Source organism: Ursus arctos, unplaced genomic scaffold (assembly GCF_023065955.2).
Source record: "Ursus arctos isolate Adak ecotype North America unplaced genomic scaffold, UrsArc2.0 scaffold_8, whole genome shotgun sequence".
Taxonomy (NCBI): domain Eukaryota; kingdom Metazoa; phylum Chordata; class Mammalia; order Carnivora; family Ursidae; genus Ursus; species Ursus arctos.
Window position 1 is genome coordinate 70,101,432 of NW_026623100.1, and position 69,167 is coordinate 70,170,598.

Genomic DNA, 69,167 nt, shown 5'->3' on the forward strand with positions numbered 1-69,167 from the left:
CCTCAGCTCCAGAAGGTTCAGACGACGTTCTAGATCCTTGCAGCCAAGTGTCTGAGCAGGGTGTAGGCTCGGCACAGGCGTCTGGGCCCCGTCCCCCGCTGCAGGCGCTGGGTGTGGAGGCTGCCACTGCGGGTCAGATGGGGCAGGGCACGGGCCACCTCCAGCCCAGCCCCACCTCCAGCGGCCACCGCGCCACGCTCCTGCGCGCCGACAGCGCAAAAGGTCGAGCAATAGAAACGCAGACACCAAGCCGCTGGCCACGTCCCGGGAGGTCTGCACTACCCAGCGGCAACGTGCCTGGCGCTCGACCACCAGAAGCTTTTCGTTGTTTTTCGAAACTGCTTGTTTCAGCTTCCTGTCACTGCCTTAGAAAAGGGTAAAAAGCTTCTGCACTACAGCTCTTATCTGGTCGGCCCGTCTGCAGTGAAGCACTTCTACCCTCGTGGAAGGAAGTGCTTCCTAGACCAGCATGCAAAGCGGTCCTGCCCGCGACTCACCCGACTGCAGAAACAGCTCTTTGCAGAAGGCCGCTCGCCACTGTAGGGGGTGCGAGGGAGAGCAACGAGCGCCTGCCCTTGCGTGCGCTTGCACGCGCAGATGCTGGGGGCCTGCAGGACTGCGCCCCGGAGGTCTGCACAGGCAGAGGCAAGCGGACCATCGCCCACCACTCGAGCCGCTCGGAGGGCGTGCTTGCACGTTTCCACGGCCCTGAGCCCAACTGGAAATGCGGACCCGTTTTTGAATGACGTCACACTCTGACTCCACCCTTCCCGGGGTTCCTCGGCCGAAAGTGTGGCTGCCAACGCGAAGCGCCAACCCAAACCCTGCCCAGTCAGAAGGCCTGTGGCCAAGCCCCAGGCTGGCTTCAAGCACGGCCCCTGCGCCAGCAGTTTTGGGGTGGGGGGGGGGAGCGGCCAGCTCTGGGGCCGCTGGGTGCGCGCTCGTCATGAGCAGAGGCTCCCTGAACCAACGATGAGAGCCCACACCGCAGATGTCAAGCCCTCGGTCACCCCCAGTGATTTACGAAGCCCATGTCCAACCCTCTTCCTGCAGCTACATCCGGGTAGGTGACTCCACATAAGGGACGTGTGGCCTTCCTGACAAGAACAGGATTCTCTCACCTTGAGCCCCGTTGGGATTTCACTATTTAACAGATGAAAGTCCAGAAATGGCATAAAAAGAGGAAGAAGCTTGCTCCAGCCAGAAGGCTCTAGGGACAAAAGGCAGAGCTGTCTGAAAAATTACAAATAACCTCTTTTGACTCCTCTGTGTTTCTTAATGTTAAACTCTGCCACCATTTTTCAGGCCACAAAAAGGAAGAGAAGAAACAGCTCTTAAGGTATGCCCGGCCGTGGGTCAGTCCTCCGGCAAGCTGGACCAGACGTGGGCATGGCCGTGAGGCGGGGGTGGGGGCCCCTGGGGACCTGCTGGGGCACCTCACCCTTACACAGGCCTGCCTGCCAGGTCTGGGGACTCTGGGACAGTCCTGGGTTCCTGCTGGGCTGCCCACAGGGCCCGGGCTTGCTTGCTTCGGCTGCTCCCACAGAGGCACCAGCAGCAGGCGGCAGCCTTCCCAGGACTGGTCACAGAACAATGTCAGCAAGCGTGGCTCTACCCACCCCTGTGTGGGCACCGGGGATCTCCAGGTGGGTTGGTAGTGCCCCCCACCCCGGGGCGCAGGAAACGTCGTGACTTTGGTGAACTGAGCCCTACCCCTGAGATCTTGGCCTCCCCTGCACCTGCCGTTATCCAGGTAGAAATCAAAGCCACATCCATGAGGCACCAACAGAGGCCCCAGGAATGTAACGGGGACACACACACACACACACACACGTACACACAGGCAGGAGTTGTGATACTTGTGAGAGTGGCTCTGGGATGGGGAGGGGACCCTTTCCAGAAACAGTCACATCTGCTCTGCCTTTAAACTATGTTACTGGACTTTTGGATCAACTAGAACCCTAGAACCATGGGACTGGAGAGCTTCTCACTTTATAGGGATAGAAATGGAAGGTCCGGGTAGGAAGGTGGCTGCCCACGACTGTCCCAGACCTCCCAGGAGGCACCATGCGGAGCTCTAGCCCCCAAGTGACCGTGCAGCACACAGACAGCAGGCGACAGTGTGGGGTGGTTCCCTCCTGGGAACGCAAAAGTCCCCAGAACACCAGTGCTGCTCAGACCCACCTCAGAGAGATATGGTTCCCTCCCACCTCACTCCCAACATCTTCCAACTGCTGGGCTCACTTGTCAGCTGCCTCTCTTCCCTTCCCAATCCAGACACCTGAGGGGACAATGCAGGTCCTTCCCCACCAATGACAGACGGCTGCCTTCCAGACTCTCGGTCCTCCCAGCCCACCTGGCACCTGCTGAGGCCTCCTGACCCAGGCCCACTGAGAGGGCCCTGCTTTCTGGGCCTGGGGAGTCTTCCGCATCCCCACCAACATGCTCTCAGGAGATCAGCTAGGCCCGATGACGTTTGTGTCCCAGAGGCAGCGGTAGCACTCGCTCTTCTCCTCACCCCATTTTCTGGAGACCAGATTCGAGCAAGGCAAGGGTCTGCCTTTTTCCGTGCGCAAGCTCCTCTGGGAGAGAATTCAGTTTTTCTCCTGCTTTAAGAAGAAAATCAGTCTACAATCCCAGGTTATACGCTATGAGTTTCAATAAAATTACAAACAGGATAAATGACTTGTAGGATTTGAGTTACACTCTGATTACATCCACAGGGTGGTCCGTACGCCCTTCAGCACTGACAGCAAGGTCCCCGGTCCTGCTGACACTTCCAGGAGACTGTGCGGGGAGCAGTCACGGCACTGGGTTTGCCGGATTTGACTCGACATCACACCATCCACAGCTCTTCTTTTCCCCATGCCACTTTGGTAGTAAAATGGCAGCACACCAGGATGAAGGGGAGTATGTGCATAGGGAAGGGGCAGAGCTCAGGCTGAGGCAAAGGAGCCTGCCACCCTCTCGGGAGGACCCAATCTTGCTGCGTGGAAAGCCAGAATTCAACCAGGCACACGTCTGGGCATAGCTGGACACAGCTGTCCGCCAGTGGAAATGTCTCCCTTAACACAGAAGCCTGACTTCCAGCAGCACTGACCAGACTGTCTCGTGTTTAGCAGACCCAGCACCAACGCGCTTGAGCCCCAGTTGGCGGGCCCTGTGCTCCCCAAGCAGGGACGCCCACCCTATTCTCCAGCAGGAAGGAGTGGTTCACACGGTCTCAACTAGAAATGCGCAAGTCTCTCCCAACAAAATGGAAAATTCGCTGGACTTGAGGAAGAACATTGTGGTGGCCCCAGACCCAGGGAGGCCTGAGTTGGGAGGGCGGGCCGCCTTCACTCACAGTGCTGACCCCCTTTCTCCTGCTTGCCAGCAGCCAGCTCTCCCGCGGGTGGGGAACCGGGGCCTCTAGCTGAGTGACTTGGCCCCACACCCCCTGCCTAAAAGACAGCCGGTACAGGGCACTGCCAATTGTGCCGGCAGAATCCTTCTCCAAATCCTGGCAAAGCGCGTCAAACCACATCATGGCAGCAAAAACACGTCTGCCTCTACGTGGGGTGGCCCTTTTGCTGTCCTTTTTATGAAGTGTGATACATCTCCTCCGTTCACCTACTTTTAACTCTGAGATGCCAGAGGCCTGAGCAGAGCTGTCGCAGGCACTGGTGGTCCCCGGGGGCGACAGCAGCTTCAGAGCAGTTCCCAGAGGCATTGCTTCTAGTGGGTAAACAAGAACACACTGAGTGCATCTGAGACCGACAGAGAACTGTCACTGCCCAGGGACGCCGCCCTCCCTAGATGCAGCCCGGACCTCCAGACGCAGGAAGATGCCTACATCCTACACCACTTAGAACACATCTTGGTAGAAGGAGGTCATCAGGAAAAACAAAAACAAAAACAAAACAGAGAAAATGGACATTTTTTTCCTACCACAAAAAGCTCAGGCTAAATCAAAACATGTCTTTCAAAACCTTGTTTTTCCTAGTCACTAAAAAGAGAATCAAAATGTTTCCTTTTGTCGGAGATATTAAATGACCTAAAATTTCTTCAAAGTACAGCTAGTTTTTCATTAACTCCCTTTCTAAAATACAAATACTACAACCCTTAATATTTTAGTGTCATTCTTTTATTCTTCACTCTCACAGAGCAATCACCGTGCAATTATTAAAAACAGTTTAGGAAAGCGAAACTTCTCTGGCAAAATCCATAAATGTAAGGGGACCACCGGTCACTGAAATTGGGAGGAAGTGTACCATAGCTGCCACTTCGGGAATTCTGTTTGTGTTTTAACCTAAAGAGACTTGCATGTTCTCATTATTTATGGCTACTCACATAGCCACAGCATATAAATTCGCATTGTAAATGTATTTTCTTTGGGGAATTTTACGGGATGGAATGGACTCAGGTGGGGCCCTTAAGTAAATTAGCTGTATCTAAATCCTTACTTAGTATTCCTCTCTCTTGAATGTTTACTCGCTGAGAATTAAAATCCGTATAACTCATCTGGATCTTAGCGTCCAAGACAAGAAGGATGGAATGGATGCCTTTCTCAGGGATCCCAAAGGAGAAAAGCCCAGCACAGCCTTAAAGAGGAGTACCCAGGAGAGCTGCAGGGGTTTTCAAAGAAGCCCTCGGGAGCCCCAGACAGGTGGAATCCAAGTGGTTTCTCTTCCCTTTCTCAACCATTTGCCCAAGGCCACAAAGGACTCCCAGGCAGAAATGAACCAAATAAAACAATGTAAGCTGGCGTGTTCTAGCTTCCCGATGCAAGGACAGGCGGTCCTACCAACTACAAGACAAAGACAGGACTGGGGGAAAGGCTTCCACCTCTGCCCTCCCCTCCTGCACGAAGACCCCGCCCTTCCAAAGGGGGCACAGCAGCCAAGCTGCAAATGCGCCTCTACATTGCAGAAGTGGGGGGGTGTGGCTTTCTCCTGTTCTGAACCACTGGGCTGTGGGGAGCTGAAATCTCACAAAAGCACTTTTGTGTAGCTTCACTTCCCGTTACTATCACACTGCCAAAACCTACAGCAACAACACAGTGAAAGCGTGTAAAAGCCAACACAGACTTGATAGCTAAGCGCAAGCACATGTTGGCCCATTCTGAGCGCACCATTTGGAGAGGGTTGCGCCTACCTGGCAGACAAGCCCAAGCCTTCTGCAGAAGCCCGCCCCAGGACGCCTCCCCGCCTCTTTCAAAGCCCTAAGAGCTTCTTTCCCAGCTCCTTAGCAAAACCTCCTGGCAGGTCTCTAGGAAAAGGCACAGCTGCCCGCCTTTCCCCATTCCCAGCCACTGCACGAAGCCTCCTCCCCGGCACCCCCCAAGGCACCGCGGCCACACTGAGCTGCCCAGCCTGGGAGCTGCAGAACCTGGCACATGCCATCCCACCCCCAAGTTCATATCAGTTCAGACTGGCAGTTTCTAACCTCTCCTCCATTTCACTTGCCCCCGAAAGAAAAACATTTTTTTCCACATTCTAGATCATTCCCAATTGAGCCGATTTTCTTTTACAGGGTAGTGCTGACCTTTGCAGAGATCTGGGTAGTTCCATCATGAATTCTTTCCGACAAATGTTCCCTTTCAAAACTGAAGGGGCACCTTAGATTTTTAAATTAAACAACAAACATGCCTTTTGCAGCTGTTCCTTCACAGAGTAAATGGCCTCCATGCAACGCAAACCTTCGGAAAGGGCAGAACAGCGGTTGTATCTGTCCCGGGGGCAACACCAGCACTCAGCCACCCGGCCAGGCCTTCCCCCACACTCAGCCACAACCAAAAAGGGGTGAGTCAAACCTACTCCAGTACCCCCATTAATTCACCCATTCTGGAACCCCCAATTCCCTAACCCATTTCTACGCGATTTAGTGCCTGTTCCTGTAACATGAACAGAAACATCATCCTCTCTCCAAAAGGGGGCGGTGGGTTCAACGGTGCATGTGCGGAGTACACGGTAGCGTCAGGTCGTCTCTCCCCAGGGCTTTCCGACGCTGCCCAACGTAAATGTGTGCGTGAGCGAGCGAGTGTGTGGGTGTGAGTGTGGACGTGCGCTCCCCCTCCACCGTGCGGGCGCGGGGCCACAGTCCGAGGCGCACGCACGCTCGGCGACAGATCCCGGCCGCAGATGCTCTTCAGCAGGGCTTCCTCGGTGGCGCGGCTGCCCCCTCCCTGTCCGGGCCGGGCCCGCAGGCTACCTGCAGCCGCACGCCTCCACCACCATGTCCTCGTACTGCTTGTAGACCACGTTGTTGGCCGCGTCGATGTAGAGGATGCTGATGGGGCTGAGGCGCGCGGGCACGCAGCAGGAGGCCGGCGCCGCGTCGGGCGCCATGGAGTTGAGCAGCGTCTGAATGATGGCGTGGTTGGTGGGCTCGAGGTGCGAGCGCAGCGGGAAGTCACAGACGCCCTCGCAGTGGTACGCCTCGTAGTCCAGCGGCGCGATGATCCAGTCGTCCCAGCCCAGCTCCTTGAAGTCCACGTGCAGCGGCCTGCGGCTGCAGCGGCTCCGGCCCCTCCGCCCGTGGCCCCGGCCCGCGCCCCCGCCGCTGCCCTGCGCCGCTCGCGCACCGGCCAGCGCTGTCCGCCGCCGCCTGCGACCACCGATGACCGCCGTCGGCGACCCAGGGCCGGGTCCCGGGTCGGGCGGCGGCTCGGCCGCCAGCGCGGCCCCGAGCGCGCGGGCCTGGGCGCGGATCTCGCGGAATAGGCTCCCCTTCCTCTGCGTGCGGGAGGAAACGACGAGCAGAGCGCGCTCTTCCGCGGCCGCGCGGCCCCTGCCCCGGGAGCCGAAGCCCAGCAGCCGCAGTGCCAGCGGGCCCTGCGCGGGACCCACCACTGAGCGCAGCAGGAGGCAGAACGTACGGGTGGCGCGCGGCTCCTGGCGGTGGCGCCGCACAGCGTCTGCCACGTCGAACACCTCCCAGCGCGCCCCGGCCAGGGGCTCGGCGGCCCGCGAGTGCAGCAAGCGCGGCGCTCGGGCGGCGCCGGGGCACGTAGACAGCAGGAGCAGCGGCGGGGGAGTCGCGCCGCCAGGGCCCAGCTCCGGGGACTCGTGGCGCAGCACGCGCAGCTCGGCTCCCACCACCTCGTCGGTGTCGGGAAGGCTGGATACGTCGAACAGGAAGCTTTGGCCGGTCTCGGCTGGCGATTCGTCTGCAGGAGTCGGGCAGAGACAGAGAAAGAGCGCGGTGAGAGCGGAGAGCGAAGCCCGCACTCCCGGCCGCGGGGCCTCCTAACTGCAAATGGCCCCACTGCCCGGGATGCGGGAGTGAGCCCACGGGAGGCGGCGCCCGCCCCCGAGTCTCGGCCCAGCCAGAAAGCTGCCAGCCTGGCCCAGGGTAAGGGGAGCCTTCGCCCTGACTATCGATTATCGGGACCGGGGCTTCTGCCACCGCGACAACCCACGGGCATTCACTTATGGCCGAGCCACGGGACCAGGACCACACCCCTACACCCGATGCCACTACAGTCCCGCTCCCCGACCCAGAGCCACGGGGTTGCGGGGCCTAGATCCGAAGCCAGACTTTTGGGCGGGTGGCGGACAGAAGGCTGGGTGGGCGCCTCAGAAGTCCTGCGCCTCTTCCAAAGTACGGAGGCCAGGCCGAGGTCCTGCGCTGTGCGGGGACCGCTCAGATTGCCCTACTGAGGCCCCAGGACAGCCGCGAAGTCCCGGCTGTGCGAAAACGGAAAATTCATGTCCCCTGAAAACTCTGCCCCTCGCGCTACCTCTCTTCCCCAGCTCAGCCTGGACACTCCCGCCGGCCACGATCTCCCGTGCAGGCTGGGCCTTGCGTGCGAGTCGTCCAGAGGGGAACGCGTCAGCCGGGCTGCAGACCCTCTAGTGCATCCGGCCTCCGGGCTATGCTGAAGGGGAACTAAGGCCCGGGGGGGGGGGGGGGGGCTCGGCCCAAGGTCTCCTAGCGGCGAGCGCTGCTGGTCGCGATGGGAAACTCCTGGCTTAGCTTCTCCCAGCTTTCCGCGACCTCCGATGGAGGCGGCAGGAGGCAAAGCAGTGCAAGGAACCTTCTCCGAAGGGTTGGGGGCAGCCCGGGACTGCCTTCCTTGCTGCGGTGAGGTCTCGCCTCCAGGACCTACCGATCCCTTCCAGACATACTCTTTCCCTCCGTTATGACTTATCTCTCAGAGTTTGGGGGTTTTATTTCTGGTCGTGGGCACTTTTTTTCTTTTTGGGCTCAGGAAAAAAAAAAAGTGAAATTCCACCGAGCAGCAGATAAGGAGCTCCCTTTGAAGAGGGTCATATGGTTTCATTTTGCCCCAAACTTGGAGTGACTGGGCAGGCTGCCCCCACCACTGGAGATCTGCTCACAGACCACTGCGGCCAGGCCCTCACCTCCTGACGTCCAAAGTCTGGGCTCTGTCGGTGGCTTCTGGGGACCTCAAGGAGCCCTGCTCCAAGTTGAACCTCAGAGTGGAGAGGGAGGCAGGCTCAAAGTGCCGGGCAAGTGCGTCCTCCTCCCTGCACTGCTTTCCCCCAGGGCTCCCTGGGGCACTTTTCCTGAGCTTCCCCTGCCTTATCTCCCAGCTACAAGTTGCTGCCCCTGCATCCCATCCTTTCAGAGGGAGGAAGGAGAGGTGCCCTCAGAGCTTTGCCAGCCAAGCAGAGCTCCCCAGGAAAAGATTTAGCTCAGGCTGAGGCTAACAGTAGGCCTCAGTCTACCTAAGAAAGAGCAGCGGGCGCCTCTGCCAGCTCGGAGTCCTACATACCCACCTGTCCTGCATGGGGGGGTGGCACACAGTAGCCTCAGGGCTGGGGCCTTCCCTGGCCCTGTCCACCCAGGACTCGGGCTTTGCAGGAGTACTCCAGCATCCAGTCCCGGGGGCACACCAGGCCTTCTGAGAAGGCTTGATAGTTCCCAGTGAACTATAGAGCCATGTGGGCCCAGGAGGTCCCAGCACCCAAGATAAAGCGGTCTGTGTGTAGCATTGTGTGTGTGCTGGAGGAGGTGGGTATTTGCTTACGACACCACCTCTACCTGCCTTCCCAGGCCAGGGGCTGGGCTGTGCGGCCCGCAGACCCTCCCAGGCTTAGCCCGTCTGCTGCTTCCTTTCCAGCCCTATTTCCCTTTCTTTCCCTCCTGCCTTCCATGCTGGGTCTCTGGCTGGATAGAATTAAGGCCAACATTACTTGCATTTCCGCCTGAAATTAGTTAAATTTTCCCTATCTGTCTGCTTTAATGACTTCAATAGAGATTAATAAAATCCAGATGACACACAGCAACCACCACAGTCCTACCCACGTCCTACTGTTGAAGGACCCAGGACAGAGTAAGGTGGGGTGCTTGCTCCCAGCTTGCATTCCGGCAGGGGCTCACTGACCATCCTCTCCACCTCACACGACTGGAGTCCTCCACCTCTGGCTGTCCCAGGGGCCCAGCACGGGCACACGCACCCGTAGCCACACACCTCCACCCTGACACAGCCTGCCGAGAGGGGAGCTCCGTGTACCTGGTGATGCCATCAGCCTCTCCCGGAGGGCCAAACTTCAGCCTGCCTCTTTCCCTCATTCCCCCGAGGTCCCCCCAATTTGTGCGGCCCCCAGGAGACTAGAAGCTGCAGTTTGCGGCAATGAAACGGCCGCTGCCACCGCCACCATCACTGCGCCGTCCCTCTCGGCCCCGGGCCCCTTCTTGCTTCGGATCCTGCCTCCTCGAGGGGACCCGCCGGGCCGGCAGGGCCAGGACAGTCCGGCGGAGGGACCGGCCCAGCCCTCTCGCCACAGTCCAGCGGGTTCGGGTGCGTGGGCCTCGGCGGAGTTTGCACCACCTGAGGCTGGGACGTGAGGGGGCCGCGCCCCGAAGGGTCTGGAGCTGGGGCTCGGCTCCGGCGGTGGCCTCAGCCTAGGAGCGGACAGGATGGACGGGCGCAGTAGAGGCGTGAGTACCTTGGTTCGCCTGGTCTGCGAAGCCGGTGATTGTGTCCGCGCGGCCGTGGCGGCCAGAGCCCGCGGTGGAGGCGGCGGCTGCCCCGGCCGGAGCCCTCCCGGCCAGGTTCCGGTAAAGCGACATCATGAACTGGTGCGGCACCACCGAGCCGTTCCTGAAGCCGGAGCCGGCGGCCCGGCGCGAAGCGCGGGCTCCGGGAGCCGCGGCGGCCGGGGCAGCGGAGACGCCCGCAGCCGGGGCGAGGGTCCGCACGCCGCTGCCGCCGCCGCCCCCCGGACTCCCGACCGGCCCTGCCCCCGCCGCTCGCAGCACGGCGGCCGCTTCGAGCCCGTCGCGGGGGCGGCAGGCGCTCAGCAGCCAGAGGCACAGCGCGGCGGCCGCGCTCAGGTCCATGGGCTCCGTGGGCCAGGCGGGCGGGCGGCGCGGGCTCCGTGGCTCCGGGAAGTCCCCCGGCGCCTTTTGAACATAGTGTTTAATAATGGGGGAAGTGTGCGCAGCAAGTCGCGGCCCCCCCCTCCCACCCCACCCCCGCCCAACGCCCGGAGCAGCGCCCCCTGCTGAACACTGGCGTGGCAGCACCGCGCCCCCCACTCCGGCCTAACGCGGAGTCCGGGACAGGAGCCTCCTCCCCGCGCCGTAGCGCCTCGCCCCCACTCTCGCTCAGCGAGTATTACCCGCCGGAGGCTCCCGCCACAAACCGGGGCCCCGCCTCCTCCCTTCCCCACGGCAGTGCGACCCCCCCCCGCCGCCCACACCGCGCCCCAGCCAAACGCGCCCTCCCGAGTTCGAGGCTACGAGGCATCGCGCGCACTCGCTCAGCTTCGTCCCCACTCCCCTGCGGAGTAGCAGCACCCAACCCCCTGCCCGCTCCAGTTCCGTGAGTGCCCGAGACGCCAGAGGTGGGGCCGCGAAAGGACTCGGCCCCGCCGGTCACTGCCGGGACCTCGGGGCCAGGACGCACAGAGAGGCCACAAGGGCGTAGGGAGGCCACAGGGGCGCGCAGGGCTGCCACAAAGGCGCGTTTTTCATCACCGGTTCTAAGGTGGCCCAGCCTGCCACAGCCTCCAAAGACCAGAGCGCGCGGCCGGAGCATCGGAGGGGACCAGTAGGGAAGAGAGGGCCAGTGCCTGGAAGGGCAGGCCGGAAAGACAGATGGACCTGGACCGACAGTCGGAAAGCAAAAGGTTTGGGCGGAGAACGTGCGCTTAAGCTGGAGCGGAGATCCCAGAGGAGCGCAGGAATTACGGGAGCAGCCCCGGGGTGATGAGGGGACTCTGCGCGGGAGCAGCGCCCCGGGTTCATTTGTGCGTCAAAAGGGATGACCTTCCCCCGCCTTCTAGAGGGGCCGGCCAACGGAAACAGGCTACCTGGTATGTTGGGGCGCGGCCAGAAGTCGGGAGGGCGGGCAGCCGAGAGCCCCAGAGTGGTGCCTCCGTACCTCTCTGGCTGCGGTTATGGGTGATGGGTGAAGGGGACCCCCAGTGGCCACGGCGGCGGCACCCCGGAGCGCACTCCGGTAGGGCAGGGAGGTGGTTGACCGGTATTGATCGGTTCAGCTCCACGGCAGCCCGACATACCCAAGTGCGGGAACATCTAGCGCATGGGTGAGGTCCTGTTAGGCAGACGGAGGGCCTGAGCCGGATGGACCCTCCAAGCGCGCAGATGCGTTCTTTAGCCTTTAAATTTGCATTTGCTACCGAACTGGAAGTCTAGACGGGGTCGGTTCCTCGTCATCGCCTTGCAGGCCACCGCAGAGACTCAGTGGCCGCTCATCTTGGCACTTTGTCCACTCATCACCACCAGGGAGGGGTGGGCGCAGGAGGAGAGGTCTGGCCCAGGGGCCACTCCTCCCAGACCCCAGGCCTATCCCGTGGACAGAGGAGAAAGAGCTAAGATTATTAGTGTGGGAAAATGTGTTTTGGAAGGGCAGTGGGGGACTGGGACAACAAGGGCTGCATTAACCCACCCTGCTTTTGGGACTGAGGATGGAGTGCCAGAGACAAGGCCTTGGCCCCAGGTCTTCCTTTCTGGGTGGTGCTGGTACAAAGGGCCCTGCAGAAATCCTAGAGACACTGGCTCTTGGCAGCCCAGCCAGGGGTCTCTCCGCCATTGCCAGTGCTGGGGCCCTGCTGCCTTTCTCAGTTCCTTCCCCCTACAGCCACAGGTGAACAGTCTCAACTGATTATGATTTGTACAAACACCCCAGAACCTTGGGCTAAGGTCAGTAGTGCAAGTTCTAGTCCTGGCTTTGACCTCTTAATAGCAAGGAGAAAATGGAAAGGGGTTGGCACAGACGTGGCATAGTCTGTGCCAAATACACGTGTGTGGATTGTATGTGATTCCCCTGCCCTGCGGCTGTCTTTGGGCTTAGGGGTCAGTATTAGGTTGGAGTTACTGCATTCTTGCTGCCCCAGTGGGAGCAGGCCACTTAGCTTCTTTGAGACCAAATTTCCTCATCTGTAAAATGGGAGGATTCTCCCCTGAGGGAGTTGGGGTGTGGCCAGGATAACAGGCTGGCATGGATGAGGCTCGGTAGCCTTGCCCCCCACCCTCCCTGCACCCAGGCTGTTCTGGGGCCCAAGGGCGATGATGGCCCAGAGGGAAGAAGCTCATAGGCACCGGAAAGGCTCTGGAAAAGACGCCCGCCAGCTGCTTGCGCTCGAGCCAGGACTTAACCGCTCTCACCTGTGTTTCTTGTCTGTAAAGTGAGGTCATCATTCGTTCCTTCGTCATTTATCCATCCCCCAATTCATTCCTTCTTTCCAGTAAATACTAACTGCCAATCGCCTTCTCTGTGTTGCTGATCCAGCAATGCACAGGACGGATGCATGGGAAACCAGGTCTGGGGGGCTTTTCGAGCATCAGCAGGGGACACCCTAGAGCTGAGCCCAGAGAGGAGGGAGGCACTGGGACGCCTGGGCTGCGTCTGGCTCCGTCTCCTTCCCCTGAAATCGTGACAGTAACTGTTTGTTACGAAGATAGAGCTACAGAGAAATTCAACACCTTGTGCAGGGTCAAGTGCAGAGCCCGGAGTCGCCAGCTGTTTTTGCCCAACCCTTGGCTGCCCACAGGGGAGGCAGGCATATGAATGGCTTGGTCTGAACAGGTGAACTGGTGAACAGGCAGAGTGTCCCGCCTTTCCTCTCTAGCTCTCTGGACAATTCTTGGCAGAGAATAAACTCTCCCGTCCGGTCCAGGTGAACACCATGAAAGTATCATGCTGGGGACTCCTTCCCGCTGCTGCTGCCAGCAAGGAGCTCACGACTTCTGCCATGGAGCACATTGTCATCCCCGGCAGCAGGGCCTGCCTCCAGCTGCGGAAGCCGCAGAGCTCAGAGCAGGACCTGCGAGCGGGAGCCTGCGCTCCGACTGCTAAGTTTACGTGATGTGACCTGATGGCCTAGCGGGTCCGGCCACACCCGGGGCTTGACTTGACCCCTGTCTCCGAATGTCCTGGGGCCCAGGAATGAGTATGTCTGCAGTGAAGCTGGTGCCCTCCCACAGGAGAGAGAAATGCGAGACCAGGAGTTCCTAGTCCTCTGTCCCTGACTCTGAAGCTGAGGTCTGGGGAGCAGGTGGCCCTCGATGGGCGGGCGCACAAGCCAGGCTGCCCCCCCCCCCGCTTGCTTGGGGTCTCCTCTTGGGGGCTGCGGGGAGCCTTTGGTAGGTGGGGCAGGCAGGAGGGAGCTACCACTCCCGGCCTGAGGACCTGGAAGTCGTGTTCTTCATGATGCTTTTCGAGGGAGTTTCATCTGTCCTCTGCGTTGCCCCAGAAGTCCCCGGGAAGCTGTGGATGAGGCCCTGAGGCCCGTGCAGGAAGTTCAGAGAGGGCTGCAGAAAACCGGGGACTTCTCACTTCCGTTCTTCATCAGTCTGTTGACCGCTCCCCAAGCCCCAGAACTCCAGACTCCAGCTGTTTCCATCTCCAAGAGAAGAGGTGAGACTGGCTGCAAGGGGGCAAGAGGGGTAAAAGCAGCCTGGGGGTGGGGTGGGTGTTCACTGACCGGGCTGGGCAGGAAGGGTCCCCACATTCTCACCTCCACACCCTTCCCGTGGAGAGCACCTTGCTGCTCCTCTGTTCCTTGCAGAAGCTGTCTGCTTTCTCAGAGCCCCAGGACTCTGGTTCAGGTCATAGAAACCCAGAACCTAAAGGAAGATCTTGAGTTATTTGGGCCAACGTTCCGAGCCATACCTGAATCGTGACAAGTTGGCCCCCAGGCTGTGCTTGTGGCCATCACAGGTGCAGTGTGAAGAACTTACAGAACTTGCTCCCGCTCAGAGCTCTCGGAAGGCTTTGTGACATAGGGGACAGGGGGCGTCCCAGCGCTATGGGTGTACCTGGACAACCTCTCTCGGAAGCACCTTTACCGACGGAGGTCATGTGTCACCTGGAGCACCAGCCTGCCATGCTGGGTTGATGCCTCGTAGGAAGTTACATTTAACCCTTGAACAAGGCAGGGGTTAGGCACCACCACCGCCACCCCCCCTGCCCCCGCGCAGTCAAAAATAAAAAAATTCTGACTCCCTCACAACTTAACTACTAATAGCATGCTACGGACCAGGAGCCTTGCTGATAGCATAAACAGTCGGGTTTTGTTATCACACACATTTTGTATTTTACGTGTTTTATGTACTGTATTCTAACAATAAACTAGAAAAAGCAAATGTTATTGAGCAAATCATAAGGAAGAGAAAACCCATTTACAGTATTGTCCTGTGTTTATTGAAGTAAATCCATGTATAAGTGGACCCGTGCAGTTCAAACCCTTGTGACTCAAGGGTCAGCTGTTGTCCGGGATTCCGGCAGCTAGAGCCACCTCGTAGTGACCTTCAAGCCCCAGGAGTTGCACCGGCCCCAGCTGCAGCCCGCTCAGCCTCCAACGAGGTCTCCTGCCACACCAGACAGCCTGGGCCTCCCTGTCTGATGACAGGAGCGCGGGAGGTCCCTTAGAGATGGCCTGCTCCACGGCTTCTGCTGTCCACAAGGAAGCCAAGTCTCTGGGAAGGGAAGCGGTCCGCGCTCTGTTCCTTGGCCTTGAACCATCTGGGATGGTGGGTCCCTTCTGTGATCCTGTGCTGTTGCTGTCCATGCAGCTCGGCTGGTCTCATCCCAGCTGTGCCTCAGACGCCGTGGAGATGAGGCAGCTGAAGGCTCAGCCTCTGCCCTAGCCACCAGGCAAGCCAAGCAGTATTCTGGAAGGGTTCTGGGTCCCTGCAGCCAAGCAGTATTTTGGAAGATAAAATAGATGCCCCCTGGCTATGACTGGTTGATGCTTTTGAGAGTCTAGAGACAAGAATCCAAATCCAGCCCCCAACCTTGGGCTGCATGTCCCTCAGGCCTTCCTGGCAAATGCACAGTGAGGTTGACAATCAAATGGCCACCATGGGTCCAGCTGTGAGAGGCAGAGGGCATGTGAGGGTGGGGCCCACTGCCAGGGACCCAGCCAGGGGCCTTCCTCAGTCTGGACCCACCGTGGCCTCTAGCCTTTGCAGCTCAGAGCTGGAGAGAGGGTTAGGGGTGAGGAGGCAGGACCCGGGGTGAGCCTGGGGTTCTTCCCCTGAAGACAGTCTCCCTGGGATGGTGTGAAAGGAAGATGGTGACCAAGGCCCGAAGAGGGAGCCACCTACCATTGCATCCTGGGCTGCTGGCTCTGCAGCCGTCCTCTCCCCCAGAAAGACCTGGGCTGGGGCTGCCTGGGCTGCAGGTGGGGAAGATTCCAGCAAGGCTCTGGCCCAGCCCCATGTCTGATGCCCCAGCCTTCGTCAGGCTCCCAGGAATTTCCCATACTCAACCCAGGGCTGCTTCTCCGAAGGTTACCGGGCAACAGCTCTGGCATCCACACCAGATCGGCTGCAGCCTGTCCTAGGGACCACCTGCTCGACCTGCCCCCTGGCCCCCAGGCTGCTGAGTGGGGGAGGGGAGGGGACAGAGAAGAAAGGAGTGGGTGGCTTCTTTCCTGGAAGTTCCACAGGGGACCTCTCAGAGCCCTTCTTTCCCTTTGGGACAAGTGATGAAGGGCTGGTGGACACTGCCATCTGCTGGTCACTGGGTATAACAGCATCACAGTGTGGCAGAACTCCCGCCCACTCAGATTTGCAAAGACCAGGATGGCCCTGCCAGTCTGGGGAACTTGTAGTTGAACCAGGTTACCTGGAGCTGTAAGGCATCCTGGGAGATGAGGGGCAAGCACCACAGGCCTCCACGGAGGTCAGGAAAGAAACTACAGTATGGAGTCATGATAAAGACCTGGCTTGCAAACCACCTTTGCAGGGCACTGGCTTTATGACCTTGGTTAAGTTAGTTAACCTGTAGTCCTCCATCTGCTCATCTTTCAGTGGAGATCGGGATTCCCACCTGTCAGGGTGTGCCAAAGCGTAAAGGGCAGAAAGTAGGGACAGTCCTTACCACAGTGCCTGGCTCAATACAATAAATGGTGGCTTTTATTGTTTTCTGGGCAAGTCTCAGTTTAACCAGTTGGAAAGCTAGTCACTCTTACCTGTACATCCAGCATCCTCCGTATGGCCACTGTCTTTGAGACATTTCCCTTCTGTCAGCTTGCTATCTTATGAATATCAGTAGTCTGAGTGTTCTGGAGATTTTCTTGGAGACCTTTGTAGACACATAAGATTACAAAAAATAAAACTCCTTTTGGAATAAAAAACAGGTACTCTTAGAATAGTCAATGATTTTGAATGCCCAGTCCTTTAATCTTGGTCAAAGAGGAGCCCTGGCCTGGGTCAGGAGCAGAGTTGGAAGATCCATTTGTGTCCCCCAGTCTGGGATGGGAGAACTTGCACCTGCCCCCGAGGGTGAGAACATTGGGACCAAAAAGTGTCATGGTTCCCACAGCAGAGTGTCCCGTGGGAGCATCCTGGGGCTGACCTGGGAACCCAGGATCGTCAAGTTGGGTGGCCTCTCTCAGGTCTTCTGGCCCCATGTGGCAAAGGCATCTGTGAGATCTGTGTCTGCAAGGGGCAGTCTTGGAGGCTGCCCTCTTCAGGAAGGAGCTGGCTACAAAACTTGGAACGTGACCCCAGGCCATGGCCACCCCCCACCCCGTGCTCCCCACTTCCCCAGATAGCTTAAATAATACCTTAATAATACCTTAAATAATACCTTAATTTAGGGCAACACCCCAGCTGGGGTGCTGGGGAAGTCCTCCCAGACTTCCTTCCCGGTTGGATAAAGAGTTGGAGGGCTCTAATGAAAATGCTTATCTTGTTTGCTGGGGACACAAATCGGAGAGAGTTAGGAAAACACTGGGTGACAGAATCAAAATCCCAGAAGCCACCAGCCAATCATGGCAAATTAGAAGAACAGTGAGATGCCATTTTTTCTTTATCTCCCAGGTGAGTAAAGCCACAGAAGATAAAACCCATTATTGGTGAGCAGTGGACAAGCAGACATTCTGCAGATCCTTGGCAGGAATGAAAGTTCATAGATTTTCCAAGACAGCAGCAACATTTGAAAGAAAGAAGTGCTTTGACTTAGCACTCTTGTAGGAATTTGACTTATTATGGGGACACTCACGGAAGTAAAGATAAATATACAAGCATTTTTAAAACCGAGGAAATCATGAAAACTATAAGTTACCAAAATGGCTTTTGATAGGGTCATAATAAAGTAAGTTATGATACACCCTCACGTGGCTGGCTCTTGCCCTGTTATAAGACTGAGTTAGATTTCGGTGTGTGGCATGGGAAGATGCCTGCGATATATGGTACTGAAATGCCAGGTGGACAGAATAGAGGAAGAGGAAGGAGTTTCCAACCACACCAAAGGTTCAGGCTGGATGGATGTGTGTCTGCCCAACTGTCACATGTGGGTCACTGTCCCACCCACGCTCTGTACCCCAGCCCTCGTCTCTCCTCGGGGATCTCTCTCACTTCTTTCTCCTCCATCTAAAAACAGATGCACATTGTTTAGACCATAAAACAATCAATCTGCCTCGGAGAGCTTCATTATTAGGTATCAGTGTAAAGGAATTCCCGCGTAGCACTCGCAGCTGAATTGACCCATCAAGACATCAGAATAGCGAGTCCAGATCACAATGTCTGCAAATAATAGTGTCTGTGAGTATTTAGAACACAACGTGGTGACGATTCCAGTGGAAGAAAGGACAAATTGTTCAAAAAAACTTACCAATGAATGGTACTGGATACCTACCTAAGTATTTAGGGGGGAAAATGACCCTTATCTCATGCCATAAACCAAATTAATTCCCAGTGAATCAAAGAATTGGTTGTAGAAAATATATCTGAAGAAAATTTGTGACTGTTTATACAGTCTGGGGTAAGGAATACTTCTCTAAGTATCATTTCATTGCAAAAACCACCCAGAGGAATATCCGGGGTTGGGACTACATAAAAATCTTAAAACCTGCATGTAAAAAGTTCAAAAAACAGAACTGACCTTAGGAAAATGATCCAGCTCAACATCACCAATCATGGGAGACAATGGCATCACGTGGCCCCTGATTGATCACCTGCGTCGAACCCCGAGAATTCAGTAGACAAATACCAGCCGAGGAGCGACGTGCAGAACTGGTGTGGACCCCTCGAAGATGTCAGCGTCACGGAGGACAGAAAAGCCTGGGCACCGTAGAATGAAGGGGACTAAATGCACAGGACAGTTAAATACAATGCATGACCCTCAATTCGATTCTTGACTGGGAGGAGAGGGGAGCAGTTGTACATAAAAACCATTATTGGTCAAGTGAACATGCTGGACTATGATCGTATGTTAGGTGAGAGTGAGGTGTCCGTGTCCCATTTCCTGAGTATGACCACTGCATTGTGGTGAAGAAGGACAAGGCTTCTAAGAAAGCGCACCCCAAAGTATTTGGAGTGAAGTGTCATGGCGTCTGCCAGGAACGCGTCAGTGTGTCAGGAAAAACGCAGAGAAAGAAAGGAGAAGGCAAATGGCAGTGTTAACAACTGTCCAGCTTCTTTGCCCCGTACGCTCTCCCTCTCTGGGGCTGAACGGCTCACCCCCTCGCTGCTGGGAGGATGGAGTCGCTGCTCAGTCCTCCCTGGGACTTGTGGTGACTGGAGAGAGCAGCCTCACCCAGGTCAGACCCCTCCTGCGGTGGCCCACAACCGGAGGCTGGTCTGGTCAACGGGAGGGTATCAAGTCCTGCCTCCTCCTCTCAATTCAGGGGGCCTCCAGAGGGTTATGTGAGCTCCCCCTGCCCAGATTGGGCCTCTGCTCTGACCCAGGCCCTCAGCCCCCGCTGTCCAGCCCTGCCTCCTCCCCTGGTCGTCTGTGGGTTCCATCTCGAAAACCCAGTGTGAGTCCAGGTGAAGGACGCACACCGGTGGTATGAACCGACCACTTCTCTGTGAGTTTGAAACTTTCTCAAAATAAAAACTTAGGGGAAAAAAGAAGTTAAAGACGAACGGGATAATACGTATCAGAAAAGGTTAGGATCTTTCGTTTATAAAGCATTCTTACCAATCAGTAAGAAAAACACGAACAGCCCAATTTTTAACACACGCAAAGGAAATAAACAGGAGCGTTAGAAAGAAACATTCTGAGACCAACACACTGGTGAAAATATGTTTAACCTCACTAGGAATCAAATACATGTCCTTCTAAAACAAGAAATACCACTTTTCCCTTAACAAATTCGAGAGGATTTAAGGAAATGAATCCAGGGCTGGAGCGGGTTTGGGGAGGAGCTCTGTGCCCAGCCTCCTGGGGAATGTCTGGTGGTGGTTATCAAAGCCACTGAAAATTTCGTGTCCCTGTGCATGCACCCAAGTTCTCCAGACTTCGGCAGTCCCTTTCCTTTAGCATCCAAACAGCAAGGCTGGTTTCGCTGTGCCCCAGGCAGTGGGGAGTGTCCTGGAAGAGCATCACAGAGCGGAACGGATTCGCGGCTGCCCCGGAATGCCACCATCCCAGCAGCGTCCTTCTCCACCTGGCTGGGGTGCCCCCCGTCTCTCCCAGAGCTCAGAAGTTGCCGACAAGCAACTCCCCAAAATGTCCATTACTTTTTAATGCAAAAAGGTTAAGCTCTTGGTCTTACTGCTCTTCTCCCCATCTCCTGAGACCTTCCTTGACTCAACAAAGGACACAAAGACTCACCAAAGTGGTTTTTGACACATTAGCACTTTTCTCCCACACGGCCTCCTGGTGTATCTAGCACAAACAGCTAGGTAGCCTTGAAAAGATCACCCCTCACTCTCCAGCCACACACCCCACCTTTCCATCATGCATCCGTAGCTTAAGGCCTGGACAGGTAAGATATCCTAGATCGGCACCTGGCGTCCTAAGTAAAGATTGAAAATGATGGTTCGGGAAGTAATTTAACATGGAAAAATGCTTACAGGGTGATACAGGAAAAAGCAAGTTACAAAACAGTACATCCAGTAAGATTTTGTATCGTTTAAAATAAATATATGGGTATAGAACAAATGTCAAGAGGGAGGAACAACAAAATGTTCACAGTTGTTGCGTCTGGTGTAGAACGAGTGGTGGATTCCATGTCATTTTTGTACTATCCACATTGTCTGTATTTGTTCTGCAGTGAGGGTTCTAGGGGATCCCCCACTTGCCTCCTCTGCTTCAGAATCTCGCTTCTGGTGAAGCACGCCTCACTCACAGCCCCACCTTGTCCGTTCCAGACTGAGGCCCACGCTGACTCCGGCCTCGGCTTCCTAGGACAGTATTGGTCATCACACCGCCGTCCCCATCCTGAAATACTCTTCCCTTTGTTCATTCTGGGAGCGCACTCACTTCTTCTTCAGGGTAAGTATAAACTCCTGGGTGTGGCACACAAGGCCCCACGTGGTGCCTGCAGCCTCCTGACCTAGCTACCCTTGGCACCCGTCCTCCAGAGCCCCGAGGACACTGTGCTGTCTGGAGGCACGCAGGCGTTGCACTGCTGGCTAGGATGCACTTTATGTCTTCTCTCCCCCCTCTTCCTCCGCCTCAAGCTCCCCTACCCCCTACTAATGGTTTTTAGTTCCAGCCTTATAAGTGCTTTACAGCGGTACCAACACGGAAGCCGTTGCAGAAAACCCCACTTAGAGTGGTCTAAGCACTTGTGCAAGAAGTCTTGACACATCTCAAGAAAGAGTCTAGGGCTTGTATGATAGTTCATGAGCCATCAGGCCCCCAGCCTCTTCCATCTTTAATGAGTGGGCCCCAAATTCATGCTGTGCTTCATAGCCACAATATGGCTGCTGCCTCTCCAGCATCCCATCTCCTTTCCAGGCAGAAGACAGGCAAGAAACGAAGAGTTTTCTTTTAATGAGGTAAATCATCCTCAGGAACTTCTGGATGTGTGGCCGGAATTGTCACACGTGCCCTCCTAACTGCAAGGGAGGCTGGGGGGTGGGGGAGTGCTTTATCTTTCCAGCCTCCGTGGCAGTGAACGTTAAAGAGGCAGAGCTGTGAATGGCTCTGGGGTAGCTAACCTATGGTGCTTACCACACATTTCCTCTCATCCCAGTCATCTTTAATCTTAAGCAATGCTGTGAATTATGTGCATTTCATCAGTAAGAAAACCCGAAGCTCAGAGATAACATTCATGTCTTTCATGACCCAGGTCTGGCACCACCTCCTCCGGGAAGAGTTCCTTGTATGCCCCAGCCCCAGGAGGAGTTAGTTGTATGCCCTTCCCTGTGCATCTCGGGCCTGCATCTGTGTTGACAGATCTCCAGCCGTTCCTGATGATGTGTGAGCCCCACCGAGGAAGCCTGTGTCTGCTGCATCCTCACAGCCTGGCAGCGTCACAGGCTCAGAGCTGTGGCTGGGAGCGTTTGCTGAGTAACCGGGGAGGTGGCGGCCCTGCTCCACTTGGGATGCCTAGACCCTGAGAGTGCTGAAGCATCACTTCAGAGGACAGGGACAAATCAGCAGATCCCCGGGAGACCCACCCCACCAGGAACAAGGGCTGTTAGTGCACGATGCCGCCAGAGCTCAGATCGGATTCCCGGGCTGCGGGCTGCGCAGCCCTGGGGCCCAGTGACTTCCCCGGAGTAGGGGGAAACTGACGCCTGGAGCATTCCTCCAGGGTGCTGCGAAGGGAAATTATGAGCTCCTCCGCAATGTGGTTTCCATTACTGTCGCTTCAGCCATGGCAGGGGCTCCCTGAGTCAGGCAGGAAGCAGAAAATATCAGATTTAGATCCCACATTCCGTGCATTGTATACAATTATCCACTGGAGCCACGGAGGGGCAAGCAGGACCCACAGAGGCAGAAAATGGGATTGCTCTCAGGGATGGGGTGGCTCTGTCATGGGGAGCCAGTCGTGTTCTTGGCAGGCACCAGGAGCCCCAAGTGCCCTAGCGCTTGCACTCAGGAGCCCTGGGGCCAGGGGTGAGTTTCACCTGCCTGCAAGGCATGGGTGACAGGCAAGCTACCAGTTGCGGCAACAAGGGGGAGTCCCGTTCTTCACAACCCCCCACCTGTGCTCTGGGGATATAAGTGCTTCCCTAGATCCTCCTGGGCTGTGTCCATGGGCTCAATGGAGGCTCGGCCCCAGGCGGCTTCAGCAGCTTCCAACCCAGGATCCTGACATCAGGGGCTCCAGGCCCACAGGGCTGAGTGTCCTGTTCACCGGGTAGCGTGAGCCGCCACAGGGCCCGGAACAAAGCCCCAGCTCAGTAGATATTATTGAATGAATGAATGAGTACATGCATGAATGCGTGAAAAGGCCATGAGAGAAAGCAGGGAGCAGCTTTGTGATGGAGTCTGACTAGCGGCAGAAGCCAAGCAGAATCTGTCTTTTTAGTTGCTAAACATTAGAGCAGACATATTAACTAAATGTCACTCTCTGCCTGCCCTGACCCAGCCTACAGGTGGTCACAGCTGGAGAGTTTGTTGAGAAGGACTGGGCAGTGGGGGTGGGGGAGGGAGGCTGGTTCTTTGGAAAATGCAGGGGAGCAGAAGCCTTGCCTCCTCTTCCCAGAGGGCGGGGAGCAGCGTGGGAGAGGGGTGTCATTAGGAAGGAACGGTACCTGGAGAGAGGGGTCTGCACACCGAGAAAGAGGGACAGTGTTAGCAGCTCTGTGAGAGGGAAACTTTGGGGCAACAAAGACTCTCTCCTTGACCAAACTTTAGGCTCCTCTGATCCTTCTTCTCCAATCAGCCTTGACCTTGACCCGACTCTCCCTCTGCAGCCTGCAGGGATGCCCCAGTCTTAGCAAGAATCCCATTAAGTCAGCTGAGAGACAATTGCCCCCCACTATCCCCCCCCCACCCCCAGGGGGAATCTGATCACCTTCCACATCTGATCAAGTTCTCCACCTGCACCTTTGATATCTAAGCCCTGGCCTCCTTCAGCAAGAATCCCGCTAGGTCGTTTGAGCAAGAACCCTCCCTCTGCTGTCTCCTCCAGACCCTTGGGCATCGATCCCCATGTGCCCTTGCTCTACTGAGCTGGGCCTGAGGCCCCTGCTGTGAGAGTCCGGGGTGGATTGCAGGAGTCTCAGGAAGTCTTCGTGGGGTTTTAAAAAGAGAACAATATCTCTTTAGCAGGGGAGAGGAAAGAACCTTTCAGAAGCTTTTGTTGAGAAGGCCCAGTTGGCCTCTTTCAGGAGAGCCATTAGAAGGCCCTGGAGTCGTCAGCTGCTGCTTCTTTGGACAACGCCCCACAAACGGGTCTAATTGATCTTGTTTGCTGGGTTATAGGTTACCTCATTTGACCCTCCTCTGAGCATCCCCAGGGCCATGACCACTGGCTGCCTTGTTTCCCAACACTCTCCCCAAGGCAGGGGAGCCAAGTAATTTACCGTCTGAACCGGGACACTGGGCACTCTCCTAAGAGGGAACCGGGCGCTGTCGCTGCCAGGACAACTGGCGCACACCAGGCCTTGCGGTTACCAGCAAGCCTCTTCCGTTTATCCTTGCGTGCCTCTGGCCGCTGGGTTGGCTCAGGACACTGGTCTGGGCCTGCGGCGGGGGGGCGGGGGGCGGCGGGCAGGCAGGGGGCAGGGGGCGTGGCCTAGCTGGACCCGGGCCTCCGACAGTGGAGCCGGCGCAGGGCAGTCGGTGCGTGGTCAGTGCGCAAAGTCCCAGAAAGGCCGGAAATTCACAGCGGCCGCTGGCTGAGGTCGGTGGCCACCAGGGGGCGGGCGGGGGCCGGGGCCGGAGCCGGAGCCGGAGCCGGGGCGGGCCGAGCGCGCGGGGCGGGGACGCGACGACGCCAGCGCCAGCGGGTCCCGTGACCGTGCGCCCCGCCCGGAGCCGCCGCAGTCATGCAGTCCCCGGCGGTGCTCGTCACCTCCAGGTGAGCCAGACCCCCGTGCCCGGCGCCGCGTTTCGGGCAGCGTAGACTCCGGGTGCGCGCGAACAAGCGGGATGCGCCCCAGTCGGAGGAGCAGGCGGAGGCGTCCGGCCTGGTGGGCCCGCGGCCCGGCCTCGCCACCGCCCTGGCGGGTTGTCTGGGGTCGGCCCGTCTACCGTCCTGCAGGAGAGGTGGGCGCACTGAGTGTCCCCGTTTTACAGATGGGGAAAACTGAGGCCCTTGAAAGGGTAACGAACTCGTCGCGTACCCAGTGGAAGCCGGGATTGGCTGGTCCCGCAGGCGGGCGGAGGGAGGGGGGTCTCCTCTCCCCTTTGCCGACGTGCGTTCATTTCTTCTTAGCCCGAAAATACAGTTTATGCCTCCTTTCAGTGCTCACTGTGTACCAGGCCCGGTGCATGGCACTGGGGACGGGGGTGAATCAGAAAAGGCTCAGCCCTGCAGGGCACACGGAATGAACACAGACCTGCGGGGGCCAGATCTTGGGGCAGGGGGCGGGTAGTAGGTTCAGGTTGCCATGGGAGCACAGTGCAACGGCGGAACCCGGCTTCTAGGAGTGGGCGAATGAGGCCGCGTCCCTCAGGAAGAGTAGGCGGGAGCCAGGTGAAGGGAGAGAAGAGGTGGCAGCCGCTCACGGAGGTCGCGCATGGGCAGGACAAGTTACAGCAGAGGCCTGGGCGGCCGAAGGTGCAGTGTGAGCGCACCCTGACCCACTCCTGGAGGACCCAGGGCACATGGATCCTGGGAAGGATGGGAGGCACATGCTTTGACTCTTTCTAGAGTGACTCACTTAAGGTATTTTCACAGACACCACCCTCATTCCCCCTGCACAGAATCTTGGTCTAAGACGCCGGTTTATTGCATAAATGAACGCATATTTCCCAGCCCAGCTGTTCTTTTGCCAGCTATAACCTGAACTCCCCTGTGACCTCACGTCTAGAAAAATGTGATATTGTAAGGAAACCCTGATGCCACAACCTACGTGCTATCCTCTGCATGACACAGTGAGGTCACAGGCTGTGTCTTCATGGGCACAAGAGGTGTACCTGGTGCTCCCCAAGTCACCCCTCCCTGAGCCTGTTTCCTGCTGTGCAGAAAGGTTTGAGGTTGGCAGGTATGAATAGCGCCAGCGGCAGACACCCCTCTCAGCCACAAGCAGATGGGCTGTGACTTTGGTGCCGGGTGTTTGGGAAGGGGTCGGTGGCTTCCCTCCCTGCCCCAGCCCGGCAGGGCCTGCTCGCAGTCCTGGGTGCTGGTGATGAAGGCCCGGTGGGTGGTGCTCGCCCCTTCCTGCTGGCAGGCACCGGCGAACCCAAGCAGCTGCCCACAGGGGGGGTCCCAGTGCTTGAGACCAGCCACGAGGGCAGGCTGTTCACAGTCGGGCCCCGTTCGGCTTTCCAGCTCAGCCGCCACCGCCTGTCACCGCATGCGTTCCTGCAGCAGCTACTGACCGGGAGCCTGCTCTGTGCCGAGGACCGGTTCAGAGTCTAGGGCACAGCAGTGAACAAAATGAAGGCCATGTCCTGGAGCTTTAGTGGGGACAGCTGGACAGTAGGGAAAGGGATGGTGTGTCAGGGATGGTAAACGGTGTGAAGGAAAATAAAACGGTAGGAGAAAAACAGATAGGAAGAGTGAGTGCTGTTTTGTCCAGGAGTGTCGTTCTGATAGAGTGGCAGTTGAGCAGATTCTGACAAGCTCCCTGAGGGAGAGAGCCGTGAGGATATCTTGAACAAGACCATACGAAGCAGAGAGGACAGCAGAGCCAATGTCCTGGGGCAGGGGCGGGGGTGGATGGTGCTTGGGTGCCAGCAAGGAGGCCAGCATGGCTGGAGTGGAGTGGGCCTGGGGGAGTGTTGGGGGAGGCAGTAAAGAGCTGTGGGTTTGGGAGCAGGGGGACAGTGGGAGGGTGAGGGCGGGGGAAGACTTGCAAAAGCATGCCTGAGGAGATGGCCACAAGTAGGAGCCAACCAGCATGTCCCCAGTGGTGGGGGAGGCTCAGGGGTTTCTCTGATTGCTGCCCTTCTCAGTGAAAAAAGAAACAGGGCTGTCGGGGAAGAACAGGCATTGGGGGTTTCTCGGGGGTTGTTGAGAGAGGCGGTGTTGACTCCGTGTCCTGCTGCTCAGCGGATGGTCCCAGGAGCCCCAGGGTGGCATCAGCATCACCTGGGAGCTGGCTGGAAATGCAGACTCTCAGGCCCCGCCCCGACCTGTGGAACCCACATCTGCATATTGACAGCTTGCTCAGGTGACTCGGGTGCACCTGAGGTTCGAGAAGCTTGGTGGAAGGCATAGCTGGCCAGACCAAGCTCGTGAGCCAAATCGTGCCCACTTCTTGCTTTTGTAAATAAGAGTTTACGTATCATCTATGGCCGCTGTCCTGCCGCATGGCTGAGTTGAGTCGTTGTGGCAGAGAGCGTATGTCCTGCAAAGCCTAAAATGTTTATTATCTGGCCTTTCGTGGCAGAAGTTTACGTGGGGTCCAGGGGCGTGGGAGAGTGAGTGAGTCAGGCTCAGGTGCTCAAGTGCATTGGTCAGCTGGAGGAGTTGTCAACATGAAGATAGTGGGGTACCCCCCACCCAGGGCTTCTGATTCAGTGGCCTGAATTTCCCAGGTGACACCAATGCGGCAGGGACCATACTTGGAGAGCCCGGGTCTAGACCAGGGGAGGGGTGCCAGGCCCCGGCTGCAGCTGGCAGGTTGTGGCCGTGAATTTCAGGCTGGCCCGGGGGCATGTCCGAGCGTTTGTCCCCATCCCAGGCAGCTGCTGGGCGCCGGTACAAAGGAGGCAGAGAACTGGAGGATTTGGGAGGGGGCGGGAGATCTGGGCCTGAAGCAGTGATTGCAGCAGTGGCACCCCAGGGCCTCCCAGCTGACGAGGCGTGACAGGAGGGACAGCGGAAGGCATTGGGATGGTGGACTGCAGGTCTCAGGTGGTCAGTGCGGGGTACTAAGGGAGAGGTGAGCCCAGCCATAGGAGGTGCCTGCCAGCGGGGAGGCCAGGGGCTCCTTCACACCTGCTTTTCGCGGCCAAGAGACCCCCTCCTCTGCACTTCTGCCCTCCTGTGCTGCATTGCCAGAATGATCCCAATCCCTACCTCCCTGCACCCTGGAAGAGGCAGCGCGGGCTCTGGGGCAACGGCCTGGGTGTGAACCCTCCGGCTCCAGCTCTGACCTGCGGAGACCCAGGCAGGTGACTCCCTTGTGCCTCTGTCCCTCTCTTTAAATGGGTCTCAGCCGTTGTGTCCCTCGTAGGACCGCGAGAGCCCGAGTGACTCAGGTGAGGTGCCGAGAGCCTGCAGCAGTGCCGGCCGCTGCCAGGCTGACCTTTAGTGGGCTCCGCGCTCCCGCGCTCGGCACAGAACACGCGCGCACTGTGCGCCAAGCCGGGAGCGGCACCAGCTCGCTCAGCATGAGGCCAAGCATGCTCATTCGGTTACTGGCCCAAGGAAGGGAGGGCTGATAGGTTAGTTGCGTCTTTCCATCTCACAGAAGTACATTCGGTGTCGCCTGGGCTTCCCTCAGTCATCGGTCCTTCTGACGGTGTGCCCTGCGTCCCATGAGGATGTCTGCGCGTGCGGAGGTCCGTAGGGCCAGTGCATGTGTGCACACTTGTCATGCAGGTGTATGGCTCTTGTCCCTGGTGGGTGACAGACGGCATCACCATGCGGACCATGTCGCATGCCTGGTATGGAGGTGGGAGAAATCCACGTGGAAGGAGTCCTGGTGGACGGCATGTCTTTGAGGGATTGGGACATGCGTCCAGAGAGGTTTCCAGGCCCTGCCCTGGTTCAGTTTTAGCCCAGAAGTGCCCTTCTCCTCAGAGCACCCCTTTGCCTGTGTTCTGGAAGTCCTGCCCAGCCTGTACCAGGTCTCGACCTTGGTGATGCGGGGTCCTGTGCTAGGTCTGTGTGACGTGTACTTGTACGCACGGGTCTGCATGGCCTCCTTACAGAGGATGAGGATGCAGTTACAATTTTTTTATCACTTCAGAAAATACGTTTCATGACTTGTTTGCCCCCCATGCAATTCAGTATATTTGTGTAGCGTTGACAGATTTCCAAGAGCTGTGCTGTTTTGCTGAGCACCCTCTCAAAGCGTCATGCAGCAGCCTTGTCAGTGCCTTGTGGGGCCCTGAGGCTAATGAGGACCCTGCATCCAGGGCCCTTCCCATCCTACCCGCCCTGGGCAGGTTCCGTTGTAGCTCTGCTGCCCTCCGGTTCACTGAAGAGCTGAGTCTCTATCCAGGTTCCTGGCAACGTGTCACAGACTGCTTGTGCGCAAAGAGCCAGGCACTTTCCTTGGTGGGAATAGAGCTCCCAGATGCCATCCCTCTGAATCCTGCGGGGGCTCGAGTGTGGAACACACCTCTTTGTTAGGGATCTTCCACGAGCCCCGTCTCTTCTGTGCCCACTTGTTTTCCTGCTGGGGACGGCCCTTTGGGAGCAGCCCAGGGGCTGCTGTGTGGTGGGGCAGGTGGCCTGAAGCAGTGACCTCTGAGGACAGCCCGCAGAGTAGCCCCCCACCCAGACCTGCAGGGCCCCCCTGCCCCCCACTGAGGTCCTGTCTGCGTGTCGCTCGAAAAGCCTGCTGACTGGAACCTGAGCTTCCTTTGCCTTCTCTCCCTTTGGCAGGCGAGTTCAGAATGTCCACACGGGCCTCGACCTGACCGTGCCCCAGCACCAGGAGGTGCGGGGCAAGATGATGTCAGGCCACGTGGAGTACCAGATCCTGGTGGTTACCCGGCTGGCTGCATTCAAGTCGGCTAAGCACAGGCCCGAGGATGTCGTCCAGTTCTTGGTGAGCTGGGGGCTCTGTCAGGATGCTCCTGAGGGGGCCCAGGGACCAGAGGGCCAGGCGCACAGACACACCCGCCACTGGGGTATGAGCAGCACCAGGGAGCGGGCGCTTCTCTAGCCAGCACTCACTCAGGGCCTGAGAGTGCCAGAAGGTGTCGGAAGGGCACAAGGGTATCCCAGGCAGAGGGCACAGCCGAAGTGGAGGCTAGCCACGGGGTTGTGTGTGGGGAGCTGCGTGCAGTGGAGTATTACCCTGGAGGAGGCGGGAGACGAGGGGCAGAGTCCAGGTCGTGGGGGGCTTGTAGGGAGCCTGACTGTCTTGTAGCCAAGGAGGCATTTGAAGTAGGGGAGTGACTCACTGGCCTCTATGGTGGGGAGCGGAGTTGGACTGGAAAGAACCGGGCAAGGGCAGGGGGCCCCGTGACGAGGCCAGTGATGCCCCAGGGGAGGGCTGGAGGCAGGCCAGCAGTGCTTGGTGTGAGGGGGAGGCAGAGAGTTGTAAAATATCTCCAGGGTAACGTGCATATCGTCTGCTGACCGACTGTCTGCACCAGAAGTAAGGAGCGGAGGGGCAGGTCTCAGGGGACGTGTGGAGCGTGAAGTGTCTGCCTGATGGACACAGGAGGATGAATCCATGAGGCCGGAGCGAGGGACCGGTCAGGCCTAGGAGGCAGGTGTGGCAGGCGTCAGCTTGGAGGTGACGTTAAAAGTCTGGGAGTGAATGAGGTTGCCCAGAGAATGGACATGGAGGGCGGAGGGAAGGGCTTAGGAGGGAACCCCAGAGACCCAGCAGCCCAGGGACAGTCACGGAGAGGGAGGAGCCTCTGAGACCAAGGGAAGAGAAGGGGGCATCGTGGAGTCACCGGAGCTAAGGGAAGAGAGAGCTTCAAAATAAAGGTGAAAGGAGCAAGAGTCCTGTGGTATAGACGGAATCAGTAGCTACAGGTTTGCACATGGTTCATTCTGAATCTCCTGGCAGCCCAGGCAGAAAGGGAAACAGTGCGTGACCTCGCTCCGGTACCCCAGTAGCAGAGACGTCTCCTTCTCAGAGATAAAAATGCAGGCACGGGTCTTTCCTCGAGGGCGAGTTGACACGTGTGAAGCGTCCAAAAGCATGCTGTCTTTCCCGTGCTACGTCAGCTTTTGGTGAGAATCAAGGTCTGATGTTAGGTGATGGTTCTGGTCCTGCTCGGCTGTGAGTGGTGGTGGGGTTCGCAGCTCCTGATAATCTGGCCCGACCCCCAGTGGAGCCCAACACACCCAACACGTTGGGGACGGGCGCAGAAGAGCATATCTGAGGTCACGGCTCCAGGCATAACGGGGAGCCCTGAGGAGCGTCCAGGCGAGCCCGCTCGTCCCGTGCCAGGGCCCAGCCTCACGTGCGAGGCTGTGTGTGAAGACAACTTGACCCCTCCTCGCATCGCACCAGTGCCGCTTTCTCCTGACCAGTGGCGCCCACACCCTCTGAGGGGTGCGCCTGTGTGCCTAGGTGGCCATTCCTGCAGGTGCCTCTCAGACATCGTGAGCCACCTGTAAGGGCAGAGGCGAACGCATTTACCCCCCCCTTGAAATCTGGGGATGCAACCAAAAGCCTGGAAATACCTGAAGTACCACAATTTAACTTTAAAAAAAGAAAAAAAAAAAGCATTTTGCATTCTGTTCCTGGAAAGGATACACATTTTAATATAAAAATGAATTTAATTGCTCATCAGAAAGTAAAACCAGCCCCCAGAGAGGGGCACCGTGTCCGCCGGCCTTGTGGCAGGCTCCCGTGTGTGCTGCCGGCACAGGCACACACCCTTTCATCAGAGACGGGAGCGGTGCTGTCTGCCCTGCGTGGACGCGCCAGACTCACGAGCTCCCGTGCTCTGCACTCCCTGCCTCTCTGTGAGCCTCCTCGTACTGCCGTTGAGGTAGCTACTTGAAAAACCCTGGCTTTGGAACACTGATGAATGTGGGTCCTGGATGGGGTGACACCCCTGACTTAAAACTTCCTGGCCCCTGGCACAGTCAGTGCTCTTGGAGACACAAAGCTTCCAGGACCCCCCAGTCCCAGCAAGTCCGCCGGCTGGGCCGGAGTGGAGCTGTCTGGCCCCGCGTGGCCAGCAGAGGGCGCTCAACCCTCAGGGTCAATGCTTCCTGGATGGGGCCCAGTCCCTGCCTGGCTGGGTCACAAGGACCACAGAGGGTGGGGTTGGAGCCTGCACCACTTGTGTGAAGGGATCGCCTTACCTTTCCTTGGGGGCTGTTCTCAGGAAGGCTTCAGAGCCCGGCTCTTGTGTGGACAACTGCTGGCTGCAGTCCCCTGTCCCAGGTGACTCCCCAGTGTGTGTGGGGACAGGGGTGCTGGGGATCTAAATTCCACCCCCGCCACCTGCCGGCATCTGAAACCCTCACAGGCTGGGGGTTCTTGGGAGAGTTGCAGTTGGCCAGGGCTGTGTGCCCTGACACCGCTGTGCCCCGGGGTTCCCAGGTCTTGTCCGTCGGCCACAGCAGCATTTCCAGCATTGGCCTGGGAGTAGGAGAGGGACTGTGCGTGTCTGCGTGCTCCGTGCTCCCTCAGCAGAGTCGGGGAGACAGGTCTTGCATGCAGGGAGAGCACAGAGTCCAAGACAAGAGAGGACACTGGGCGGCTGGTGGGCTGTGTGGCTCAGCGCAGGGGACTCTCTGAGAGCCCGCCTTGTGTCACATGGTCTGCAACGACGCCTCCAGCCGCCATGCTTCAGCTGCTCACGCCACGTGAGGCCTGGGCCGTGTGGGGCTGCCCGTGCTGGGGCCTCAGACAGAGCGAACTCAGCTGGAGACAGCGTGCTGTCTCGGGGTGACTCAGATGGCCTGGGACCCCCTTCCGGCCTGCTTCCCCGAGGTCCCAGGGTGCGGGGAGTCGAGAAACAACCTTGCCATAGCTGGTTCTTCTCCACGTGAGCACAGTAAGGACCGTCCCCACTAGAGGGCTGCTGCTGCACACGGAGGAGTGACCCAGAGATCGTGCTGACAGGAGGTGACTCATGTTGTTGTAGGAAGATGACCTAACAGCCGGCCAGACCATGAGGTCACCCCACTAATATGCTACAGGCCCGGAATGGAGGCCGGCAGCCTCCAGGATCACCTGTGGGCCGCATGTCTCTACCTGGAGCTGTGGCAGTGCATGGAATCCTGTGACTGTATCTCCCCTTGGGCTGCTAAGACTTTCGTAATTCAGCCTAGCACGGGTTAGGGGGTGTTGGGAAGGGAGCCTAAGGCAGGGGGATGGGTGGAGGGTCAGAGGGAGCGAGGCACACCCACGACCCCTGTCTGTCCTGTGGCAGCTGTCCTGGGGAGGGGCTCTCCAAATAGCCTGGCCTCCGGGCTCTCTGGGCGGGGTGAGGGGGCCAGTACTCAGGAAGCCACATGTTCCTCTCCCTCCAGGTCTCCAAAAAGTACAGCGAGATTGAGGAGCTCTACCAGAAGCTGAGCAGCCGTTACCCCACGGCCACCCTTCCCCCGCTCCCCAAGAAGGTCCTGTTCGTTGGGGAGTCCGACATCCGGGAAAGAAGAGCCGTGTTCAATGAGATTCTGCGCTGTGTCTCCAAGGACGCCGAGTTGGCCGGAAGCCCAGAGCTGCTAGAATTCTTAGGTACCTGAGGCTCTGTCCCAAACCTCTGAGGTCTCCCTTGGCCCAGAGCTAGGCCTCACTCCCCTGGCTGGGCCGGAGCGGGCCCACAGCTGCTAGCAGGAGGAGGCTGACTGCCTGGGTGATGGACAGGGCTCACGCGGGGCCTTCTCTGTAGTCTGACCCCACCCATGCCCCTCCTGGCCATCCCCAGAGCCCCTCAACCCATACACACACACACCCCACTTTGCCTCCTGCCAGCCAGGCCTGCGGACCTGAGCCCTGGGGACACCTCCCTTGGCTTGCACCCACCGGCGATGGTGGTGGGTACGGCGGCAGGTGCAGGCTCAGCCCACACTGGTCCGGTACCGGGACCTCAAACCCTTGCAGGCTGTGTCCGCAGCCACCTCCCCCCCTTTCCGGTTTCCTCAGCTGTCAGACAGGAGGATGCCTGGCTGCCAGGTGGCGTGAGAACTCTCTCTCTCTGTGTACGACAGAGCCTGCTCTCTAGAAGGATGGCTGACATGTACCCCCTCACTCAGCACACCCCGGTGTGCAGGCCTGCACGGATTCCCAAGGCCCACGAAGCGCTTGTGCCCCGGGCGGGGAGGGGTCCCCTCGGGAGGGGCTGGGCTCTCCCCCCTGACTTTCTCCCCTCTTTGGACTATTCTGTTTCACTTTTCTTCCCAATGACTGTGGTCTCTAAGCTTCGCAAGACAGACGGGAGTTTTTCAGACAGTAGCAACCAAGCCAAAACAATTTTTTTAAGGGGTGAAGAATAAAAAAGCCAAAGCTAGTGAACGCACTGAGGCTGGGGCTGGTGTGGCTGCAGAGCCCCGGCCTCCTCTCTCCTTTTCCAGCCCCCCACATGCACCTGTGGGCCCCGAGTTTGCTACAAGATCACAACCTGCTTGCCCCCAGTGGGCTGTGTTGCCTGTGGTATGGGCGCCCCAGCTGATCCATAACTGGAAGAAACCAGATCTCCTGGCCCCTTTGTTACAGAGAAGCGGGATACGGTGGTCTGACTCTCCCAGCCTTTCTGCGCCTCCGTGTCCTTACCTATTAAGTGGAGGCATGAACAGGATCTCTCGTGTGGATTTTTACAGTAGTTCAGTGAGTCCATACCTGTAAAATGCTTTTTACATGATGCCTGTTAGATGAAACTGAAAGTTCATGAAATTTTGAGTGGTATTTTCACATTCGTTCTAATAAAATAGCATAAGGTAAGGCAGCATATCATTACTGCTTGGGTTCACGTGATGCAGTAACACTTATTACCTCGGTGTGCGTGTTAACATCCTGTATGCCAGGCATCCTGTAGCTTCTCTATCTAAGGGTGGTATTTTTTTTTTTTTAAAGGAACTGCTTTCAAAGGTCTGCTACTCTAACTAACTGGGTAGAGATGAAGAAGTCTGAACCCATGCTTCTCAGTCCGTCCGTGGGAAAGGACTGGATTTGTATTCCCAATCTGTCACAGATAGTTCACAAATACAGAATCACATGTCTGGGTGTCGTGACAATGCCAAGCTGCTATGGAAGATTCCAGATGCTTGCTCTCCCTTTCTGTGCTTACCACATCATGGATATCCACCTGTGGACCATGCTTTGAGAAGCGCTCATATAAGCCAGTTTGTAATGGAGCCATTACATTTTGTTCTGGAATCTTCCATGAGCTCACTGTGCACCCATTGGGTTCAGAGTCTAAGTGCCCAGACCCTTGGAGCAGGTCTTCATTCGTGGTTGGATTGTCAGAGCTCCCTGATATGCCCCACAAAGGTACACTGGCTGGCTTTTTCTGCCCTTAGCCCGCAGACGTAGACGTACTGTTGCTGTGCTGTCAGCATGTTCCAAGGCTCCCACCTATAACCACTCCACCAATCTAGGCTTTGCCGCAGGCTTCAGGCTTGGAGCCCTGGCTGCCCCCGTCTGAGGACACTGCAGGAAGCCCCCAGCTCAGGTCCTGGCACAGGAGCTTGGGTGTGGGGCGACACCACCTCGTCCCCTGGCAGTGGGTGTCAGGTGCCCTCCTCCTTCTCCTTCCACAGGCACCAGGTCCCCAGGGGCTGCGGACCTCACCAGCAGAGATGTCTCTGTCCTGGATACACCCAACCAGGCCCGGGATGACGGGGAGGCTTTCGACTTCTTCAAGCAGCAGGACCGAGCAGAGCTTGAGGCTCTGCCCATCCCAGGCCGGGAGGGCGAGGATGCAGGAAAATCCTCCGAGGAGGAAGAGGAGGAGGCACTGGACCCTCTGGGCATCATGCGGTAGGTCTCCACGTCCTGGATGGGGCCTCCTTCTGGCTTGCTCCGGGCTCTCTGGTGAGGGCTCCTCTCTGCCTCTGTCCTGAGAGCCTGAGAAAACCTGTCTTCCTGGATCATCACTCCACGTGGCCTGGTGTGCTTGGGCTGGACTCAGATGTTACCTTCTCCCTGGCCACGGGGCAGGCCCTGGGTCCCCAGCTCTGTACTGAGTCCCAGCAGGGCTGCCCCCAGCTCATCACTGACAGCCTGGGGCTTGTGGCACGTGATTGGAGCCCCCTGGGCCCTGTGTCAGTGTTCTTACAGCACGGGTGTTTACCTGGGCCCTGCCTCCCCGCAGGCCAGTTGTAAGGCCCGTGAATACAGGGGTAGAGGGGACCAATAACCTGTAAGGTGCCAGCTATGTGTGGTGAAGAAGGTAGAGTGAGCCCCGGGGCCCCCGGCCAGTCAGCTGAGTTCCCTTTACTTGTGCGTACACACACACAGGTGCGCGCACAGCTACACTGGGGAAGAGGTAAGCCGGGTGCGGTCTCAGTGGTCCCTCTGTGTCCTGATGCTGTCATCTGCTGCCTTCTTTCCTGAGCCCCTGTCTTTGCCTACTCAGTGCACTCCTCCCGAGCCCCCACTGCATGACCACCCTGTGCTGGGGGCAGGGGGTATGGGCAGGATGAGACCAGAGAGACATCTGCGGACCTCCCAGACAGACAGACTCACCACCTCTTGGCCCAAACGTGCACGAAACAAGGTGGGAGCTAATGCTTCTGAGCACCTCGTACACGCTGAGCGGGTGCTCCGCCTTTCGTACACTGTGTCTCATTGACACCTGCCTGCAAGGAGATGCTGTCTGTCGTCCCATTTTACAGGTTAGAGAAACTGAAGCCTGCAGAGGCCGAGTGCCCTGCCCAAGGTCAGACAGCTGGTAAATAATGGTACTAGGATTCCAGTCTAGTTCAGGGTCCTGGACACTGCTTGGCCTTGATCCTGGCTCTGCCATTTACCAGCAGCATGTCCCTGGCAATGTACCCCTTGTCTTCAGTTTTCTGCGGTCAGTAGGGTAATGGTAGCACCTCTCTGTAGGGCTCTTGTGGAGACCGAGTTAACATGAATGCTAACACTCACTCTTCTCATGGCTGCAGCACCCCCTCCACCAACTCAGACCGTAGACCCAGGGTGACAGCCCCTCTGCCCTGATGAGAGATCGAAGTTCAGTCAACAGACGAGGGAAGCCTGTCTCGCAGGTCCTATTCCAGAAATGAGGGAGGGGCAAGTTCAGCATAAAGGACATGAACATCACAGTCCAGAAGGCTCTGCCCGCTGTCCACCAGCCTGCCTTTCCCGGGGGGGTCGGGGGGATGTGAGGCTGGGGACACACAGGAGGAGATGTGGCTGCAGGACTGCCCTGTGACCAGCCTGGAAGGGACAAGAATTCACACTCAGGGAAGATCCAGCACTGCAGGACACACAGGACCAGAGCCGGAAGTCGTGCAGCACCTTGATGCCCGGGAGTCGGGTCCCCCGGCCCTCCACAGTCCCCCTGACCTGGACGGGGTCAGCACCCCTGGGGGAGAGGCAGCGAGGTTCTGTGGGGAGAAGTCTATAATAGCCGCTTATTGGCTTTATACGACCTGCAGGCCCTTCTTGGGCTTTATTTTGGTCAAAATGAGGCTTTGTTTGAACTCAGGCTCTCTGTTGTTCTGAGTAACCATCCGTAAAGCCAGACGGAGAAGGACTTCAGTGGTTTGCGCCAGCCTTTGGCTGAGGGTCACGCTTAGCAAAGCGGCTCCTTTTTTGGGTAGGAAAATGCTCTTTGGGGTTGGCAAGGGTTGCCTTGAATTTCCTACTTATTCCAGTAGCAGATTGTCGAGGGATGTGTCAGCCGTCTGGGACCACCTGCCCCCCAGCACCGTCGCCAGCTCCGGGGGCCTCATTCCCGAATCCTGGGAAAGCGTAGCACCTGAAAGGGATCCCAGAGGCTTAAGACCTTCTAGTTTCTCCTGTAGTGACTGGTGTGACAGCAGTCACTGCTGTGGCTCTCATCAGGGAGGATAGCACCTAAGGCTTTTTGAGAACTTACTGAACACCAGGAACTGATTCCCATTCCTGGGAAGAGACATTTCTCTTCTACTTCTGCTGTTTTGTTTTGTTTTTTTTAAGAGGTCATGACACACCACATTGCTCTCAGGACCTGTGTGGGTTTGATGTGGGAAATGGTGCTCTGGGAAGCCAGCACTGGCATCAGGCTCATTTGTGTGTGTGTGTGTGTGTGTGTGTGTGTGTGTGTGTGTGTGTGTGGAAGCTGAAGTCTGGAGACAGGTATAGCTCCTCCAAATTCATGCAGCCACAGATGGCAGGTCACGACTCGGTGGTGTCCCCTTGCACTGTCCCTTGATTCCAGTCATTCTGCAACGTGGGAGGTGGGCAGGGCCCTAGGATTATCCCCCTTTCACAGATGGGAAAGTCGAGGACAGTTGAGCAGGGACTTGGCTGAGCCTTGCATGTGACAGTGCCGCCGCCCCCCCCCCCCCCCCGTGGCCTCTCCTGGGCTCCCAGGTGAGCCTGTTGACTATTGAACAGGTTGCCCACCCTGCCTGTTAGTGGGGAGTGGGGAGCATTCTGGTTTTTGCAGGAGACTTGGGCATTGCACGCATATTCCCCCCCAACTCCCGGGCCTTCGGTTGCACCCCGCTCTCCCAGATGTGCGCCACCCCCCACCCGCAAGCCCCATCCGGGCCTGGCTTTCTGGAGCAGCGGCGTTTCCAGGTCCTTCCTGCTGTGGACCCTGCGGGGCGCTGTTGCTCCGCGGCAGGGCTGCTGGAAGGGGGGTCGTCAGCACAAAGCCGGCTGCAGGGACTGGCCTGGCTTTTCTTTGTCTCTTAAACCTGGTTTTGATTAGGGGAAAAGGCAGTCGCTGCACCAGTGCGGAGTGCTTCAGACAGACAGCCTTCGGCCGGCTCGGGCTGGCTCTGCTGCGCCCCTGTTCGCAGGGTTTTGAGCTTCCCTGTCCCGGCGTGGCCGTGGAGCAGCACGCATAGCACGCATGCCTCTTACCCTGTGCTGCTCTCGCTGCGTCCACACACAGCCCTTCCCCTGTCCCGCAGAGTCGTCAGGTTTTACTCTCTGTTTTACTGACTTCACACGCCTGCGAAAGAGGAAATTCTACTATCATAGTCCCACCTTCTGCTGGAAATACCCTGTTAGGGACATCTTGAATTGTAACTTGGATAACCCACGACTGGTACAGAAAAATGGAAAACACAGTGAAAAGGCCTTTTGCCATGAAGGCTTATGGTTCTGGATGTACATTTCTCATACCCCAAAATGGGATTGGGTTGTGCGCACCCTTCCATGATTTGCTTATTTTCAGCTTATATACGGGGTTTTTCCAGATCAGTAAGTGGAGTTCTACGTTCTTAACTCTCTGGTAGTCCATCGGGTCCATGTGCTGTAAGTGGCATTGCCAGGTGCCTGCCTGGGGGCATTGTGATGTTTTCTGTAGGTTTTTGCTCTTACAGGCAGTGAGGAACTTTATTCTGTCTGGAGCTTTTCCTCCCAGATCACTGCCCTAGAGCCAGGTCCTGGAAGCTTCTGCCCTGGGGCCTCGGTTGTGCCACTCCGGTGAAGCATTCTTTAGGGAATTAATCCCTCTCTTTTGAGAAGGCCTCTTTGCCCTTGCAAACCCTGCTCCCCCCGGGAGGCCACTGCCTTCCACCTCTTCCCGCGGTGCCCAGGGAGCACCTCCTCCAGCCCCAGCTCCCGGGGACCCCTGGCACCCCGAGGGACAGGCTGGTTCCTGCATGGACATGCCTTCCCTCAAGGTCGGGTTTCCCGGCTCTCTGCTCACAGGAGGGGGGTCAGCGCCCAGTGTCCTGTGCATGGCCTCCAGCAGGGAAGCTGGACTTTTTTGGAGTGTGAATCATGTATTTTGTCACAATTGTTTATACAAATATTGCTTTATCTTCACAAGAGACTCATACGTGTTTTAGTATCACACTGTCTTAACTCCCTACATTTGGATGAAACCACTGCTCTGGGATGACCCTGTGGTTTTGGAACCCTCCCAGCACAGCACGCTGGCAGGTACCCCCAGACTTGCTCCCATTGGAGATTTACTTATTTCTGCCCCAGCTTTATTGGGAATTAATCGGCACGTAACATCATGTGAGTTTAAGGTGTACAATGTGATATTTAATACGTGTATATATTGCAAAGTAGTGACCACAGTAAGGTTATTGCCACCTCCATCACCTCCCAAAACCACCGTTTCTGAGATTTGGAAGCAAGATGTCCCCCAGGTGGGCCATGGCGGGGTGTGCAGGGAGAGGCGCAGCGGCGACTTCTCAGCCGCCTCACTCGCGGGCTTGGGGTGCATTCGTGTTCTGGCCCCCGCCTAGGGTAGCAGGTCCCGCTGAGAATCCTGCGGCACCCTGGAGCTCGTGAGAAGAGCCCCGGAAACCAAAGTTGACGAAAGCCTTGGATGTGGCAGGAGGGAAATGAGGCAGGAGCAGCAGGTCCGCTGGCCACAGGGCTTCTGGGAGGGTGGGCTCGGGGGTCCTGGGGGGGCCCTCTGGCTCTTGGGCTTCCCTCCCCTCCCACCTGCCACCTGCCAGGGGGCGATTCTCCCGGTCACAGTGGGGCTGTGTCATGTACCGCTATGGACAGCACTGAGCCCTGGACTGGGACCAAAATCAATGAGGAATGCAGGGGGCACAGCGACAGCTGTCGTACTGGTCACAACCACATCCCCCACTGGGGCAGCAGCACGTGATCTACTGACCAGATCTCCCCGTCCATGCCAGCGCACGAAGTCTGGCCCGAATGAACGGCGTGATGGTGCTTTCTACTTTTTTTTTCTTTTTTAAGGTGATATTTTGAAGATTTATTTATTTGTTTGTTTGTCAGGCGGCCAGGAGAGAGCACGAGCAGAGGGAGCGGGAAAAGCAGGCTCCTGGCTGAGCAGGAGCCTGATGTGGGGGTCGACCCTGGGACTCTGGGATCATGGTCTGAGCCAAAGGCAGATGCTTAACCAGCTAAGCCACCCAGGCATCCACTTTCCCTTTTTTAATTCAGTAGCAAAAATTTCAGTTCTGGAGAAATCTTGTACAGAGCCCCAGTGTGTATCAAACAGCCTGAGGGAGAATTGGCCCGGTTGGAACAGGAGTAGAGACTGGATGTCTGCCCCCTTGGCCTCAGCTCACCTCTCCCTTGGCCGAGTGGCTCTGTGGAAGGCCCAGACCCCTTAGAGCATGGTTTGAAAGCCACTGGGAAAGCTGGGTGTGAGGTCAGTCCGGAGCAAAATTAGAGACAGGCAGTCCCAGGTTCAAATCCCAGTTCTGCCCCTTACCAGCCGGGGGACACTGGGCAGGTCATTGAACTTCTTAGTGCCTCTGTTTCTTTCTCTATAAATGAAAGACAAAGTCCAGCCCCGGTGGTAGAAGGATAAAGTGAGATGTATGTAGTGCAGGAAATTTCCTTTGTGTAATGTTATCACTACTTCAGATTAGCTTTGCTCTGAAGAAGCCCTGGGCTGTTTAACCTGAGCTAAAGGCAGCCCTCCCATTTCCTGTTGTATGATGCAACTCCCAGGACCCAGTACACCCTGTCAGACTGCTACAGCCAGGGGGCAGGGATTCCCTGCTTCCCCCCAGCCTTAGTCCCCAGCAGCTGGCTTGATTGGCTGTCCTTGATGGGACTGAATGGTCGCTTGACTCGCTGGGGGTGGAATCTTGGGAGGTCATGCCTGCCATTCCCCTGCCTCAGGCTGCCCCCAAGTAAGAGCATTAGAATGATGGAGCCTTGCACCTGGGGACTGGAGGGCAAATCCAGCATCTTTGCGGTTATTACTCAGGAACGTGTCCAAGATCACACAGTCACGCTCTGTGGAGCTCCCCACCGTGGAGCTCCGGGGAGGACTTTACCCCTTACCCCCAGGCTGAGACCCCACCTGTGCCAGGGTGCCAGCTTCCCGGCCCTCGTCCATGTGTTCTCCGTGTTAGGTGATGGGGGTGATGGGTTTTCTCAATCACAGGGACTGCCAGGCCCCCCCAGGTCACGTGAGCATTGGGAGTGTCATCCGGGATGTGGGAATAAACCAAGACAGCGCAGGCGAAGGCCTTGATTCAGAGCTGGCCATAGCAAGGGAGGGGTCAGCCACCAGACTGCATTTAGCAGAGACTCAGAAGCAGACTGGGAGTAGGAACGATTCCTAGTGGGAAAAGAGAAGGCTCGGGTGTGCCCCGACTGGAGGCTGTTGGTGAGGGAGGCTGGTGCCTGGAGGGGGGGCATCCTGCATGCTGTGCGGACCGTTGAGTGAGCATATTTGGCTTTCTTTGGCTGGGAAAAGGGAAGGGGGTAAAGATTAGGGTAGCTGGAGGTTATCGATCAAGCCCTGGCCGTCGGGGCCCTAGCTGCGGAGTTGTGGTTTGATTTCCTGGGCTGGTTGCTGCAGGGTGTGGGACAACATCTGCTCTGCCCATTGCCTATTTGTATATTCAGTCTCTTGGGGCACTTTGGGTGCGGCCAGAGCTGGGTCCTTGCTTTCCAGCAGTGGGGGGCAGAGCCCTTGCAGCCAGACCGGCCTGGCTCGGTGGTGGTGCAGGTGTGTGCTGGGCGAGGGGCAGGGTTTGGCCCCAGTGGAGAGAAGAAACGTCAGCATGCACAAGCTGAGAGGGCAGGGACATCGTGAGGGGCTGGTCAGTGAGCCCTCAGGTGGGGCTCAGTGGGCTGGGGAGTCAGGCCCCGGCTGTTGAGAAAGATCTTTGAGTGTGACCCTGGGGCTACAGCAGATGACAGGTGTTTACCAGGCAGGCCTTGTTTATTTGTTAGGGCCCAGAATGAAGTCGTGGGGCAGAAACATGATGTGAACCTAGTCGGCCTCAGGCTCCCGCTGTGCCCTGTGCCAGCCTGCCTGTGGGCTCCCTGTCACAGCTTCCAGAACATTCCTTACTGCCATGTAACAGCTAAGGGAACAGACCCAGAGAAGTGAAATGACTAGCCTGAGCTCATACATGGATTCCCTGGCATCCCCCTCCAGGGCTGCTCCCCGGGAACAGAAAGGCCACATTCTTCCCCAGGCCCTCACTTCCCCGACTCTCCTCCCCTGTGTGCCTGCTGCCGGGCTCTTGGCCACTTTGCATACACCAAGTGCTTCCCACTTTGGCATTTGCACAGGGCTGGTCTCTTCCTAGAACATCGCTTTCCCGACTCTGCTCAGCCCCCGTCCAGCGTTTCCCCGAAACTCCCGTCCAGGGAGGCTAGCGTGGCTCATGGGGTGACTGCCTCTTCTCAGTGACCTGCACCACGCTGATGACCGGGTCATCGTGGAAGCCCCGAGGCCTGGTGCTGCTACAAACAGCATTGTCCCAGAATGAGTTTCACAGAAGTTCATTTATGGGCACTCACTCTGAGAATTTTCTCTCAGTGAAAAAGAGACTAAATTTAAAATTTAAAAATGAAAAATACTTTATTGGAAAGCAGGAACACTGTATGATTGGAAAGGAGGTCGATTTCTGTATCTGGTTAAGCATCACCCTGGCTTGGAAGGTAAGTCATGCTGTCCGTGAGTCTTGGCTTCAGAAGGTTCCACTGCCTTCTGTTCCGTCCAGGAGATACTCCCGCCACTCAGGTGACACAGGTCCTGGGCAGCTGGTGCCCATGGGGAGGGGGGGGGCAGGTGCATCCAGGAGCACGGACACAGGCCCCCTGGGTGGCTGGAGGGGAAGCTGCTGTCATGTGTCAGTCACTGTCCCCACAGCTGCCTGAGCCCCATGAGCGGGGCTGCTTCTTGGGCTGCCGGAGCCGTCAGCCTCGGCCTCTGCCGCCTCCCTCACGTTGGCTCCACAGCCGCCTGCACAGTGGGCCTGCTCTGGACATCTGTCTGCTGGCAGGCACACAGAGCAGGAGAGCTGGTGTCTGTCCGTGTGCACACCTGCGTGCTGCAGGAACTTGCTTCCACACGCCTGCACCCACCCGGGGAGCCCCCCACCCGCCTCCTGCCACCTGTGCCGTGCCGGAGCCTGCCCCGGTTCAGGCGACCTCCTTCATGCTCACCAGGAAGGCAGGAGCCATTTGGTCCCTCACCAGGAGGTCTGTCCATCGCTCACTTCTCTGTTCTGTGCCCCGTTGCCCCAGCCCTGGTGACAAGAGTCTAATCCTGTTGGCCCCCCTTTGGTGAAGGGAGAAGAGAGGCGTCCTTTATCGTGTTGGTGCACAGGGCGGGCTGGCGGACGGGCACCAAAGAGTCGGGCGGTGCGTCCTGCAGGCAGCCAGGGGGATGCTGGTGGGGCAGGAGCACAGCAGGGGTGGTGGGGTGGGGGCAGGGCCTTAGTCCGTGTATGCAGCCTGAGTCCGTGCTCTTGCAGTCTGTGAACGAGGGGAAGAAAGTGGGCTGGGGGACTCACCTCACATAGGATATACCTGACGTCTCCCTGAGGCCACATGCCCCTTCTGCTCACTGATCACTTCACAGTCCACATTTTCTAGGAGCTCTGTTGCCTTGTGGTGTTCCCCCTGACCCCGTCTCCCCGTCCCCCCGTTGTGCTGCCGTGCTCCCCCAGGCCAGGCCTTGATTGTTTCTCCGTGGACCGTGAGCCAAGCTGCCCTGGGGACCCGGTTCCTGATCGTGCCCGAGCCATGCCCCTGGCAGACCCCCACAGACGAGGGGCTCACTTCCTCTGCCCGAGTCCGTGTCTGTTTCGCTTTGCCTCCTCCAGGAAGCCCTAGGGCTGGGTTGTATCCTTTCTCTGTGCTCCGTGTATTCCGGAACTATTGCTCTGTGGTCATGACAGGTTTATGTGCCTCTTGAGTCTCACCTGTGAGCTTCTGGGGACAGTGGCAGGTCTCCCTGCTCAGCCCGGGAGGTGCATGTGGGAGGGGCTTCGTGAGTGCTGGGTCACAGAGGGCATCGGCCGTGAACGCACGAGCTGCCTACAGAGTTGTTGAGGGCAGGTGAGGAGACCAGCTGACGTGACCGCCAGCTTCGGAGGAGCGAAGCCTTCCGGGTTCCGTCTCTGTCTCAGACTGGTGCTGGGAACCCTCTGTCTTCACACCCTTTCTGCTCTTCCTGGGGGAGCAGGTGGAAATAAGTCTGGATAAGAGATGCACTATCACCTGTGTCCTCTGTGTGTTCATTTGTCTGTCCTTCCTTTTCCCCTCCTTCCTTCCTTCCTTCCTCTCTTCTTTCCTTCCTTCCTTCCATCCATCAGTCCCTCTTTCATCTAGTACCCATCGAGCGTCTGCCTGGACCAGGCACACTGCTGCGGCCCAGAGACTCAAGTTTGGGGGCCAACCAGAGCAGGACCCTGGGGCTTTGAGCTGTCAGTGCGCCATATTTCCTGCCTGTTCTTTGTCTCCCCTGGAGACGGTCAGGGAGAGTTGGGGACGGAGGATGGCCTGGGTGGGTGGGGTAGAGTACGGACAGTGCCTGACGGAACAGCGTCACGTGCCATAGATGCGTTTTATGTCAGTTCAAGACGATGAAAGACCAGAAATGTCTCCAGGGAGAAAAACAAGATCATTCGTCCAGTTCGAGAGGTAAATTCACACAGCAGGAAAGTCAGGCCTAATTTGTGTTCTCAGCACCAGAAGTAGGTGTAAGAAGGGAAATCATTGAGATCTCTGCGAAACTTCTCCAGACAGAATTCAGCATGTGTGTTCTCTCACTTTCTTTGTTCTGCAGACCGTTCCCTTCTTTCTGTGCTTCCTCTGATTTCTGGTCCATGGGAAGCCTCTGGCCCCCCTGCTCCGGGGTCCTGGATCCAGGAGCAGGGCCACATGAGGGCTGCCTGTGGCTGATTGAGGGCAGCAGTGGGGCTGAGCCCATAGGCCCCAGGCTGGGCCAGTGGCTCCACACCTGGCTGGTCATCAGATTCCTCGGAGATTCCAACCCAGCTTCCTGGGCCGGCCCTGGGGCTCTGACTCAGTGGCTCTTGGCTAGAGCCGTCTCTGGCTGGCCTGCCTCAAGCGGCATGGCCTGTCTTTGGTATCCACTTTCCAGGGGTCATGAAGGCGAACTGGCTCTGCCAGATCTGTGAAACAAACAGCAGATGTCCCTGTTGGAGGAAGCAGGGACGGGGGTGCATGGGGCTTCCTGGCACAGCCCTGCCACTGCATCTCTGCTCTCCATTTCGTCCTCGAAACATGCAGACCCGAGCCTGTTGTCCTCACCCCATCCTGGATCTCTTCCCTGCTACGGGGACACTTTGTAGGGACAAGAGCACAGGACCGTGAGCGGGGCCTCGGCCCTGAATGCGTAGGTGTGCTCCGTCCTGGGGCTGTGACCCTGTAGCAGGTGCACTTCCAGCTCCTGTGGCTTCTCCCATCTCAGCCAAGCCTGAGATTCTCCAGGAAGTCTGCAGCCAGACCGTGGGAATGGTCGCCCCTGAGCACCCTGCCCTCCAGCACCCAGGGCAGCCTGCTGCTCTGTCCCTCTGCCGCTGGTTGGTCTGTGCTATCGAGTAGGGCAGGGCTTCTGTGTGCGGTTTCCTGCACAGTGTTGCCAGCAGGAGCTCAGACGGTGACCTCCGTCCAGTGGAACTGCCCGCCAGGCAGACAGGCACACCAGAAATCCTGTTTCCAGTAAAAAGCATATTTTTCCTATTTGCGGGAACCTTATAATGGCTAATTTTGGCATCCACAGCAGGGATTGGATTCATGTTAAAGTAAAACCAAGTCTGTTTATTTATCTGCAGTGTGACTTATGTATGCAGATCTGCAGGGTTCGATTTCAAAAATGCCTGCATGAGCCCTGCGTCACCACCACCCAGGGCAGGAAACGAAGCAGTCCCGTGGCCCAGAAGCTTCCCTCGTGCCCTCTCCCACTTTCCCAGAGCAGCGTCTGGTCCAAGGTAGAACCTTGGCCAGTGGGAGAATGAGACGTAAAGGGACCTTGGTGGGGGTGACAGAGCCAGTGGGGCTCTGAGTGGCCAGAGAGGTTTCTTGAAGGAGGTGGGGTTTGCCCAGTGGGACTGAAGTGTTTGCTGGGATGACCAAGGTGTCACTTCTCAAGGCTGCTTTCTGCTGTTCCCTGGGTACCACCTGTCCGTAGCCTCAGACTGCATCCACCCCCCTTTCCAAGTGGCACTGATATGCCTCTGAGCCCGGCCCCTGGCAGGTGGCCCCCACAGCCCCCAGAAGGAGAGCAGCTTCTCTGCCCTGTGAGCAGGCAGGCAGGCAGGCCTGAGTCCTGGCCCGGCAATCGTCCGGCTCCTTGACTTTCCCTTGCTCCTCCCGCACATCCTAACGTCAGTGCTTGCTGGGGCACAGGGCTCAGCCGCTTTTGCTAGCAGGGTCTCACACCCCAGGGCACTGGAAAGTTCCTTCTTGACACAAGCTCAAGCTCACCTCGCCTGCGTGGCTCAGACCAGGCCACCTGCACCAGCCAGTCGGACTCTCGTGAAAAGTCCTGACCTTGAGCCGTTTCTGTGATTCCGTAGCTCCAAGAAGCCCAAGAAGCACCCCGAAGTGGCGGTGAAGCCCAAACCCTCACCCCGACTCACCATTTTTGATGAAGAGGTGGACCCTGATGAGGGGCTCTTCGGCCCGGGCACGAAGCCCGCCCCCCAGCGCCCCGCAGAGGATGCGCCCCTCCAGGACCGTAAGTAGAGCCTCCTGGCATTCCCTTCACTCGGGGTGTCCGCGCCGTGACCCAGCCAGCCTCTGTAAGGGGTTTTGGACCGGCTCCACATGAGCAGACGGAAACGTCTCCTTGTCCCGTTTCAACATGTTACACACTCAGCATACAGAGATTTTCTGCTGGAGAAATCTAGTCTTGCACTTTGTGTCCCCAGAGCCTGGAACATTCCAGACTGTATGTTTGTTCTGATCGTCCCCTGGAAGAGGAGGGGGCATCTCTGTCATTCCAGTGGCCAGGTGTGGGCACTGTCTGGGGAGGAGATGCAGCCCCCCAGGTGTGCTGTGACGGTGTATGATTCGGGTTGGAATGAGAGATTTTGTGTGACCTGAAGAGGCCCCACTGGAGCGTCCTCTGCAGAGTTGGAAAGGGGAAAGCCAAGCGGCCTTGGGACTCCTATGCTTGTTCCTAGGTCTGACCTTTCGTCACCCCACCCGGGTCCTCATTCAGGAGGAACAAATGCTGTCACCCATTTATCCAGCCAGCTCTTGGTGACCACCCACTGAAGGCCAGGCTCTGTGCTGAGCCTGAGAGCACATCGATGAGAAAGACACAGTCCCGGCCTCGGGGCTCAGAGGACATGTCCCGACAATTACCGGGTCACTGTTGAGTGCTGTCCCTTGCCCTCGTCCTGTCCCCACCTGGGCCTGTTCCTCTGGTTCTCTGTGCTCTGCCTTGTTTCTTACTCACGGTCTCCTGGCTGGGCCGGCAGGCTGGCGAGGTTGTCTCCCCCCTGTACCCCTTCGCAGCTGAGGACGGGCCAGGCCGTCCTCTGACCACTCTGCTCCTGCCTTCTCCACAGCCCTGAAGTTGTTTGAGGATCCTGACCTCGGTGGTGCCGTCCCTCTGGGAGACCCCTTACTGCTGCCTGCCGCCCAGGAGAGTGGAGGGCGCGTGTCCCACGCAGAGCTGTTCAGGTACCGTCCGTCCCTCACGTGCTCCCCTGTCAGCCCTGAGAGTAGCCTGGACAGAGCCAGGGACCCGTCCCCGTGTGAGAGCGTCTCACCAGCTTCGGCCTCCAGTGGACGCCATCTCGGCCCATCAGAGGCAGGAGCCTGTGGGTGGGCGCTGACCAGGAGGCAGTGGTGGGGATTGGGGCAGGGGTGGGGGTGGGCCGCAGCCCAGGGCAGCTCAGCACGCTCCAGAAGGAGCTTCATGAATACAAGTTTTTGTCTTTGTTTTCATACTCACACTTTTCATAGTTTATGTGAAGAATAATTAAATTATATAATTGCAGGAGCAAGTATAACTGGCATAAATAGGTTTGGGAACAACTGAAATGGGTCCTTGGTAGCACGCAGCCCTCCCGGGGTGAGGGGGGCAAAGCGCAGGAGTGCCGGACAGCGCGGGTCCCGGCAGCAAGTTGTAGAGGGGAGCGTGAGGCAGAGTCCGTTACACGGAGATGGGGGGACAGACGCGTGCACAAGTGCCGGCTCCTGCCTCGGAGTGCTTGCCGTGGTCCGTGTGCTGGACTCCGCACATGGCCTCAGTTCATCCTCACAACGCCCCCACCCCCGAGCCATCTTCTCCGATTTAGAGAACAGAGTATGGGAAGATAACTGGTCCAAGGCCGCAGCTGCCACAGGACAGAGCCAGGATTGGGACCCGGTCCACCGGATCTGTGTCCTGTCCTCCCGGCTCCTCCCAGGGCTCTCGAGGCACTTGCAGGAGGAGAGGCTGGGAGATCTGCCTCCCGCCCTGGGCCGGCCACGCTCCCCGGGTTTCTGCGTGTGCCAGCTGCGCTCTCCACGTACTTGGTACTATGCGTCTCCGTTGCATCATCCGTGCCCCCCAGAACGTGGCTGTGCTCGGCGGTTTACAGGAGGCCAAGCTGTCTCTTTCCAGGAACTAGTTACGTGGTGCCGAGAGGCTGTCATGTGCACCCTCGTTAGCAGTCTTGGGCTGTTAGACAGCCCTGTCAGTGCCCAAGTCACAGCAAATGCATCTTGTCTTTACATCTCCCTGTGGCCCCTGGCATCTGTTCCCTATCATCTCGTGTTCTTGCCCCTGACCGCCCCGGCAGGCTGGGAGAAGCTGGGGTGGTGCTGTCTTGAGAGGAGAAACTGAGGTACGGGAAAGCAGACTAGTAGAGTCAGCCCTGGGGAGGGCGGCAGGGCCCCACTGAGTGTGCCCTGCCCGGGGAGGCTCTGCCCTCTCCCAGGACTCAGTGTGCCCTGGGGAGGCCATTCCACGGGGACTTTCCTGGCACAGTTTATTCTGAATCGTGACGCCAGCCCTTCCCGACCCACGTTCTTCAGAACTCTGGTGTCCCCTTCAAAGGGTTCTGTGGCCGAGTGGCTGGGGCAATACCCGTGTTCAGCAGGACTCTGTGGGCACAAGTGGGAAACAGTGTGGCGCATTGTACATTCCCGTTGGTCTCTGGGACCCTTTCCTTTGTCATGCCTCTTGGCATCCCCCAGAGCCCTCTGGGAATCCCTGGGGAATGGGTGTCTGTGGCCCTGCCTTCGCTCTGCCAGAAAGCTGGTGATAAAGACTTCACATTCTGAGAGCGGGAGCCAGGTTTTCTCCTTTGTGCTGGCTCTGTGACCGTCCAGGCAGCGATGGGGGTTCCTTGTGGTAAAAAGCTTCCTGACCCTCACTGATTCACTGAGGCTGTCACCCGTCGTTCATGCCATCATGGCCGTCAGCTAGCCTGAAGCCCACCTGGAGTGCAGTTCCTTCCTGCTCTCTGGCCAGGCCAGGGGGCAGCCTGTCCTCTGTGGGGACCAGGGGAGGGGAAGTGAGACTGGGGTCTTTGGAGCTCCCCGTAGCCTCTCCATGGTTGACCTTGCACGGCAGGGCCTGGGAGAGAAGGGAGCCGGACCTTGCGTGAGTGGGACCCAGTTCCAGTGGTGACTCAGGGAGCCGGGGCAGAAATAGAGCCCGTAGAAAGGGGTGCCGCTGCCGCCACCTGAACCCCGAGTGTGACTGCTGTACCTGCCACCTCAGAGCAGCTTCTGGCTAGTTCCCAGCAGCGTCTGCCCCAGCTGTGTAAATCATGGACACTGACACGAGCAGTTAGCTGCTGCTTTATTTCCTCAAGGCCCCTGCGTGAGGATCATTCAGGCCCCGTGAGCTTTCCCGGGGCCCCAGCGCCAGCGGAGGCTGCAGGAGGAGCCGCACCTGCCGCGGGGAGCTCAGGGAGGAGCGGCTGCTTGCAGGGAGCTAGGCCGCAGCTGCGCTGAGGTTGCCGGGAGCAGCCTGTCCTGGGTCACGCTTCTGCAAATTGCCTCAAACCGAAGACGGCTACCTCTCTTCGAAGGCCTGGTTCGGGCTGGGCCCTCTCAGTCGGGACTGGAGGGACATCTCTGCCATCCACAGAGGCTCTGAGTTCTCCCTTTGGGGTCCCTGCCCCGCCGCAGGAGGGTGACCCGGGGAGCAGACAGCGTGACCCAGAGCTCCTCAGGCAGCTGGTACTTGGCAGGCAGGCCCTGCAGGGGAGGGTGGTGCTGGGCACTCCACGCTCAAACAGGCCGCTTCCTAGCCCTGCTGATGTCTGAGCTGGATCCCACTGGCAGATGGGGAGACTGAGGACCAGGGAGGGAGGGTATGAAGCGGACCCGAGGCCACTGGTGAAGGAGTAGCGGGAGAGAAGTGGAACTGTGCTCTGGGCACTGTGCTGTGCATCTGGGCCCACCTGTGCCCTCCCTCCCCTGTCCTCAGCATGGCGAATGCGGCCTCCTGAGATCCCCTTAGACACCTTGCCCGGGTGTGGGCAGCACCTGTCCGGATGTCTCTGCCAGTTGTTGGTTTAGGAAGCATGTAAAGGGCCAGGCATCCTCTTTCAGGAATTCAAAAGGTGGCCCTTGCATTTCAAAGGGAATTTTCCATGCGACTCTGTGAAAGCCCCCAAGATAGTGTTACCAGACTCCCCCTGCCCCGCCCCCCGCAGCCTGGGTCTCCTGCTGTCCCCTGGTTCCAGACCACATCGATTTCCTCCACCGGGAGCAGGCAGTAGGTGCTCCCTCAGGCGAAGATAGCAGAGCCAGGTTGTGGCCTGCTCTGCCTAACTGCCGTCCAGGACCCAGCGCGGGTCCTGCATGACCATCCCACTGCCGCGGGCTTTAGTCCCACCCAGTGGTGGGCTGTCAGCTCCAGAACCATGGTGGCGCCAGCCCTCGGCAGGCTCTGTCTAGCATGGGTGGCCCACAGTGGGCACCGTGGACAGGCAGCCCCCCACGGTCGTCAGATCCCCTCATGTCATCTTTCTCAGGCTGAACTGGGTCCGGACGAGGGCTCAGCTTCTGAAGTCAGACTCAGACACCCTCATGCGCGGTCATCTCGCGGGTAGCTGGGCCTCCTGGGGCTTGAGCGTCCGCATCTGCAGGGTGGAGACCAGCCGTACCCCCAGAGGGTTTGGGGATAAAGCGAGATACCGTGTCCAGGGTGCTTGGCACAGAGCAGGGCTCTGCAGCTGGCAGCTGTTACTTTCTTCTGGACTTTCTTCTGGAGGTTAGAGGACAAGTCCCCTAAGGGCCATTGTCTAGAGGGGACCAACCGAAAAGCAGAGCCCTCCAAAAGCTGCTGAGGGGCCGGTTCTGCTCCCCCTGTGCTGTGGGGCGAAGCCCGCCCCCCAGTTTCTCTGTGGGGCAGCTGGCAGAAAGGCCAGGTTGGGGCGGGGCCTGTCGCACTCCCGGAGTGGGGTGCCGTTGCCTCAGGGCCTTACTCCCTCCCGGGGGGTTATATTCAGAGCTTCCCCTCTGGTTCCCTAGAGTTGAAGAGGACTTGGACCAGATTCTGAACCTGGGGGCTGAGCCCACACCCAAGCCCCAGCCTAAGCCCAGACCGCCAGTGGCAGCTAAGCCAGCACTTCCCAGAAAGCCAGCTGTCCCCCCCAGAGCAGGCCTGTTGGAGGCCGAGGCAGGGCGGCGGAAGCAGCAGCAGCAGCAGCAGCATATTGAAGCCATGGACGAAATGGACATCTTACAGTATATCCGGGACCACGATGTGCCTGGCCAGGCCGCCCCCAGCCTCTTCTGACCCTCCCACCCCTGGACTGGCCCTGGGCTGCCAGAGCCTCTCCGCTGGAGGGATCTGGGGTGACGTGGGCACTGTGCCCTGCAGGGCCAGGACCTCTGTTCCCAAGGGAGGGGGGTGGATGCACAGGTCATAGGACCCCTGTGCTACTTTGGTTTTTGTTTTGTTTTGTTTGCCTGTGGGGTCATAGAACCCTGAAGGGCATGGAGAGAGAGGTCACCATAGGAATTGGAGCTCAGATTGTCTCAGCCACATGGATATGAAGGGGAGAGCGTGGGGGCTGCCTTGCTAACCAGGACCTCAGCCCCCAGGATGAAATTGAGACTGGAGGGACTCCGGGATGCCCTACTCGGGGCAGGGGAACTTTGTGTCCAGTCGTGCCTACTGCATAGGGGGGAGGGTCTGCCCAGCCTGGGAGGAGGGGTAGAGTCCCTGGGCAGTGTGGCTCCTGGGGGCCCACAGGCTCCGAGACGGATGCCAGGTGGCTGCCTGGGAGAGCCTGGTTGGGTGGAGTGTCCCTGGGCTGCCTCTGGTCATCAGGTGCTAAGCAGGGTACTTTCCCATGTGTCCAGCTTGAGGGAGACACGAAGCCCAACCCTGCCTCTCTCGCGTGTGGACGGCCTGACGAGCCCCTGGTCTTCCTTCCTCCTCCTTTCCCAGGGAATGCCTGGCCAGGCCTTGGCCTCTGTAGGCCTCTGGTCATATGGCCAGTGTCCACCCTTGCAGCTCCGAGCAGAGCGGTCGTGGTATCCTCCATCCGCTGCCTGGGCCTGCACTAGGGTGTCTCTCCTACTCACAGTGAGCCTGGGCGGGATGCTCTTGGCTGCTGCTTCGAGCACTCTGTCCAGCGGTGGGTGCTGCCAGGCCTTCCCTGTCCCCCAGATCTGGACGTGCTCACCGGCCTCTCAGCATGGGGACCGCCTCTCCAGGGAGAAGGAGCCCTGTGCCAGAGCAGGGCCAGTGCCTTAGACTTCCCCCCCGAACCCCCCCATGCCCCGGCACACAGGTCGGGGCATGGCACAGCGCTCAGGAAATTCTCAGTGAACGATGTTTAATAGAGCAAAGGATATCTTTTTAAATATATTCTTCATGTTCAGAACTAGTTTTTAACGAAACACAGTTTTTAATGAAATGCAATCACGGTTGTCCCTTGGCTTCTCTTGCTTGACAGAAACCCTGGAAGGGGGTTTGGAAGTAGGACCCCCTGATGCTTTTCTGATCGGGGCCAGCAGCCCCCCCTGAGGGAGGCTCCCGACCAAGCTGGTTCTTGGCCACCATCAGAGTCTCTAATACCCTGCTCCTGCCCTGCGCCCGCACCTGTGGGCTGTGGGAGCACCCCCTCTGTCCTGCGTCTCAAGCACCCCGACACCCTCGTCAGCTGTCCAGTCTGAGGAGGCTGCCCTCCCGCAGCCTGGGCCAGAGGGACAGGACGTAGGCAGCTGTGGGATCTGAGAGCTGCACGCCTTCTTCTCTGCCTTCCCCGGGCTCCAGGGCTTCTCTCCCAGGGCGCCACGCAGCCTAGGGGCTCCTCACGCCTGCCACTCCACTTGCCTTTCACCGCCAGGCCTTCGCGCCCCACGCCGGAAGGCCTCGGAAGGAGCGAGTGCCGAGGGGAGGGCTGCCCCTGTTCTCCCTCCTGTGCCAGCTCCCCACCCGCCACCACCGCTCACCAGCTGTGACATAGGAGCAGAGGGCTCAGCTGGCAGGTGCCCGGAAGGGGTCACAGGCAGAACCTGCCATTCTGGTGTGGGTTTCAGCCACTGTGGGCTGGCCTCCTCCCTGGAGGCCTGGTGCTGCCTAGACACAGAGTGAAGATGTGCACGTCCCCGGATAATGACGCTCAAACTGTGGCTGGCTCTCCGCCGCAGGTCTGTGACCTACTGGGGAATCGGTGACACCCAGTGATCCAATAAAGTTCATGTCAGTGACTCATTCCAGCATTTGTTAATGGTGTTTTTTCTGCGCCTGGGCTGATGGGGAACACTGGGGAGGGCGGGGGGAGTACCTTGTTAACAGTGGGCTCAACAAGGGGGAGCTGCCCTGGAAGGACCCTGGGGTCTGCCATGGCTCAACCCAGGCTCCCAGGCTGCTGCTTGGTAGGGTGGGTTGAGGCCAGAGGGAGGATCCCACTGTGTAAACTGAGGCAGAGGGGCCAGAGGCCCAGGCCCAGCAGGAATCACCGGGTCAGTAACTGACCAGCCAGAACCCTTGGAAACAGCCTGGAAAGCGGACCCTTCCCTTCTCCAGACTTACCGTCTCCATAGTGGGGACTGGCCTAGGCTTGAACTGGTCTTCGGCTCTTCAAGCTGCGACATCAGACAGCCCTTCCAAGTAAACCCATCCATCCATACCCACACCCCTGGCCTCCACCCCTCTGCTGGAGCTCAGATTCTGAGATGCCACTTTGTGCCTGGACCCCAGAGATCCTGGGCAGATGGCTCTGCAGACTGACAGGCGCTGGAGAATTAGAAACGGGTCCCCAGAAGCCTGCGAGGCCCTGAGCTGGGGTGGGCTGTGGACCAACCCTGGCCTCCTCCCACCGCTTGGCTTTGGCTCTTGTAGCCAAGCTTGAATTGGGGTCTTGGCTCCCAAGGACAAACAGTTGGGCTCTTCTGAGGAGGACCCCACAGCCAAGAGCCTACAGCTGAGAGCTCACCATACAAAGAAAACCAAGAGTTGAAATTGGGGACAGCAGCCTTTGTCTTGAAGCCGCCGTGAGCTCCGTGGACAGGATGCGCCATCTGTGGCAGGGGCCGCCCTCCCTTCCAGCATCACTGCTCTCGGAAAGCCAGGAACTCCAGTCCTGCTGAAAAGTCCCGATCCTAGCTCCTGTCCTGGCCAGGCTGTGCAGCGGGGCTCCCTGGGGAGTGCCCACCCTCTGAGCTCTGGTGTCCCGTGTTCATATCCGTGCAGCTGTCTGGAACTCCCCCTCTCCTCCACTAGCTCTGGGGGCTGCCCCAGCTCGAGTCCTCACACTGGATGCAGACAAGACAGCAAAAATCCAGCCCTCTGGCCTCAGTGCCCAGCTGCCACCTTGGCACGGTATTGATACACTCTGTGCAGAGATTAAACACCCAGCATTAGGCTTTGGTTGGCCTCCGCCCCTGGAATCTTCCAGGGAGGCCTGGTGTGGGAAATCATACTCAGTTGTCCAGCTCCCCAGCCGTCCGGCTGAGCATATCCTGGGGAAGAGGGAAGGGCCGTGGAGCTGCCGTCCCCCAGATGGTGGCCCTGAATGGGCAGCAGGCACCTCCCAGGGCTGCTGGGGCTTTGCGTAGGTTGATGGCTGCCCAGAGCAGGCATGGTCAACACCCAGAACCTTTTTTGAGTGGCTGACCTTTCAGTGTCAAGTTTTGGAGGGTACTATTCAGTGCGAACCCTGATCACTCCAAACCATTCCCCGTCGGCACCCTGAGGCCTCACAGTGGAGGTTGTTGACTGAAGGACCCTTGGGGAAACCAGCCATCAGGCGCTGGGCATGGAAGGATCTAGGTTTCAGTCCAGCTGGGCTGTGCGACATCCTCTCACCCCACAGCCCGCAGTACCGAGTGAAGAGCTTTCCCTGGGCTCTCTTGAAGGGGCTGGAAGGACCGTGACATCCTGTTCGTGCTGGTGGAGTTTCCATGGGCTGATCACTAGCGCATCACAGGGGGACCCCTGCCCGGGACGAGCTGAACGCTCCTGGGAAGTGGCAGGCTCAGCCCGCCCGGCGTCCAGCCCGGACTCTGAGCACTGATCGCCAGGTGCTGAGCGACGTACAACATGGTGGATGGGACGACGTGGTGAACACAACCAGGAGGGCCGATGCAAATCCCTCTCCTGGCTGACCTCGGTCTCTTGTTCTCCACGGCTCTGGCCACGGGTGAGAGCTGAGAGATTTCATTTCTCAAGTCACACTCGGGATAAAACCGCAGCTTCTGGAGTGGGATTATGGGCTGAGCGCGTGGCCTCGGTGAGCGGGGATCCCTACTGACAACTTTCAGAGGTGCCGGTGATTCTTTGCCAACTCAGCAGAGAGCAGCGGCCTCTAAAGTGGGTTTTTAGTAAATCTGAGTTAGCTCCCTCCAGCCCGACTGGCCAGTCATGCCATCGATCCAGGGCGAAGCAGAGGGAGGCCAGGACTAGGTAGGAGGCACAACTCTGGGGCTCAGGGGAAACGGAGCGAGAGATGCCATGAACATTTCCTGAGCACCTGCGGGCTACGGTACCTTTCCCAGGCACCACAGAGATTGCGAGGATGGAGAAGCGTGAGCCGGTAAAGCTGGATCTGGTATGAGCCGTGCTGAGCCCCCGTTTCAGTTCTGTTCTTCGGGCCTCCCGCCCAAACAGCAGACGTAGCTGAAGGAGGCACCCCTCCCGTGGGCCGCTCAGCCCATCTTCCCTCCCCTCTGACACCTGCCAGCGCACAGAGTGTTGCATGTGACCTGAGCCCAGCCTCCCGTCTGCTGTCACGAAGGACCACAAACTGGGTGACTTTAAACAACAGGAATTTATTCTCTCCCAGTTCTGGAGTCCAGAAATCCAAAATCAAGCTGTTGGCAGGGCCACACTCTCTCCTAAGGCTCTAGGGAGAACCCTTCCTTGCTTCGTCCGGCTTCCGAATGGTTGGTGACACTCCTTGGAGTCCCTTGGCTTGTAGCTGCGTCACCCCCGTCTCTGTCTTCATGGGGTCATCTCTTCTGTGTCTTTTCTGGGTTTGTGTCCAAATTCCCTCTTCTTGTAAGAACACCAGTCATTGGACTAGGACCCAGTATGACCTCATTTTACCTTAGTTACATCTGCGAAGACCGGATTTCCCAAATAAGGTCCCATTCATGGGTCCGGGTGGACATGAATTTTGGGGGGACGCTGTTCCACCCAGTATAGTCACTAAGGGCCTGGGACCTTCCAGCAGGCTGACTTACTTGATCGCAGAAGCAATCATTTCTGCATCTCTAGTGGCTGCTCCAGGGCCTGGCAAAGACCTTCTCTGAAGGCCCGTTGGGTGCCATCTGGGACTTACCATATAAGGTTCGGGAGACGCTGGAATCAACCTGCCACTGAAAGCAGACCCAGCCTTTGTCATCACTCGTGACCAGAGGTTAGTGTGGGACTTGTGGAGCTCCAGGTCCTTCCCCACGTGGCCCAGGAGTGGTCTGGCCCCCTCCCAGGCCATCGTGCCTCCTCTGCCCCAGGCAATGGCAGGCCATGAATGGGCCTCCATTACTTCCTGTCCTGAGCCATTGGCTTTTAGGAGTAAGACGAGGCAGGCAGTGTCCCATTCTGTCCTGTCACATCCTGTCCTCTGCACCATCCCTGTGGGCTCCGTGGGCATGGCAGCTGTCCCCTGTCTGTAGCGGGGAGGGAGCAGGGAGGGAAGTGTCTTTGTTGGCCACCCGCCCTGTGCCAGGGTCAGCGTTCTCTCATTGACAGCTGCCACCAGAAATGTGGAAACCTCTTCGTCCAAAGTTGCATCTCTTCTATTCCTTATGTTCCACAAATGAGTGAAACTATATGATAATTGTCTTTCTCTGCTTGACTTATGTCACTCAGCATAATCTCCTCCAGTCCCGTCCATGTTGCTGCAAATGTGGGGTAATCGTTCTTTCTGATGGCTGAGTAATATTCCATTGTAGCAGGGAGATCGGTAGGGGAAGGAAGGGAAGAATGAAGGGGGGGTAATCAGAGGGGGAATGAACCACGAGAGACTAGGGACTCTGGGAAACAAACTGAGGGCTTCAGAGGGGAGGGGGGTGGGGGAATGGGATAGGCTGGTGATGGGTAGTAAGGAGGGCACGTATTGCATGGAGCACTGGGTGTTATATGCAAGTAATGAATCATGGAACTTTACATCAAAAACTAAGGATGTACTGTATGGTGACTAACATAATATAATAAAAAAATCTTTTTTAAGTTGCATCTCTTTATTGAATAGGGAAACTTCAAAACTTATTTTAAAAATGACTCTTTGGAGCAACCTGGGGCACATAACGGAGAGTCAGCCGTGGTCGGAGCAGTCTCAGGTCACGGGGCTGTGTCTCCCTTCCTAGAGGGGCGCACCGGGCCGGAGGAGGCCTTTCCCGGTGAGGCCACCGCACCTCCTGCTCAGAGTGATGGCTTTCCCAGGCTGCTGGCTGCCAGGGCTGCCCTCCTGCCGTCACCCCAGCTTCTCACTGGGCGTCTGAGGAAGCTGGAAAAGGCTCTGACAGGCCTGGCGGCAGGAAGCGGCCTGCAGAGCGTGAGAGCCGCTGGCCCAGTCCCCAGGCGCCCGAGGGGGCCTCCCCTGCTTTCTCCGGTGTCTTTTCTTCCTTGGCGAGATCTCTCAACTTCACATATGTGGTTCTGCTTTTCCTTTTGGCTTAATAACCACTTTGCTGATTTCCCCCCAGCAAGTGCTGCTGGTCCCAGAAGGGGATTCTTTTAAATTAGACAGAACAGCTGACTTCTTGTCTCCCTGTTTCTCGGACCATCAGGAGCAGCAGAGAGGCTCTGCTTGACCTGTCGGGGGCCCGAGGGCCTCACTTTACTGCCCGATGGTCTGGGATTCTCATCAAGCTCGTCTGGTTTTATGGGTGGCCCTGGGACGGGAACCCTGGCCCCTGCCGACTATAAAATCCACGGGCACAGGAATGGAAAATGCTTCAGCACCTTGGTGAAAGTCTGGCAGTTTCTTCAAAGGTCAACATGAATTTACCATATGACACAGCAATTCCACTTCTATGAAAATACCCAAAGAGAAAGGGAAACACACGTCCTCGCAAAGAGTTGTATACGAATGTTCCCAGCAGCTTGATTGACCACGGCCAAAAAGTGGAAACCACCGCCAAGCCACGAGCTGGTGAATGGATAAGCAAAATGTGGGCTAGCCACACCGTGGAATATCACTCAGCAATAAGAAAGAACGAAGTGCCGACGCCTACACCACATGGACCGATCTCAAAGACATCATGCCGTGCAAAAGATGCCAGACTCGCAAAGACCACAGAATGTATGATCCTATTCCCATGACGTTTCCGACAAGCGGCAACTGCAGAGACCGAAAGTAGATGAGTTGTTGCCTCGGGCTGGAGGTCGAAACAGTGACTGCAGATGGACAGAAAGGATCTTTTGAGGGGTTTGTTGTAATGACTGCACCGTTCTGTAATTTACTGAAATTCTTTTGCTGCACATTTAAAACGGGTGAATTTTAAATTAAATTATACCGTCAAATTATACCTCAGTAAAAGTGTTTTACAAATTAATGACTGGCAAACGAAACACGCAAACCGCCCCCTGGGCAGCAGAGTGTGGTGGCTGAAGGCATGGGTCAGCTCTCCGCTCTCCCACTGGCTCGCTGTGTGGCCCTGGGCCAGTTACCTACCCTCCCTGTGCCTCAGCGTCCTCACCTATAAAATAGGGATCATGATCTGCTTCATTAGGGTAGTTATAAGGAGAAAATGAGTTGATATTTGTGAAGTGCTTCGATCAGTACCTGATGCCTAGTACGCATTCTTTTTTTTTTTTTTTTTTAAAGATTTTATTTATTTATTTGACAGAGAGAGAGACAGCCAGCGAGAGAGGGAACACAAGCAGGGGGAGTGGGAGAGGAAGAAGCAGGCTCATAGCGGAGGAGCCTGATGTGGGACTCGATCCCGGAACGCCGGGATCACGCCCTGAGCCGAAGGCAGGCGCTTAACCGCTGTGCCACCCAGGCGCCCCGCATTCTACGTGAAGGACTAGAACCCCGCTGCATTCTGTCTCAGTTGTTTGTCGCACTACGAGCAACTCTAGGGTTCAAATCCTCCTTCTCTTCATCTGAGAGCGAGAGCCAGACCTTTGGGAAGAAAGGGGAAGCCGATGGGGCTTGCTATATGAGGGTGGCCAGAGTGAGAGGCTGTGTCGTTCTATGCCACCGTCTGCCCATCCGTCACACAGGGCAACACAGCCTGCTCGGCCACCTCACATGGGGTGGGGGTCGTGGGAGACAGCATATGGGGCAGATGCGCCATCTGAGGTCCACAAAGGGGCCTGGTGGCTGGGGGCTCTGGGATGTGACCAGCGTCCTAGATCTGGGTGGGCCATGGAGGGTGACCAGAGGGAGGGTGGATGGAACATGCTGGAAACGAGCCTCTGGAGAAGACGTCATTCTGATGAGAATTACTAGTAACACCTGCAGGGCCATGGCAGCAGGGAGCTCGTCCCAGCATACCCCACACCCCAAACCAAGTACAGCTTTCCCAGCACCATGGAGACAAGGAAATAAACACATTGCTTCCCTCTTCTGGCCCCTGACCTTTTGTACAGAGGCGCTGGCCAGGCAGGGCTGGGGAGGGAAAGTGGGGTGGAGAGAGGTTTCTGGCAGTCCTGGCTGCTTGTGACCTACCCGGACTGTGAAGAGGGCCTGGACGTGATGCCCCTTCCTCTTTATGCCTCTAGCTTCCTCCAAATTCCTCATCTCCCAGGCCCGGGGGTGGGTTCCTGCATTCCCCCTTTGGAAAGAAGCCACACCCACAAAGACATATGCAAGGGTTCGTAGCACCATGATTCAGAACACACTGAACCAAAGGAAGGAACCCGCGTATCCACGAGCTGGTCAACAGATAAACTGTCAACAAGGACACCCATACAGTGCAAAGGGGCTCAGCAAAGAAAAGGAAAATGCTAATGACGACACGGTGGGTCTCAGAAACAGACTACGTGAAAAAAGCTAGACCCCAAAAAGTGCACACTGTGTGATTCCATTTTTATGGAATTCTAGAAAAGGTGGAAACTATGGTGACAGAAAGCAGATCAGTCGTTGCCAGGGGCTGGGGCTGGGCAGGGGTGCCTGAGGAAGCTTAAACTTTCTGAGGTGACAGAAACACTCGAAAATTTGAGCATGACTATAAACAAAACTCATTAAATTGTACACTTCAAAAAGGGATTTTATTGTGTGTAAATTATACGGCCATAAAGCTGTTGAAAAAGGAACCATAGTACAAAACGAAACATACTCTTACCCCTTCAATCCAGCAATCGTGCTCCTCAGTATTTACCCAAATGAGTCGAAAACTTAACGTCCACGCAAAACCCTGCGCACCAATGTTTACAGCAGCTTTATTCACAATTTCCAAAACTTGGAAGTATCCAAGTAACCAAGATGTCCTTCAGTAAGTGGGTAGATAAACAAACGGTGATATATCCAGACAATGGAATATTACTCAGCACAAAAAAGAAATGAATCATCGAGGTATGAAAAGACCTTCCCTCCATTGGAGGAACCTGAAATGCAAGTGAAAAAAGCCGATCTCAAAAAGGCTCCACACCCTGTGATCCCAACCATAGGACATTCTGCAGGAGGCACAACGATGTGACCCCTAATGTAGACCCCGGGCTTCGGTGAGATGATGCGTCTCTGCAGGCTCCTCATTCGAAACAAACGTCCTACTCTGGCGGGGAGTGGTGAGCATGGGAGGGGCTGTGTGCAGGCAGCGGGGACATAGGAACTCTCTGTACTTCCTATTTAATTTTGCTGTGAACTAAAAATTGCACTAAAATATAAAGTCTACTTTTAAAAAGAAAGGAACCGCAAGCTGAGGCTCATGAGCCCAGAAGAGGCCTGCCGCTCCCAGAAGTCAGCCCTGCTGCCCCAGACCTTGCCCCACCTTCCGTGACGCCCCCCACAGCCTCCAGGGAGCCCTGGGCTCCAGCCTGAGGCTCACGAACATTTGGTTGATGGTGGTAGGGTTCCTGGTCCAGCAGACGGGCAAACCTGAGGGAAGGAGCCAGAGGGCCCCTATGAAGGGGAGTACCGGCCCCTGAGGCCCCTGGGGGAAATGAGGGGTCTAAACACCATCAGCCTGGAAGCCTCGGGCACTGACTGGCCGTGGTTCTTTGAAAGCTTCTCTGTCTTCTGTATGATTTCCATCTTTCCCTTTTCCTCCCTGTAGTTGTCCTGGACAGGCAGATGGAGAGGATTTATTGCCAGATGGCGCCGCGCCGGTCAGAGGTGGGGGAGCTCACCTGAGCAAATCCTGAAGCAGCTCGGCCAGGTTTTCCTTCTTCTGCCTCCTCTCGTGGAGTGAAGCCAAGGGACCTCAGTACGAGGAAAGCATGCTAGGGGCTATCCCAAAGGCCTCATCAAGCTCCAGGGGCTTGGACTCCATGGGCCCTCAAGAGAATGAGCCTTGGGGCACCTGGGGGGCTCAGTTGGTTGGGCGTCTGCCTTTGGCTTAGGCCATGATCCTGGGGTCCCTGCTTGGTCGGAGGGCTGCTTCTCCTTCTGCCCCTCCCCGTGCTCGTGCTCTCTTTCTCTCTCTCTCTCTCAAATAAATAAAATCTTTAAAAAAGAGAGAGAGAGAGAGAGAATGAGCCTTCCTGGGAGGAAACTCAGTGGTCCACCAGGACCCCAGGAGCTGGCTTTGAAATCTCAGTCCTGACAAAGGCCTCCACCAGCTCTCCCTTTGGATTGAAAAGTACATGGACCTTTGCTTGTGTCCTGTTGTGCGGCGCTCAAGGCCCTACAGCAAGTAGGAATGCGGGTGTGGGGCAGGGCGGGCCTCTGCCTCCCAGGAGAGTCTCATCCTGCTGTGGCATCGGACAGAGAGGTGTTTTGTTTTGTCCCATGGTCACCTACGAGCAGGCACGCCACATGGCTACATTTGAGGAGGTTTCCATGGGGGTACGTCATTTCCCTTTAATGTAAGCCAAAGGTGTTATTTTTGCTAATAAGTGAGAGGCAGCCCCTGCTGATGTCCCTGCCTGTTCCTGTAGGAATTTTTCTCTTGGCATTGGTGTCTTTGGGCTCAGCTTGAAGAAGATCCCGTAGACCTGAGGCTCAAGGGGCCCAAGTTTAAACAGAAGAGAGGAGGGAGCCCAGAGCCTGAATCCAAGAACTGGTCCCCAGGCTCACTTGGCGATGAGAACAGACATGCTGTAAAGACGATGCAGTGTCTGGGCAAGCTCTCCAGCCCGCCCCCAGGCCTGCCCCCCCCCCCCCCCCCGAGCTGGGCCCTCATCCCCACCTGCCACCCACCTCTGAAATGTCCTGCTTTCTTGGACGGGCTTAGCTCATTGTAATCATTCTGGTTCTTCTGTGAACATGAATTTGCTCATGTTTTTCTAACTCTTTTCAAGTTAAATTTTTCTAGAAAAATCATTTGATGATCATTTAAATTTTTCTAGAAAATTGTCCCAATGTCAAATACATATCATGTTCTTTTATAACTTTAAACATTGTCTTCATATTGGTGGCCTAGAAATTTCCATTTCTAGGGTTTTTTTGATCCTCTTTTTATAATTGTTTTTTTTTTGTCAGAAATGTATTCTATTCATCTTTTCAAAGAACCAGTTTTTGGTTTTAAGGATCTGTTTTACTTCTTTTCCGTCTAATTCATTAACTTCCACTTTAACTTGATCCATTTCTCCTTTTCATTTGGTTTGGGGTTTTTTTAAGTTCTTTTTTTTTTTTTAGAGTCACATTTTTAATTTACTTTCCCTTTTTTGTTGTTAACTTTTAAAAATATGGAAGGCTACAGAATTTTCTCTGGCACAGTTTGGGTCACCTCCCACAGATTTCATAATCTTCTCATTTTCATTAATTTTTTAGGAGTCTAAATTGGAAGTTTTTATTTCCTGTTTAAAAGTGAGGAGCTATTTTAAATACTAGAAGTATTGATGCGTTTGTGCTTTTGCTTCCAAGGTTTTATCACTATTATTATTCTCATCCCTCTGTGATTCATTTCTAGTCTTACTGCATTACAGTCTGGGAACGGGGATCCGTATGATTTCTACTTTCTATAATTTAAAATTTTTTCTTTACAGCCTAGTATGTAACAAACTTTTATAAATGTTCAATGGGTATTTTTAAATATATATTCTGCTTGTAGAATGTATGGAATTTTTAAGTTATTAAGTAGGTTTCTCAAAATTCTATATTCTTATTTACTCTGGGTCCACCTGACCCATCATTTCTGAGGGGGCATACCACCGTCATGATGGCTTTGTCCAATTCTTCTGGGAGTTATTGGTGCCAGTCCTGGCCGAGGATCCCCAGAAGACTCTGGCCTGGTCTCAGAGAGGTGCTGAGGGCTCCCACGAGGTTATGACCCCACATCATGGTCCTAGACTCATCTGGCTTCTGTCTGGATGCTCCCAGCTTGCCTTTTCTGTGGCTCAAACTATTGTTTTCATAGAGGTGCCTGGCTTCAGGGGCCTGGGCGTCACTGTGGGCACTTACAGAATTTCCCTCCAGCTAAAAGAGAAGGGAGCAAGAGGCCCTGCCCACAAACAGAAGTTTCTCTGCCAAGTCAGCAGCCTCCACCTGCCACGGAGCCAGGTGCCCTGGAACACCTGTGTCTCTTGGATGGCCCTCAGTTCTCTCTGGGAACCTGCCGATCAGACCAGCAAGAACTGGTGATATGTTTTTCCTCTGGCCAGGCAGGCCCAGACGTAGCCATAAAATTCATATCAAATTGCAAGGAACCCTGAATAGCTAAAACAATTTTGTGAAAGAATAACACTGGGGGATTCACGCTTCCTGATTTAAAAAAACTTGCTACAAAGCTACAGTTATCAAAATAGTATGGTGGGAATGCAAACTGGTACAACCTCTCTGGAGGACAGTTTGGAGGTTCCTCAAAAAGCTAAATATAGACCTACCCTAGGACCCAGCAACTGCACTACTAGGTATTTTTTACCTGAAGGATACAAAAATACTGATCCAAAGGGGCACATGCACCCCGATGTTCACAGCAGCATTACCAACAACAGCCAAACTATGGAAAGAGCCCAAATGTCCACCGACTGATAATGGATCAAGAAGAGGTGGTATATATATGCGATGGAATATTACTCAGCCATCAGAAAGAATGAAATCTTGCCATTTGCAATGATGTGGATGGAGCTAGAGTGTATTATGCTAAGCAGAATAAGTCAGAGAAAGATAAATACTACATAATTTCACTCATATGTGGAATTTAAGAAACAAAACAGATGAACATGGGGCAGGGGATAAAGAAAAGAGGGTGAGACTCTTACCTGTAGACAACAAACTGAGGTTTGCTGGAGGGGAGGTGGGGAGGGTATGGGCTAGATGGGGGGTAGGGATTAAGGAGGACACTTGTTTTGAAGAGCACTGGGTGTTGTATGTAAGTGATGAATCACTGAATTCTACTCTTCAAACCAATATTATGCCAGATGTTAACTAACTGGAATTTAAATTAAAAATTGAAAAAAATATATACCAGACTTTACATAAAATAATGTGGTACCAATACAAGGACAGACATATAGATCCATGGAACGGACCGAGAGTCCAGAAATAAATCCATACATCTATAATCAATTGATTTTTGACAAAGGTGCCAAGAGCATTCAATGCAGGAAGAATAGTCTTTTCAACAAATGGTGTCAGAGAGGATATCTACATGCAAACGAGTGCACTTGGACCCTACCTCATGTCGTGTGCAAAAATTCTCTCAAAATGGATTAAAGGCCTAAATTAATATAGAAGCTAAGTCTATAAAATCCTTAGGAAAAAAACCATAGGGGTAGATTTTCATGACCTTGGATTTGGCAATGGATTCTTGGATATGCCCCCAAAAGCCCAAGCAGCAAAAGAAAAAAATAAATGTAATTTCATCAAAGTTAAAGGAGGTTGTGCTTCAAAGGACACCACCGAGAGAGTGGAACATCTACTCAGAGGATGGGAGAAAGTATTTGTAAACCATATATGTGATAATGATCGAGTACCCAGAATGCATAATGAGCTCTTACAACTCAACAATAAAATAATTTTAAATAATTTTAAAATGCCCAGAGGACTCTGACAGGCATTTCTCCAAAGAAGATACACAAATGGCACATGAGAAGATGCTCAACACCAGTAATCATCAGGAAAATGCAAATCCGAACCACAATGAGATACCATTTCACACTCACTAGGATGGCTTTAATTTTTAAAAATTGGAAAAATTGCAAGTTTGTGAGGCTATAGAGAAATGGGAGCGCTCACACACTGCTGGTGGGAATGTAAAACGGTACAGCTGCCATGGAAAAAATGGGTGGTTCCTCAGAAAGTTCAACAAAAAATTACCCTAAGATCCAGCAATTCCGCTCATGGGTATATGCCCCGAAGAACTGAAAACAGGTGTTCAAACAAACTCGCACAAGAATATTCATGGTAGCACCGTTCACAACGTCACTCGCAGATAGGGACAGCTGAAGTGTCCATCAGCCGATGGATGAATAAATAGAACGTGGTATATCCGCATGGGGGAATCTTATTCACCCGGAGCACATCCGCCCAGGAAGTCCTGATATGTGCTCCAACATGGAGGAACCTGGGAGACATTAAGCCGAGCAGAGGAAACCAAACGCTAGAGGCCACATGGTGTATGAAACCATTTATATGAAATGTCCAGAATGGGAAAATCGATAGAGACAGAAAGTGGATTCTTGGTTGCCAGGGGCTGGGGGCTGGAGAAATGGGGAGCGCCCGTCTAATGACTATGGGCTCTCCTTTTGGGGTGTTGAAATGTCAGAGGTAGACAGTTGTGATGGGCGTACAACGTTGTGAATGTACCAGCCCACTAAATTGTACGCTGTGAAATGGCTAAAATGGTAAATCTTACATCAAGTGTACTTTACCACACACAAAAGTGAACTTCAGGCATGCTGGGAAGCAAGCCCAGCGAGGAAGTTGGCCTTGCCTGCCGGGCCAAGAGGCCACGGAGTCACGAGATGATGGAGAGCAGGGGGGTGGCAGGGAACCTGGGGGGCTGTGGAGGATGGAAGGCGTGAGGCAGATGGAGGAAGGGGGGCAACATGTTTCTACAGCTGATGTTGGGCGCCTGGTGGGAGAGGCCGCTGGAGTGCAGGCCTCCCAGGTTTGAGAAGCCCGTGTGTGTTTGCGCGTCTCCTGGGAATGATATGGGCTGGGATTTGTCTTTCTTGGCTGCTTCTAAACCAAAGACAAGCTCTCCCCTGGTTTGGCAGGAAACCTGTGAAGTTATTGCCAGACATCTGTTTCATTTTCCTTGGCAACAAAAGACATCCTGAGAGATAGACTCAAGGCTTAGAATTGGGGACGTCCACAATGCTTTCTCCTTGTCTCCCATGGGAGTTGAAACCCAAGCTCCGAAGTTCAAGGGGAGAGAGGGCCAGACCTGGGCTGGGGGAATGGAGCACCTGGTGGAAGAAATGAGTGAGGTAAGGAGGGAGGGGGATGGGAGGGCAGCAGCACAGCCAGGCCAGGCCCAAACTCTGGAAATCCAGAGTCTGGAGCAGAGTCCCTCGTGGGGGTTGGGAGTGGAGGTGACTCCTCTCCCCTGTGACCTGCTTGACTTCTGAAATGGAGAAACTGGGACACCAGTCCAGGAGAAAGAGCATGGGCTTTGACATCAAACAGGCTGCGTTTGACTCCCAGCTTGCTGACTCTCCGAGTGACCTTGGGCAAGTCTCTGCTCTCATCTGTAGAAGGGAAAATAACATCTACCTGACAGATTTGTTGCTGGGATTGAACCTTGAGTGGGGCGGAGCGGTGCACACTAAAGGGGGCCCGTGAATGTATCTAAATCCTCCAGAGAACTAGGCTGGGGAGGCCACTGTGGCCGGGCCTGCCCATCTCTGGGCCTCTGTCCCCTCATCTGAACAGCAGGGGGCCTCGCACTGACTGTCTATAATTTTATTACTAAGAACACCAGACCCAGGCTGTTCCTGGGGATTGTTAAAAAGTAGGGCAGCTTATGGGTTGCCTGGGTGGCTCAGTCGGTTTAGCGTCTGCCTTCAGCTCAGGTCATGATCTCAGGGTCCTGGGATCGAGTCCCCACATCGCTTTGGGCTCCCTGCTCAGTGAGGAGTCTGCTTCTCCCTCTCCCTCTGCCCCTCCCCCCCATGTCCCTCTCTCTCAAATAAATAAATAAAATCTTAAAAAAAAAAAAAAAAGGCAGCTTATATAGGGCCTGAGAGACACACAAGCTGTAGACAGAAAAGCTCCTCATTCCTCAGCTAAGTTCAGGCAATGAAATGACCATTGACGGCAGACAGCCACCTCTCAGACCATCCCAGGCCCACAGTGGGCCAGGCTCCCTGGGGAACAGGGGTGGAAAAAGTGGCCCGGGCTATATACTCCTGCCTTCACTGTGCTCCTGCCTTCCAGCACCTTCTCTGAGTTTCTCAGACCTGTAAAGTCTGATGAACTGTTAAACATTAACAGGGCCAATGACAGTCCATTCCCATAAAGAGAGTCTGCAAGTCCCAGTAATTTAGGAAGGTTGGGGGTGGGGGGCTTTGGAGGGCCGTCTGGAGAACAGCAGGGTCTGTCCCTACTGAGTGCCGGCACTCTCAGGCCCAGCATGAGCCCACCATGCATCTAATATCACTGTCTCTATTTTAGGGAGGTGAAGGGACTTGCGTGAGAAGGTTACCCAGCAGGGAAGTGGCTAAGCTGGAGTTTAAACCCATCTCTGCTGCCATGTAGACCTGGCTTGCCAAGAACACTCAGTCTACTGAGTGGGCCAAGCATGGCGACATCCCAGGATTTTTTAACAAGCTTTGTTGAGATATAATCCACATACCATACAATTCTCCCACTCAAAATGTACAGTTCAACGGTTCTTATTCTATTCACAGAGTTGCACAACCACCCACACAATCAATTTCAGAACATTTTGCATCACCTAAGAGACCCCACACTCTTCGGCTACCACATGCCGACCTCCCCAGCCGCCCTAGCCCTAAACATTCAGTCTATTTTCTGTCTTCTGTATATTTGCCCATTCTGGACATTTCATATAAGTGAAATGATCAAATATATGGCTTTTTGTTCCTTGGTTCTAGCACAATGTTTTCAGGGTTCCTCCATGTTCTAGCATGTGTCAGCATTTCATTCTTTTTATGGCCAAATAATATTCCCTTTATGGCTAGACCACACTTTGGTTATCCGTTTATTAACTGATGGACGCTTGGGTTGTTTCTACATTTGACTATTATGAATAACGTTGCTCTGAATATTCACGCACAAGCTTTTGTGTAGATGCATATTTTCATTTCTCTTGGATTTACACCTAGAACTGCTGAATCGTATGGTAAATCCATGTTTAACTTTTTGAGGAACTGCCAGACCGTTTTCCAAAGTAGACGCAACACTTCACATTCCCAGCAGTGCTGGATGAAGGCTTGGATTTTTCTACATCGTCCCCAACACTTGTTACTATCTGTCCTTTCATTATAGCCGTTCTCATGAATGTGAAGCGGTATCTCGTTGTGCTTTGGGTTTATATTTCCCACTAATAATACTGAGCGTCTTTTCATGTGCTTATTAACCATTCCTCTGTCTTCTTTGGAGAAAGGTCTATTCAGATTCTCTCCCCATTTTGTAAATGGATTGTTTGACTTCTTATTATTGAGTTGTAAGCCGTCCTTATATACTCTGGATAAAGTCCGCTATCAGATCTATGATGTGCAAATATTTTTTTCCCATGCTGTGGGCCACCTTTTCACTTTTTCGGTAGTGTCCTTTGAAGCACAGAGGTTTTAATTTGTTATGAAGTCCAATGTATTTTGTTTTTCTTCGGTAATTTATACTTTTGGTGTCGTAGACTTCCCTGTTTTTTTAAAGCAATATTTAACATAGAGAAATAGGCCCACACCAAAATAGCAAAAGCCATTGATTCTCTTGTTGTTTCAAGCTGAGACTTTTAAAGAATTTTTTTAATGATACTACACTTTGATCCAACCATAATTTGATGCTACTTGTGAAAATTCAAATAAGAAGGATACGATACATAAGGAATTCTAGGCAAAACGGAAGTATGCATCTGAC

At 56.1% G+C, this 69,167-nt stretch overlaps 2 protein-coding genes across 5 annotated transcripts; one reads left to right on the plus strand and one right to left on the minus strand.

The window, feature by feature from the left end:
- Positions 1 to 5,339: 5,339 nt before the first annotated feature.
- Positions 5,340 to 10,293, minus strand: GDF7 (growth differentiation factor 7). Its single transcript, XM_026519530.4, has 2 exons — positions 9,900 to 10,293; positions 5,340 to 7,150 (listed from the first exon to the last, which is right to left on the minus strand). Exons 1-2 carry the CDS (start codon positions 10,291 to 10,293, stop codon positions 6,189 to 6,191), a joined length of 1,356 nt encoding a protein of 451 aa, XP_026375315.2. The 3' UTR covers positions 5,340 to 6,188.
- Positions 10,294 to 24,041: 13,748 nt separating this feature from the next.
- Positions 24,042 to 53,338, plus strand: HS1BP3 (HCLS1 binding protein 3). Of its 4 annotated transcripts, XM_026519516.4 has the most exons (7): positions 24,048 to 24,140; positions 28,788 to 28,953; positions 32,361 to 32,568; positions 34,590 to 34,809; positions 46,233 to 46,393; positions 47,232 to 47,346; positions 51,142 to 53,338. In XM_026519516.4, exons 1-7 carry the CDS (start codon positions 24,109 to 24,111, stop codon positions 51,407 to 51,409), a joined length of 1,170 nt encoding a protein of 389 aa, XP_026375301.2. In that variant the 5' UTR covers positions 24,048 to 24,108; the 3' UTR covers positions 51,410 to 53,338. The 4 variants fall into 4 exon arrangements, with proteins under 4 accessions (XP_057165059.1, XP_026375301.2, XP_057165060.1 ...); XM_057309076.1 differs by having other exon boundaries at positions 24,042 to 24,140; positions 47,232 to 53,338; XM_057309078.1 differs by lacking the exon at positions 28,788 to 28,953 and having other exon boundaries at positions 24,103 to 24,328.
- The last annotated feature ends 15,829 nt before the right edge of the window (positions 53,339 to 69,167 follow it).

What these genes read in the sequence shown, in the direction of transcription:
- GDF7 (XM_026519530.4), bottom strand. Translation starts at nt 10,293, where the DNA reads ATGGACCTGAGCGCGGCCGCCGCGCTGTGCCTCTGGCTGCTGAGCGCC. An exon ending in CGCAGACCAGGCGAACCAAG is followed by an intron (nt 7,151 to 9,899) that starts GTACTCACGCCT and finishes CGACTCCTGCAG; the next exon opens with ACGAATCGCCAGCCGAGACC.
- HS1BP3 (XM_057309076.1), top strand. Translation starts at nt 24,109, where the DNA reads ATGCAGTCCCCGGCGGTGCTCGTCACCTCCAG. An exon ending in AGAGCTGCTAGAATTCTTAG is followed by an intron (nt 32,569 to 34,589) that starts GTACCTGAGGCT and finishes CTCCTTCCACAG; the next exon opens with GCACCAGGTCCCCAGGGGCT. An exon ending in GGATGCGCCCCTCCAGGACC is followed by an intron (nt 46,394 to 47,231) that starts GTAAGTAGAGCC and finishes CCTTCTCCACAG; the next exon opens with CCCTGAAGTTGTTTGAGGAT.